The sequence below is a fragment of the Polyodon spathula genome, chromosome 3, assembly GCF_017654505.1.
Source record: "Polyodon spathula isolate WHYD16114869_AA chromosome 3, ASM1765450v1, whole genome shotgun sequence".
In the NCBI taxonomy this organism is placed as follows: Eukaryota; Metazoa; Chordata; class Actinopteri; order Acipenseriformes; family Polyodontidae; genus Polyodon; species Polyodon spathula.
In genome coordinates, this window is record NC_054536.1 from 92,556,971 (window position 1) to 92,629,059 (window position 72,089).

Genomic DNA, 72,089 nt, shown 5'->3' on the forward strand with positions numbered 1-72,089 from the left:
GGAGAAATATTACATTCCTTGTTTAGACAAGGACACCAAAGCTATTTCCAATTGTTGCAATGACTCGGCAAGCATTTAGCACTCAGCAAAATACCCCTGCCGACAGTAAACAGGCTCTGTTGTTTGTGTCAGTGCCATATTGTTTCACAACATGGAAAGCAAATCTTGGTTTGATGTGATCAATGGCTTTTCTGATCAATGCCACCCCAACTTGCGGTACAAGTGCTGGTGTGTCTGTAGAATGCAGCTTTAGGGGCTTTTTATTTTTGTCAGCGGCAGATGCAGTCCTTATAAAACTGTATAAGACAGCAAGATTAGGGTAAAGCATCCTAAAGGCCATTGTGGTAAAGCATGGTAAACTGCAAAAATGACAGATGTATATTAAAAGTTGTGTTTAAAGCCACCAAATGCATGAACCTGCACAACCTAACATATACACGCACAACCCGAGAAAGAAATCATATTGTGGCTGGTAATGTGCATTTCTCTCTTTGTTTAGTTCACTGTTGCAGGGCAGTTGAAGCTCAGTTCACTTACTACTGCACTAAATATGTGGTGAAACAAACTACCTGTGATGTTTTGTATGATGCACTGCGTCTTGTCTGATCGGAAGAGATGAGGTTAAAATCTCTATAACCATGAATGCCAATGAGCCTGGCTCTTTTCTATAACAGTTAAGACACTCACTTGTGGTGTGCAAGGTAAATGGTTTGGGCCCAGTATCTACCCTATTACACACACTCCCTCTGATACCTTGAGAAAGAACAATGTCTTAACCAAGAAAATGAAACTTTGAGCATGGATTTTTCATTCTTTGAGTTTTTATCTGATTAAGATCCTGGGGCACAAATTTTCTATTGACCCTTCTGCACATCTAGAAACTGCTACCAGATCCAAGTGAAGTGGACCGCTTTGCATTTCTTTTCTCTGATTTGGTTCTAGAAAGTCCAATCATAGTCATGGAACTTATTAGCAAATGAAAAACGAATGTTAACCCCTGTTACCACAGTTTAACAATGCTGCACCTGATGGAAAACAGGTAAAAAGGTCTCAGATACACCAAGACATTACTCTGACAAACTGGTCTATTTCCATAAAAATGTCTCCTTTATTTACATTTTCATTCATATTTTACCCCTGTTTCTCTACCCAATTTGAACGTCGCCTCACTGCATCAACGCACTTACCTATTGCTGAAGATTAGAACAGAAGATTAAAAGGCGACCTTAATTCCTAATGTCAAGATAAAAGCCTTTTCCACCCCCGAACCCATGAGGTGAGGCCACACTTGGACTGGCTGGGTGACTTGCCAGTAGGGATTGCTGAGGCGGAGTGAGGTGAACTATCCCAATCAGATTGTTCTCCTTCACCCACTGACGCACAAAGACCAATGAAGAGCGAGCCCTGTGGGATCCCATCCAAGATTGCCGAGTCGATACAAAGATGATTTAGACAGACTCCAAGCAGTGTGCATTTCCTAAGTGAGGCACTATGGACCACCTTGCTGCCAATCTCTCTTGATTATGCAAGCTAAGAATGGGGTGTGGAAACTCAAATGAAAAAAATAGACAATAATAAACTTGTAGAGAAGTATAGTCTAAGTTTTGGGAGGTACAAATTTGTTTTAGATACTTCAAACCTGAAATCTAAAGACCAATCCATGTTCTTCTAACACCTTCACAGAGCTTACATTTCTCAGTATTGTTTTGCTGAACATTTATTTATATCTGCTCCACAGACATATGGGTAGGAAAATGGTACACTGCCCTACAGTATCTTTCTACAAACAAATTAGCTGAAGCTAATTAAGCAGGTTCTTGCATGCCTGTCTTCTCCCAGACACAGCTGTTGCACAAAGAGTGGAAAATGGGAGGATCCAGTTGATCTCACTCACATGATTAGCCAGCCTTTCCAACTAGCCTAACAATGGGGCTGTGATGTTTTCTGTTGTCCTGGTTCAGACAATAATGCAACCTGTTGACTGTTACGAGTCAGTGATCTCAGTTGAATTGTTTAGTCCCTTAGCTCATTATAATCCTCCATTCATATCGAAACACCAATAATATCTGCACGAATCAACCAAGTCAAACAGTTCGAAGTCTCTTAAATACTCAAGTTTCTCATTTTGTTAACATAAAATTGTATTCAAATTTACACACACACGCACGCACTCACGCACACACACACGCACACACACACACAACACACACACACACACACACACACACACAAGGTAATTCAAGACTGGAGAAGACAATGCGACACCAGTCTTGGCAGGCCTAACAGACTGCAGACCATAAGATTGTGTTACCTGCTTCCTTCTACAACTCTAGAAGCTAATCTATGGCAGTAGAGAATTACTGTGGCAAATAGTTAGCTAAATGTCATCTACACGCTCTTTTATAAGAAATGTAACACACATTTAATTTTTTAAAAAATTCCTCTTTTCCCCATTAAATGATGTTTTTGCTGATATTTATTTATTTATTATATTTATAAAGCAAATTTTATACAAAAGTATCGGAAAGCACTGTACAGTTCATAGCACTGTAACAGAAGTGTAATGGGCAGTAAGTAAATAAGTAAATACCATATCCTTTTCTTTGTAGATGCTGGCAGATTCACCTGAAAAAGAATGGCAAGATTATCAGAAATGCAGGATATAGTCTAAGGAATCCAGTAGCCTCAAAAATTCCAAGGAGTTAGAATCAGAATCAATGTCAACATGAAGGTTAAAATCACCCAATAAAAGAATCCTATCATATTTGACTGTCAATATAGACAGCAGACCCCCAAATTCAGCCAGAAATAGCGGGTTTGACTTAGGTGGTCTATAAATAATTATAATATGAACAGGTAATGGTCTGTTTAATGTCAGGGTTAAAATTTCAAAAGATGGATAACCTTCAACAATTTTCTGTTTCATTCTAAGTTCACTATGGAAAGTCCACCTCCCCGCCCAGTAGAGCGAGCTTTCTGGAAAAAAGAATAGTTAGGTGGAGAAGCCTCAATCAGGGAAACATTGTCATTCGGTCCAAGCCAAGTTTCAGTTAAAGAGAGAATATCAATTTTGTTATCCTGAATAAAATCACTAATTAACGGAGCCTTATTGGACAACGATCTGACATTAAATAAACCTAGACGTAAATTGGTCCAATCAAGAGCTTGTGATTGAGCAGGGGTAATAGGAATTTGATGGAAGTTACTCTAGCACACGCCTCTTTGTTTACTCAGCGGGTAGCGGTAATGGCAGAATACTTTAACCTGAATTTTACATGCCTCTTTAGAGTCCCAGTTCCTAGTTTAAATACCTTGCTAGGCAGTGTTTGATGTTATCAGCTAGCCTGCTTGCCCTGGACCTATTTAGGTGCAGTCCATCTTTTCTGTAATATCTATTTCTTTTCCAAAAGCAATCCTAGTTGTTTATAAATCCCAGCCCTTCTTGCACACATCAACCTCCCAGCCAAGTATTTAAGGCCCCAATTCTACTGAATACTTCTCCACCACCAACAACACGTAGTAGACCTGAGAGAATAATTCTGCATCAACTTTTTCAGCTGTCTTGTTAATGATTTGAAATCAGAATCTCCGATTTTCGGTTCCTTATGCCATTTGTGCCAGCATGTATAATGACCACAGACTCTTTTTTGCTCCAAGGAGGGAGGTAACAACCTTATTTACGGGATTCTTACGGCTAAAATCACTGTGGACAGAGCGTAGAATTGAATCCCCTACTAACACCACCTCACCCCTGTGTTCATCCAGTACTAGGTCATCATTGCTCAGTGCTTAGAATCTATTAGCTAGATCAGTCTCCTCTCTATGTTGACTGCTTGGTGTTGTCCTTCCTCGTCGTACTTTCTCTAACAGTTACCCACTCCCCACTCACTTCCTGCCTTTCATCCATATTTTCTTTCTCAAGTCCCTCTACACATACAGTTCACTGTCATGCTGTGGCACTGAAACGCCAGTTAAAATGTTAAAATCAGAGTCGTTTTCAGCCTCACCTTCACTATCCAAAACTAACTAAATGTTATTAATTTTGTTAAAACTATTTTCAATGACCTGCTCATTTTTGTTTATGCTTCTGAGTATTCCAATTTGTTTTTCAAGTTCGGCACCCTTCTGCATTAAATAATACGTGACAGAACACTAATTGGAAATAAAGTCTTCCTTAAATTGAAATGTTTTGACCACCAAATACATTTTACAAGAAATACAGATCAAAGCATGCATTTCGGTATCCATAGTTTGTGGAAGACAAGAAATAAATAGGATTTACAATAATTTAGCAAGGAAGACAGCAGATGAAAAATGGTGAGAACTGGATAAAAACAAAAGGTAAAATTATAGCACTAGATTACGAGCCTTAAGAAATATTTTTAAAAAATGTATTTTTAAAACCATATGGCATGCACTGCCCCTTTTATGACAATTAGAGGCAGCTACATGAAGTTAATGTGCTATTTTGAATTAAGAAGAGGGTGTGTAACAGAGATATTATTACTCAATGACATTAGAAAGTCTGGGTTTTAGTCTAGGGGCAGGGTATGCAACTTAAAACATGACATTAGAAAACAAAACACAGACAGAAGTAACGACAGCAATGTGAAGATCATTTTAGAAATCACAGCTGTCGCGTCCTGCTGGTTCGAGAGAATATAATGCTATTGAGGAACTGGGGTGTTAAATGCCCTCTGAATATCCAGTTAGAGACCAGTGAATGTGTGCTCTGGCCCCCAGCTCTCCAGCAGTAGCTTGCAGTTTCAGCAGTACTCTGCCATGCGTTTTTATTTTTTTATTAATGACCTATATTGAATTTATCTTCATGGAATACAGAAGTAAACTTTTTCCAGCTTTCTTTTTTCTTCTATAAATAGAATATTTAAAAGAAAGAATGAACTAAAATAACAAAATATTCGCCTTTTTCGATAATGCTGTTTTGTTGAGAATTTGGCTACATAATACGGCTGTGTTTTGCTTTCTTTTTTGGTAATTCACTGACCAGGAGACAGACATGTGTACTTGGAAACACCACCCAGGTGCCCAGTTTTATTTTAGACCAGTTCTTATTTTTCTCCGGCAGAGGGCACTGTTGACCGTGTGCTGCCTATCAACAATGATAGACAGCACCACGGAAATACCACAGCTGGTACACACACAGCAAATGCACTCGCAGGTGCTCAAAGAAATAATAATGAAAACAGAAGGCAAAAAGAACAAGGGAAAATAAAAACAGTAATAAAACTACAAATAAAAGGTGCTGCACTCGGCAGCGTTATCCCGGTCGCCGCTACCCGCACGACCCGGATCACCGTCCTATTCTGTCGGCTATCTAGCCTGCTCTTTTACAATACGCCGGGGTCTGCCAAGGGTTCCCCGCTCTCTCTCTTTCTCGCTGTGAACCTTTCTTTTCTCCCGGCTGATTCCCGGTCCTGAATCAAACCTTCCGCACTCTTGGTGCGTCTAAGTGGGCAGACCTGAGGAAACAACAGAGCGTTATTTTATAGGACCAACAATCTCCCAAGACCCGCCTCTCAGCCATTCAGAGAGGGGGAAAGTCCACACAACCACTTTCCCACTCCCCGTGTCAATGCCATGACTCACAGGCGGTTGTTGGGCGACTGCCGCCCTCTTCCTGCAGCCCGTGAACACGCCAGCAGAGTCAGTACAGATCTCTCCCTGTTACACTATGTGTTGACACACGTCTTAATTTTTCTTAACATGCTGTGAATCCTAAGCATGTTTAGTGATGTTAAAGAACTGCATGTTGTTGTTATGGGTGAAGGGGTGGGGCAAAGCAACTACAACTAGTTCTGTAGTATCCACCTGTCATTATTGTCTGCCCTATTGGTTAATAAAGGAGGTTCTCTCTGGTGCTTGTATACTATATTAAAAGTAATCCTAAACCATCAGAAGTTTCTTTTTTAAGCATAGGTCTGGAGCTTTTTACAGTACATTTTTAAGATTTCCATTACATGAGAGTAGATGTTAAAACTTCATGCTGATTTGAACTCTGCTCAGATAAGCACCAACTAAGACATAGCTTTACAGTAAACTCATGTGATCCATCTGCATCTCCATCTATTTGCGTTTCGTTCCATCTGATGATGTAAATATCCTTCTGTCTGGTGTTGATGGCTGAAGTGTAAAGTTTGCTCCAGGGATCAGCTTATTTTGCACATCGGCACAAACAACGGCTGCAATGCTGGCTCCGGGGATCAACAACAGTGCGGTCTCCCCAGCACATCAGCATGACAACCGTCTGGATTGAGCTAAGTGGGATACATCTCTGGGGGTCTTCAAGTGGGCAGCTTCTGTCCTTGGTGTTTCGTCGACCAGCCCACGACACCTATTGACCACACTTGGTATTTTGGTTTTCACACTAGACACATGGGAAACAACATAATTACGAAGAAGTCAAACCATGGAAGTGTTCAGCCTTTAAAGCAATCACTTCTCAACACATTCACTGACCTATAATAACTTTACCCCATTATAAATGTTGGCTTGGGGTATACATTGTAAACTTAAATGTGATAATCATTCGATTGTATCATCCATGTTATTAAAATGATGTTGTTGCTCAAACCAGTTTAGGGAAAATAAACAGTACTTTAGTACCCTATTTGTGAAGTGGAATGACACAGCAGGACACAGCTGTGCACTTACTGTCCCCTGATGTTGAAAAGCTATCTTCACTAATGCACTTGCGGTGCAGTTGAAGCTGTCAGTGCAAATACTTGCTAATGTAAGTCTCACTTTTGTGAACTTCCTCCATGAATAGCTGTGATCTTGGCCAGATTAGGTACTGCTATACTATTCAAACCAATTAAGACTGAAGGTGACATGTACTTGCATTAATGACTGCAATTATATATAAATAATCCCGGAGAAAACATGAAAGAGGTTAAAAAAGTGCACCCTTTTTGTCTCACTTAGTAGTTTAATTGTGTTTTGCAACCTTAAAAATAATGTTTCTGTGGAAATGATGACAAGGGTTACATACCTTTACTTGATAGTAGAAGATGCTAAAATATTGTTCAGCAAACATCTTGCAACATTGCCACATTTGACACCAATCTCTGACACCTAGCAAATGCATTTTCTAATTTCACAAATTAATATCACAAAGCTACAAGTCCCCTAAATACAGAAACACATTTTATAGCATCTGACAGGAGTACAAATAAGGAGAAGTGAGGCAGAGTTCTGTTCATAAGCTGCAGACATCTCTCTATTTCTTCCCTGATAATAAGAAATATTTGTCCCAGAATTCTGCTTCTTGGGACCTCATAAAGCCCATCATGTTTGTCCCAAACGGCTGGTTCAGTGCTGGGACCACTGGAAGACAGTTATGTGATGCTCATGTGAAACCATCACCACTTTGCTAGTGAACTGGATGAATCAGGGCCCAATATAGTTTCCAGGGATATTAAACTAATTCAAATATAATTGAAAACATTGGGATGGTAATTGCTAATGAGGGGACAGATACACTAAACATATTCTCCAGAAAACACATCCTCTCATTTTTGCATGCATCTGGAGAAGCGCTTCTCCTATTGCTATGCATTTTCCACTGTTTTTCCGGTTTAACACACTGCATTGCTAGAGCACACACCCAGGCTAAACACACTGCATTGCTACAGAACACACCCAGACTAGTTTTACCTGCAGGTATTTTCCTTCTTTGCTAAATCCTTTTAGAACAGGATGTTGCTGTTCCTCTGTGTACTTTGCACCTAGTTTGCACACTTCAATAAATTTGTACTCTTAGATTTTATCTATTGTACATTGTGCTTTAACGATTGTCACAGACCATGGATAACCCATTAGGTAGCTAAAACCAGTGTTGACCTATCACATACTGTAATCCCATTTCAGTTTTACCTTTCAGCTTTGCTTTTCAGACAGGTAAATTCTCACTATCTTGAGTGCACTTACAAACAGAATGCTAAAGCTTGGATTAAGGGTTCAACAGCAGTGATTGTGAGATACAATATTCTATCATTTGAGTTGCTTAAAGGCATACTGTATTATGTGAACTATATATTATCATTCTATTAGTGTAATGCCTCATTTTGTTTTTTTCATTCTATTATTCTGGGTACATTTATGTCATATTTTAAACAGGTAGTCTCTCTGCTGCTATCAGTTGTTGAAATATTTCCTACAGAAGCACACTTCTTTGAAAGAAGTACACAGAGTGTATTAATAACTAGGCTTCCAAGTACAACAACTCCAAGCCCAGGTTCGGACTGTTATACTAGTGCTTCACCTCTGACCAGTATGTATTGGTTCCTTTTTATTCTCAGGCTCTCAACATTTTAAACTTGATAGGTTATAGCTTTTATTTTTAAACTATGTCTTTGCCTGCTTTTAACATAATTAGAATTAATGCGCCATCTGCTGGCCAGAAAGGCAATGACATCTGCTGGCTAAATTCCATATTCAATTTTCAATGTACAGTGATCAAATCCATAACAGTGGCTGATTTCTTACATCTGATTTATAATGGTTCTTATCAGATGCTGGAAAAAAATCCTAAAACTCTAAAAAGCGGCTAAAAAAAGTGCACTAAAGCAGTGGTCTTCAACCCCGGTCCTGAGGACTCACTGCGTCTGCTGGTTTCCACTCCAAATGTGCTCTCAATTACTGAACTAGACCCTTCATTGAACAGTTATCTAGTTAAGTAATTGAGAGCTCAGTTGGAATGAAAATCAGAAGACACGGGGTCCCCAGGACCGGGGTGGAAAACCACTGAACTAAAAGACCATTGCCACTCAAATAACATTTTCTAAGAATGTCTTTAATTGTCAGGTAGTGTCTCAGAGATTCCAGATTGAGGAAGCCTAGGTTTGCCAGCAATTCCTTTATAGGGATATCTTCCTCTTTCTTTTCATTCAGCTGCAGAGGTCTCTGGTAACATAACTAACCCATATCTCTTAGCAATAAAAACATCAAAAGTTTTAAATACGCATATATATATATATATATATATATATATATATATATATATATATATATATATATATATATATATATATATATATATGATGTTTGATTGATTGGTACTGAAAAACTGCATAGACAAGGCAGGAAATGTCATCATACAATTAACACGTTTGTAACATGTTCCGTTCTATTTTAAGTGATACCTGTCAGCTTAAAACATGTTGCTAAAACTCAAAGGGATCGACCCCACCCCTAGCCCCCCAGTAATTTGAGCCGTTACCACTTTGTCAGAAAATCGAAGCGATACACTAACAAAGTCCGACGGTACAATCAATCAATTTAGGATTCCAGCAGTGAAAAGAAAATGTATGATTGCCAGGGAGTAACAGGCAGATGATGTTCCTCCCAGAGAAAAGCAGACAAAAACCGATCGAATATCACCAGGAACTATGAGGACCCAACAGTTTCAAAAGGTAAATTATGCTGGGTTTTACCAATGAGAGGAACCCATTGAAAGCCAGTTATTTCCCACAAGCGTCAGGCTGTGGGGAAACATTTATTTAAAAAGCGAAGTTGTATATTTATCTTCTAACCATTACTCCTACATAAATACGTTTGTAAAATATGCTACAATTCCTGTAATTCATTATTACTCAGTGCGCACCTTTCATCCCCTCTACGTCCGTTATTAATACATTTTGGTAACGACACTTGAGTATAGAGGCCTGCCATGTCCTTTTGTATAAATATAATGAATGAATGAATGAATTAAAAAAAAAAAAATACAGAATGGCTTTGCCTGAAATCTGTTACACTGTTCACTTTTTCAATTTTAAGTTATATTTTCAAAGTCTTGCTGTGTTAACATCTTCGAAGATGCATTTCTCATTGTATGCTTTTGCATTGACTATTTTGTTTTAGTTTTTTGCATGTACTAGGAATTATTCCTTGTTTTAACTTGTGGTTCTGTTTGACACGCCACTCAGCACAGTCACGTGACGCGTCTCCGGGCATACCTGCAGCGTACCCGGATGCAGTCAAGCTTTACCATCGAACCTGTATTTGCATTTTGTTTGCTTAGAAAGTATACGTGAATATTATTCACTGTATATTTGTTGTATAAAATCCACGGTTAACACCAGACCGAATACATCTGTCGCCATTTGGAAATGTGTTTTAAACATGCCATACAGCTCATACAGACAAAAAAAAAAAAAAAAAAAAAAAAAAAAAAAAAAAAAAAATAAAAAGTAATCTTTATTCTGACTGTATTATTACGTTGAGGTTTGTTTGTTTGTTTGTTTTTAAATGTGTATTATTATGTTTTTAAACTTCCTGGAGAGGTTGTCTGGTGCTGTCCTTACAAAGGTACCACAACAATGTTCCTGTTACCATATTGTTAACAAAACAATGCTCTCCCTACGACGAAACCCTAAAGTAGTTCATGCTTGCCAGTGAACAATTGTTTCTGTTACTTTAAAAAAAAAAAGTGACCGGACTGTCCTGACAGGAACATTTCGTGGTACCTTTGTAGGCTGGGCACTGCTTGCCCGGCTATGCCTTGTGGGTGTGACTTTACACCGCGGCGTGTTAAAGTATTCACAGAGCCTACTGTTTCTGATTCTTTCGAGGGACCGGTTTGCACAGATTCGTCAATAAAAGGGCGGCGCTCAAAGTGGATTTGTCTTAGTACTGATAATAACCCGGGCTCTTCCTTCGAATTGACCTGTACTTTAAAAAAATATATATAATCTATGTAATTGGATAAATCCAATTTCTACCACACCAGGAGACCATACCGTTTACAAGACTCGTGTAGCATTGATGATTGTTTTAAAGTTAAAATCTTGCTTCAAACACTGAACTTGCTGTAAGTTTTGTGCATAGTTGTATGTCGTTACAAATATTTGTTATTTGTTTTTTGAAAGGAAGACTAACTGCAACGGAACAGAAGTGTATACATAAAGGTTGTTTGCCTTTTCAGCAAGTTTGAGTACAATTAATATTGTTGTGAAAAACAACTTTTTTATGGTTTGGGAATGAGACGTGCTTAAACTGGAATTACACGGACAATGCTAATATGTACGGAAGGAAGAACCGAACAAAACTATTTATTCTCGCAGCGTTTGTGATTGGGTATATAATCTTTCACAGGAATACTGTCAATGACTTGGAGGATGCTGCTGCTAAGAGGGATGTAAATGATAAAGAACATTTGGTTCAAGTAGACGAACTCGAGAGATTGAAAAAACCGGTGTACGAAAAACCTCCACTGGACCTTAATAACCTGGGTGAGATGGGGACAGCTGTAAAACTGAACTTGGAAGGACAGGAAAAAAAGAAAGAGGAGGAGAGCATTAAAAAGCATCAGATTAATATTTATGTAAGCGAAAAGATATCTCTGCACCGCAGGTTGCCAGAGAGATGGAACCCCCTGTAAGTGCATTTATCTTTTTTTTTTTTTTTTATTCTCATAAGTTTTATCTTGGCTGTACTTTTTACGTAACTTATGTCCAGGATAGTTTAGAAAATAGTTAACGTGCAAAACTGTTTTAATAATCATATCACCAGCAGGAAATACTGTGCATGATGGTTACATTGCAGGTCGTTTACAGGCAGTAGACATTGTCTTCAGAAACTCCAGATTTAAGTATTTCTACCATGTATTAATATTAGGGGGTCGTGCCAAGTCACTTTACAGGGGTTCCAACATAAAGCTTTTATACATTTTTTTTTTAAAAAAAAGTGCTGTATGTATACAGACTCTTTATAATTCTTAAATTAAGATGGGGAAAAGTTAATTAGTGAGTTGGGAGCGTTTTGTTTGAATATATGGAATATCTGTGGGTGTAAATATGTGTGTGTGTGGGTTCTCACTTTTTATTTACCCTCTCTTAGTCAAAATTTCAAGTTTCTCAGTCTCTAAAAAGCTTAGAGGCATCGCTAGTAGCATGATAAGTGTGCTTTTACGCAATAGTTGTAAATGCACACTACTGTGTTTTTCAATACTATTTAAAAAAAATGACAATGAAAATGTTTTTAATAACAATTTATTAGAGGATTTAGAAAATATATATTTTAAAACAAAATTAGAAAACAAATGTTACAGTATTGTATTTAAAAGTAAACATTTCAAAAACTAAATGAAATGACAAACATTGCTTTAAAAATGATCCAATACATATTTTATTTATTTTAAATGTAGTCATCGCCAATGATTTTAACCCCGGTTTTCTCCCCAATTTGGAATGCCCAGTTGTTAATTTTATCCCGGTTCACCGCTGCAGCTCCCGTGCCAACTCAGGAAATGGCAGCAGACACGTGTCTTCTGAAATGTGTCCTGCCAAGCCGTCTTTTTTCGTGCTGCAGGTCTACAGCGAAGCCACCAGACCCATAATGCCGGACAACAACATAGATCGGAGTGGCTTTACAGCAGATCCGCTGGCGCCCTATCGGCCACAGAAGTCACTGGTGCACGGTGAACCGAGGATTACCTTGCCGACGTGAGCCCTCCCCATCCGGGCGGTAGTCGGCCAATTGAGCGCCACCCCTGGGAACTCTCAGACACAATCGGCGATGGCATAACCTGGACTTGAACGAGTGATTTCCAACATTTAAAAAAATACATGAAATAGCAAACTACTTTTAAAGGTAATATATCATATACCTACATATCTTAAACGGCAATTACAAAACTAAAGAAATGCAATCTGAACATTGCATTGAATGTAAACTATAAAACTTACTGGTGCTTAAACAAAGTTAACTTGCCAAGTGTTTTTCTGACTAGCTTGCCAGTGGCAGTGTCTGTGAACGACGACCAAGCAGTGCAGCCTGATCTTGGAGAAGCACCAAGATACACCTTTAATCAAGGCAAAGACATGATTGGCTCTGAGTCAAACATGCTGGAATAAGCAATCAAAGGTGGTGTGTGCAACCTCCATCTTACACTGTATTTAATGTATTATGCATTGTGTTTTTTTTTTAACTGTATATCATGTATTATGCATTTCCCATCTGCATTACGCAGTTACTGCATCTTGTAAAGCGCTTTGTGATGGTGGTCCACTATGAAAGGCGCTATATAAAATAAAGATTGATTGATTGATTGATTGAAGACTGCATGCATTATAAAAGATGGAATTCCAGGTCCCCGGGGAACACCTGAATTGGCTGAAATCAACAAATGTTGGAAACGTCTTTATGTGGCTTCACAAACCTTGACAACACTTTGTGAGGGCTTGACAAGCCCACGTTTGTCCTTGATGACAATGCGAGAGTGGCCTGCCTCATCAGCTTTACACTCAGGTGCTGTCAGCACTACTTGGCACTTAGGACAGTGGCTCCTCTTGTTCACTATACAGGCACCAAACCCTACAATGCAGCCAACAGCAGCTTTCTTGTAGAGAGATAGGGCAGGAATGTTTGGTACAGCATCTAAGTCATCCGATTCAGCAGCAGACAGCAAGGTGTTGTACCGCCTAGAAACCAGGATATCCAGAGATGTGTCTGGCACGGCATCTCTCAATTTAATTACTTCATTATATCAGATTAACCTTCATCTTCTGTGCCTTCCATGCCATGTGAGCAAGCTTGAGCTTGTTCCAAGATGGAGAACTTCACCTTGTTGCAGTTTGTTGAGGCCTTCTAGATGCTGCCATGTCACCCTCTCGCAGACTGATCAACAATGATGCCATATGAGTCAAGGGTGTCCCTGACCAGCTTCAGCATGTGGCAAACATCTAGAATCCGGTGATTGGGTTGAGATGGGTTGGGAAAACTAGGGTCCAGGTTGGCAGGATTCATGGATGCGCCAAGCGCTTTCAGCATTGAAAAGTGACATGAAGGTCCATCACAAGTGACAGAAATAACCTTCACACCAATTCTGTCGGCTTAAAGATACACAGACACACCAGGTTAGCCTGTTCAGCACCTGATAGACCATTAATTAGAATACAGCTAACTGGAACCTTCCAGTGATCATGAACACAGACCACCATGAAGACCAAAACCTCGGTTACCAGTGGTGCTGAATCATCAGTGATGCCAGTGCCGATGTCAACATAGCCTAGCATCATCTTACCATCCCACTCAACACCTGCTTGCCATTCTTCTTGGCTTCGTGGACCTTGACCTCCAGAGACTGAAGCACCTCTTGACTGAAGCCTGGACTCCCATTAATCCCCCTGTACCACTTCCTGACAGTGGACGGATGCGGCAGTCCCAATTTAAAAGTGTTGTGGACATAACTAAGCCTTTGTAGAACTGGATCGTCAAGGCGAAAGCCTTGAGGACAGGGTGGTAATCTTCACATGATGCCTCGCTATGCGTTTCATCAGCTCCAATGGTACCCCAAAATTATTTTATCTGATACCTAATGAATCTAAAATGAATACTTACAAGTGGATGGTCTTGCCACATCCCTTGGTTGATAACCTGTTGCAGGCAAAGGCTGAACAGTGAGGCATATTGTTTAAATGAATAGAGAATTTAATACACAAACTATAGCAGGAGAGGTTTTGTTGGGTGTGGTAAGATGGCCGTGGCAAACTTCTGGTGACTTCATCCCTTGCCAAAGCCTGACAGTGTCATGCACTATCCAGTGTTTATAGATCAGTGAGATGAATTTGTCAGCAGATCGTCCTTGTGTTGACCATTAACCTGATGTCTGTTACATCTTGACTATTAAAAACATCCGTGTTTTTTTTTTCAGAATTAAAAATTAAAACAATACTGTAGAAGAGGCACAATTGTACCACGTTATGTTTCCTAAATATGCATCTATTATATAATGCATATATGTTTTTTCAAAGTTTTGGGTGGGCAACTTCTGGAACTCCATAGATCACACAAACTGTTGTAAAATTTTTAAAAATTGTAATAAAAAATCGTGAGCAAAGATCTGTGGGAAAAGGATGGGGGTTGCCCCCACCCATTAATATTTTTATTTTTGTGGCTGCTATTCAGTAAAGAATATTCTCTAATGGAACATACTGTACATTATTAAGCATTTTAGCTTCAAGGTGTACCAGTAAGAAAGCATATATTATACCCAACACGCAACTTTCATAAGCAGCACTAAAATTACTTAAGAGATTCTGAAAAAAAAGTCAAACTAACCATGCCAACATCTATTAACAAACCTTTAAAGTGCCCTGATCATGTACTGTACTGATTTAAATCACATAAAGCAAACCTTTTAAAATATATATCCATCCTGTCTGCATAGTTATCTGAAAAGCGAATTCTCCAGAAAGCTATTTCTGTGACTAGAGGAAATTGATTACTACTTTATGTTCTCTGACCATATTTTAATGTCTTTTAATGTGAATTTCTTATTGTGCCTTGCAGGTGCAAACAGATACAGTATGATTATCGCAGTCTGCCAACTACATCTGTTGTAATAGCATTTTACAATGAAGCCTGGTCCACTCTGCTACGCACTGTGCACAGTGTGCTGGAGACCTCTCCAGATATCCTGCTCAGAGAAGTCATCCTGGTCGATGACTACAGTGATAGAGGTAAGGAAATTCTGTGGACTAACTACAGTTCACTAGACTGCCTTTTACATGCTATCTGTCACTAAATTCACATACAAGAAAGCAAGAGATTAATGTGCAGTACTGTACTTTCGTGGTTTAGACACACTGCTTTACCTGAGTTTGTTCATTTATAATGTCCTGAAGTTAATAAAGCAACTACAATGTAGTATCACAAGTCCCTCTTAGATCCTGTATTTTCACATATGCAATGGACCCTTGGAACCAATTCAGTGGGATGTGGCAGGTTCTACTGCATCTGGAGAACTGCTTATTCAGTTATCATAAGACTTTATAATAATATTATTTCACACATTGTATGTGCCCCTCTAGATGGTCATACTGTGTTTCCTGTGTCTAATGTAAGATTTTTTAAATCTACTGCTTAGCGTTGCCCTGTCCTTGTAGCTATGTAAATTTGCAGCCAGCCCCAGGTGGTTCCATGTCTGAAGAATCAGGATAAGAAACTGTTTTTTCGTGATTCTCAGAGGGCAGTTGTGATCTTGGACGGATGATCCCTTGTTTATGCAGGAGTTGTCTCTACTTAAAAGCTGACTTTGATCAATAGGTGTGGATCACAATCAACCCAGCTAAAGCTGGTTCTAATACACAAACTTCAGCTGGGAGTGGCGCATTGTGCTTTTAGTGCCACGTCTCGGAGAGCCTGCTGGCACGCCTCCAGTGAAAGGCGGTGGGTCGGGGGGGCAACTCTGTTCATTGGTGAATGGAGGTTTCCACTCCCTCCAGGTGTAGCTCCACATCCAGTAGGCAGTAATCTGCAGAGTATATTAATGCTTATAAAAGGTATTTTCATTGCTCACGATTCCATCTATAGAGACCTGTAGTCCTGTAAACCTGTAGGTTTTTACCCATAGCTTTGTTTGCTCAAGATTTCACCTGCTGAGACCTGTAACTGCTCTTTCAGTATTGCTGTAATTGTGTCCTGTACAGTCTTTTGATTTGCATTGTTCCTGAATAAAACCCTTTTGACTGAAGATTAAGTGAAAAAGACTGATTTATTATTTTGAAGATGACGAACCTATTATTACAATACGTTACTGAGACACAAACATTTTGGGGCTAATTATTATTCTATACTATTCTGTACACTGTTGATTTACCCATTATCATCTTTTTAATCATTACTCTAATGTGCATATGATTGATAGTACTATAAGGCTCCTTCTTGCAACAAAGCGCAGAACATAACTGTCCAAATGAAACAGAACATGCAGCCAGTCATGTGGCAGCAGTGGGAACTGAAAGCTCTCAGATAAGTTTGGGTCATGTTTCCATATCTCCATTGCCCTGACTTAGGGCCTTGCTTTCCAGAGGGAGAGGAAAGACATCTGCACTCCTGAGGGTAAACATGAAATACATGTGTTGTGTTTTCCACAATGGATGTGTCAGCACTGCTACACCAGGAGCAGCTGTTTGTAGGCACTGGTTGTGGCGGGAACTTACAGATATTCATATTTATTTTTAATAATAATAAAAAAAAAACAATAACTTTCACAACATATTTTTGTCACCCATCTGTACAGAACATTTAAAGCAGCCGCTAGAAGACTACGTTTCTTCCCTGAGGAAAGTCCGTCTGGTTCGGGCAAGGAAGAGAGAAGGGCTGGTCAGAGCTCGGTTGCTAGGCTCTTCGATAGCAACGGGAGATGTGTTGACGTTTCTAGACTGTCACTGTGAGTGTCACGAAGGCTGGTTGGAGCCACTGCTTGAAAGGTAAGACTGGTATACTCTAAGAGCACATAGCATTGTTCACTGGTGCTGCTGCCATTGTCCTGTCTAATCTAATAGGGAACACTAAGCAGAAAGGTTCAATAGGTGATGGCTACAAAGGATGAAGAAGCATTTGAAGCAAAACCTTAAAAGTCTAACCAGGTAGCTGGGAGTGAGTTGCCTCACCTTTAGCTCTGGCATAAGGGCTTCATTTTGATTTGGATTTTTTTTTTCCGTGTCTGTTATTGAAATTTGTCAATTTGCTTTCCAAACCATCGCGCCCCCCCCCCCCCAGAATAAAGGAAAGGGAGACGGCAGTGGTGTGTCCAGTGATCGATGTGATTGACTGGAATACCTTCCAGTACCTGGGGAACTCTGGGGAGCCCCAGATTGGAGGGTTTGACTGGAGTCTGGTCTTCACTTGGCATATGGTCCCAGAACTTGAGCAGAAGCTAAGAAGATCACCCACTGATGTCATCAGGTTAGTAACAGGTGATCAGAAAATATGTGCAAGGAGCATTCATGTGGAAAATGTACATTAAGGTAGAGCACTTAGATAAACCATAAATATTTGTTACCGAATCGGAAATACAGTGTAGACACTATATAATTCTTGAGAACAAAGAATGCTAACGTAAGTGTTCTGTTTGTTTTTCATCTATTTTATGATTCCATTTTCAGGTCTCCTACTATGGCTGGAGGCTTGTTTGCCGTCAGCAAGATGTATTTTGAGTATCTGGGTACCTACGACACAGGAATGGAAGTTTGGGGAGGAGAGAACCTGGAATTCTCCTTCAGGGTAAGCTAGCTCAATCAATTTACTGCCAGCAGAAAAAATCAAAACTACCAGCAATGTTTAAATGTGGGACCGATGTATAAAATAGTTGGATTTTTTGATGTAGATTGTTTCTAAGGTTGTCAACCACACACACTCATGTCCTTAGTTTATTGCTTATAGTGACAACTGCAAAACTTTTTACCAGGACTCCCTTGAAATGAGATGTATATATCAAATGGCTCTATCCTGCTTAAATAAATACATTTGAAAAATAAATACATTTATCTCTCTAGTGCAGTCCTTCAGTGTATCCGTGACTTTTTTTTTTCGTTCCAGATCTGGCAGTGTGGCGGAAGCTTGGAGATCCATCCTTGTTCTCATGTGGGCCATGTGTTCCCCAGACAAGCCCCCTATTCCCGGAGCAAGGCTTTGGCTAACAGTATCCGTGCTGCAGAGGTGTGGATGGGTTCCTATAAAGAGCTCTATTACCACAGGAACCCCCACGCCCGCCTGGTAGGTCTTCACTCTCTTGTTATATCTAAATATCAAGTGAATGCTTGCTCTATACACATGTTGCATGTTAAACATGTTTAAGACTAGAGTTAACATTGGCCTGACAGCATCTGAAGAGACAGACCGTGTGAAAGAGGGAGTCATTCATCAAAACGGTACTTGTCTTCTCCTCCATACCAAATTAGTTCTAATAATATTTGCTACAGAAACTGCTCTACACTTTAAATTGTCCTCTTTGTGTATCAGCAGCAGTGTTGATTGAATCTTATTCAAACCAACCGGAATCCATTCGATTATAATCTTCATGCTTTATTTTGTGATCTATTTCGATATGTTGTACATGTCTTTCTCAAGGGAGCATGTGTTTGAATCAAAACGTTGGAGGTATTTGTAGGTGTTTGACGGCATGACAACGACTTGTTATTGTTTATATTCAAATCCATGATTTATTCTTACATGATGTAATGGTGTTCTATATATTGTGATATAATTTTTGCTTCCATCTTTAAATCTGTATTAATTCTAATTAACATTAGTTTTATATAAACTTATTATATTATCATGCAATGCTAGCTCTGAGGATCAGCCTTGCTTTGTCCTCCCCAGCACATCAGCATGCACAGCTTTTGAATGAATTTTGTTTGTTTATTTATTTATTTAAATGTTATATATTTATTAGAGTTAATTAGTTCATTCTTTTCTGTTGAGTCCCGCTGGCATAATTGTGTTCAGTCTATTTATCCATTTACTTTCTTTTATTCTTCTATATGTCGCATTGTCTAATTTTAGCTGTTCTAATACTACAAACTTTACATCATTTATGTCATGTCCTTGACTGGTGAAGTGCTGTACTATTGGTTCATTCATTTTTTTTTTATTTCTAATTAATGAAAGGTGGTTCTGAATTCTTTTATATAAAGTTGTTCCAGTCTCTCCAACATATTTTATTTCATCACATTTTTGACAGGCTATTCCATAAACAACATTGCTATTTTTACAGTAGGTATTAGTTTTTAGTGGATATGTGTTGTTCTTATGTTTAATTATATTTTTACTTTTGTCCATGTATTTACACACTTTACATGTACCAGTGCAAGTATTTGTAGAACCTGTTCTGTCAATTATTCTTTTATGTTTACTGTGAACTAAAATATCACCTAAATTAGCTTCTGTTATGAATGCTGCAACTGGGGACTTAAGAAATACTTTTTTCAATTTTTTGGAGTTATGTAGAATCCACAAGTTTTTCCAAACTATCTTAGAAATATTGGGCAGAAGTGTACAGTAAGTCATTACTAATGGGACTTTTCTGACCTTTTTATCTCTAGATTATATGTTTATAATCTAGACGATCATCTCTTTTTAGTTTATCCACTTCTCTTAACTCTGTCTCTATCATTCTTTCTTTGTATCCTCTTTTTTGTTTTTAATACCTGTCTTTGTTTTACATAGTCTCTTTCTTTAGAGCATATTCCTCGTATTCTTATTCCTAGCCCCTTTGGGATTGCCCTTTTAGTGTGTATTGGATGTGCAGAGGACATGTGCAAATACTGGTGCATGTCAGTAGGCTTTTAGGAGAAGACTTCAAGTTTTACTATGGATCTAAAAATTATATTTCTTTAATTGTCCATCGAAGGACCAACTTAATATTTCTGTGTATTTCATTTGCTGTTTTGTGTGTGTGTGTGTGTACAACATAAATGTGTATAATAATCTACCACAGTTTTCAGTCCAGTATTATCCAAGTAGCAATATCCAGTAAGCTCTTTTGCCCTTCTGATGATTGCTTATGCCACTGGATAACAGCCTGAAGAAGACATACTGCACTGTGCTGCTTCTGATTTGCGTTACCATACTCCCACCTACTGGTTGAAAACTCTAACAGCCTCAAAGATTATTTGTTTTGAATTTCTCAGAGCAAACACTGTGTGTCATGTGCCAATAATTTTCCTTTCCTGTCAAACATGTTGATATGTACAGTAAATGCAGATTAAAAGTGTAGTTAAACTTGAATATTACTTACTGGTTGAGTAGTACTCTTCCCAGAGAAGGCACTGGCATTACAACAGAGCTATAGCCTTCCATCTAGAGACTTCATTCTGGAATATATTTTCAAGTCTTGAAGCACTATTTTAAATCTATTAATAAGAATACATAATTGCCATGTGGTGCATATTAGTGGTTCCTAATCGAATAACAATTAATATTTTTTTCAATTAAAATAGGAATAAATAGACCAGCAAAAACCTGAAGCATGATATGGGCTATAACAAAAACTAAAACAAAAAAACTCAACTAAAATTGTTGAACTTGAACAAACAGTGGTGTATGGATACAGATGTGTCTATAAAGGGTCACCCCTGCTTTATCTGAAGTGTTCAAATCATATATGTACTATGCAGAGTTGGTGTTATACAGATTTGAATTATCAATTAAAACTAATGTGTACTTGTTATAGCTGACCATTACAAAGCTGACATAATTGCACATGCATTTTGTTCTAGTCTTGTAAAGTCTCTTAATACTTAAAAATAACAGTTTTGCTGTAGCAGTCTTTTTTTTAATCTAATTCATGGTGTATGGCAATGCTGAATATTCTACTCTTAACTTCCCTTAAACCTCCCAGTGCTAACGTCCTTGAAGTCAATCAACCTTGTGTTGTGCACGTTTTTTTTCTCAAAACCACTCCCCTGTCCAACACAGTAGCCCAATGGATAGGTAACTTGTCTCCAATCCCTGACGTACTACGATCAAATCTGACTATAAGATATTGTCTTCTTTTTACAAGTATTACCCTTTCAGTATAGTTGTAATTGTACCATCAATGATAAGGACAGGAATCAACTTGAACCTCACCCTCGGTCTGCTGATTTTAAAACGCTTTGAATTGAAGATGTTTGGAGGATTTATAATTGGGTGAGAGCGAATAGAAATTATATCTCAGTGACTAGACTCGGATCATTTTTATAGTTTTAAACCTTATTTAAATCTTTTTAAAACTTGTCTGGTATGATAAAATAAAATGAGCTACACAAAATGGTTAACCCTTTAAAATGCAACAAAGGAACTATGTTAACATGCTAAATCACTTCTAATGAACTTCACAACGTCCACAGCAAAGTACTGCTTTTTAAATGTATTTAAATAAGTAAATCAAAAAGTTGGTTAGAAATTGTGCACTACTAATGCTGAAAATAAGGATAGGAAACTAGATTCATAATTCAGTCTAGACAAACAGAAGCTAGGTATTGGGGAAATCTAATAACAGCCACATTTCATGATTACCATTTAGAAACGAAAGACGATGCCATTGTTTTAGAAACGACAGCTGAAATGTTTTTTTTTTCAGGCCATCCATTCGTGTCAATCAAGTAAACGTTTGTATTTATTTATTTTTATTATAATGTGGTTTTCTTTTTAGGAGGTATTCGGGGATGTATCCGAGAGAATAAAACTCAAAGAGAAACTTGGATGTAAAGATTTTAAGTGGTACTTAGAAAATATTTACCCAGATATCCATGTCCCAGAAGACCGACCAGGAATGTTTGGCATGGTAGGTGTGCAGTTATGTCTATCATCTTTCAGTTCAAAAGTCCACAGAGAATATTTCTGTGCAGCTAATGAACTGAACACCCTTCACACATGTGCCTGATGTAAACCCTTTCCTGACACTGGTATTATTCTAACTTGCTTGTGTAGAGGGTAAAGTGAGGGCAAACGTGGGGAAATGGTTTGGTATAAATCCAGTCACAATTATGCCAAATAGATAAATTCTCATATCTCTCATAATTCTACTTTAGGGTTAGGTTACATTTTTAAAAATTATTTGTACTAAGAGTGTGAAAGTCCTGCTCTCAAAAATCCATAAATATTTAAATTTAAATTGTAGCTTATTATTTTTTTTCTCTTTAGCTTCAGAACAAAGGGATGGTCAACTATTGTTTTGACTATAACCCACCTGATAATTACAACCTTGCTGGTCGGAGAGTTGTCCTGTATCACTGTCACGGCATGGGGCAGAACCAGGTGAGTGATAATCGCTAGATCTCAGTGGCTGGCAGTGTATGTTCAGCTCACAGACATGTCAGGGAGGTGCCATTGTAACAGTGAAAAGAGGAGGGGAGCAGGGTTGTGATGGACTAGGCTGAGGAAACACAATTCACAAGGGAAGACAGGGTTGCAAACTTGGTAACAGGTGCTTACTGATGTGGCATCTTAGTACTGTTCAAACAGGATCATAGTTTAAATATATAAAATATTTAGTTGCTAGAATGTAAGGAGACAGGGCAATACTGAATGTGAAACCAAACAAGAAAATAATATAATACATTAGAGAAACATACCATTTCTACCTTTTACCTAAGAAGTATGAAGATGAAGGATGCGTTGGTTTATTGCATGTGAAATCTCTGTAGCATGTGCATCCAAATTCACACATGACTGACTTAACTACATCAGGAGTGGCCTTCTTCCAAAGCTATTCTGAGAATTGTGCGTTCCCCATTGTTGCATGTGTGAAACAAACAAAGAGAGAAGCGCTTCTCAGGAAAACATTTAGAACTATTTCTTTATCCCTCAACAGTTCTTTGAATACTCGACTTACAACGAGATCCGGTACAACGTACGCATGCCAGCCGGCTGTATTGCAGTGAATTCTGGGACAGATTACTTGACAATGCAACTGTGCAGAAGAGCTCAGCAGGCTGTCCCTGAGGATCAGAAGTTTATCTTCAGAGAGGTGGGAAACTCACTTGAATGCGCTGGGCCTTGGTATGAAATGAGTGTTTGACCTTTGGAGAGGAGACTGTAAATTATGCTTCCAGTAAGGTTAATGATATGTATTTTTGCCCACCAGCAGATTATTTCTCTAAAGCAGAGGTCTCCAACCGTGGTCCTGGAGAGCCCCTATCCAGCAGGTTTTCTAGGTGTCTTTACATCATCAGAGGCTAAAGATCTGGAACACCTGTTAATCTTGACTAATTAAGCCAAGTAATTAGTTCAGTTAAGTAACTGAGAGATTGGTTGAAATGAAAACCAGCAGCCACCGTAGCTCTACTGAACCAGGGCTGGAGACCCTTGCTCTAAAGATTTATATACTGATATTGATGGTGCATTTAGAGTGAAGTAAACTCATTTTTGTCACCCACGACTCCTGAGTAGAGACAGTAGGTATGGTTTTCTTTTCTTTGTGCGCCTCACCAGACTCTCCAAATGTAATGACTATCAGCATGACCAAATTGCTAGATTTTTTTTGTTTCATCACTCCACAAAACCTTTGACCAGAACTCATATCCATCATTCAAATTTATTTTGCAAACTGTAAGTGATTGTCCTTGTGACGTTTTCCTAAGAGTGGCTTTTTCCGTGGCCTGCGACCATTGAGACCTTCACCATGCAATACTCGACCTGTGGTTGAAATGGAAACCCCAGTTCCACTTGCAGCCAGTTCACTTTGAATATCTCTGCAAGTCAATCTCAGATTGTTAGAAACCTTCCTCACAATTTTAGTACTTGTTCTTGGTGAAGAACCATCTTTCTTCCAGACCGAGGGAGCGTTGTGACAGTACCATGAGTCTTTTGCTTCTTGATAATAGAAACAATAGTTGAAATTGGGATACTCAAATACTTGGAAATCTTCTTGTGTCCTTGTCCAGCTTTATGACAATAAATAATTTTCTGCAGATAGCTCTTTACTTTTTTTCCATATTGACTTATTGGTAATGACAACAATAATCCAATGCCTAACTCTTTTATACTCTCTAAGAATGTTCGCCTACAATCCAGCATTTTCTAGAATTAGGTTATGCATTATTATATTGAAATTTGTAGCACCTTGTAGACAGTAGCATCAAAGGGTATGAATACTTCTGAATTGGCATTTTTGAAGTTTTGCAAAACCAAAAAGAAAAAAAAAAAAGAAAGAAATAATTGTAGATAATTGTCTATTTTTTTCAACTTTTTTTTTCCTCATCCACAAAAGATTTTTCATTTTTTGCCGGTAGGTTTGTACGTGCGTGCGTGCGTGTGTTTACATGATGAAATATCCTTTCTTTATTGTTTTTAGGATAGCACTTTATACCACGTCCAGACTAAGAAGTGTGTGCAAGCTGTCAATAAGTCATACAATGGTAGACCGTCTCCTGTGCTGCAGCCCTGCACGGATTCCAACTTACAGAAGTGGTTTTTCCAGGAGAGAAAATAACAAGGACTCCTCTTGCAAACAAATGTTATGATAGTGTCACCAAGGTAAAAAAACACTGTTCATGTTCTAAATAATGCTATTTGATTTGTAATATGGGGCTCACAGTATTTGAACCCAGAGTACACGTGAGAATGTGGATAAAACACCCAATGGCAGTATATTTAGTTTTGCTAAAAGAAACCGCTACCGTTTTGAACTAAACTGAGTTGTAATTTGTTCATCTGTTCAGATGTTTCCAATTCAAAAAATTTGACCGTTTTTTAATTCACATTTTTCCACTTCCACTTAATATGTTGTTATATTGGCACAGTAATAATACAGAGTAGTTGGTCAGCCAGTTGAAGAGTCGTGACTTGAACTGTGTATACAATTGCGTGTCACCAAAAGATATTCCTTAATAAATAGCAAGTGAATTAAATCCCTCCTGGGTAAACAGAACCAGCACCTACTCCTGGGGGTGTTCACTGTACTGTTTCACATCTGTCTGCATCCCCATGTTTACAGTACAGATCAGTTAGCAGAGTGCATTTCTGCCCTCCCTGTGTATTTCTACACAGCTCTTTTTTATTACCATCCTGATCAATGTATTGTGCTTACAAATGTGTATGTTTAGCTTGTTTGTTTGTTTAAAGCAGGGAGCCGTGTCCTTTTACACTCTGATTATCCTGCAAAAGGAAGGTGTTGCTGTGCAGCCTGCTGAATTAGTAAAGGGATATGGAGTGTTTATCTTCAGCAGAGCTAGTTCTGCTAGTTATATTGATAGCAGTTCAGCTTTAGTTAACTGATTTTGGGGTTGGCAGTGGGGAATGGGTTATAATAGTCTCACACTAATCTCCAGCAATGTCAACAGCTGTCAATGTCGGGAATCGTAGTGGAGCAAATCTTATGGAAAATGCCTTTTGAAAGAGTTAAATCTCTGAAAATATTCTGTGCTGTCCAGCACCTGTCACGGACACTTCTAATTTGTACAACTAATTTGTGTGAACTTTATTATATCTACTTGCTACTGTACTGGGTACATTTTCCATTTGGGTTCCACCATTAGAACGTTCGGCACCATTTGTGTTTTCCTGCTGTTTTAAGGAACAGTTCACATTGAAAGCATTTGGTTAAAAAAGAACAAACATTGGGCTCCAGTATGTCATTTTCTGATGAACTCTGTTGAATATTCATCTTTTTTTCCTTCCCTTATGTTGTGTTGGTACTGTTATTTTTTTGGGCAGGTAATGCACACCAATTGGACCTAAATGATCCAGATAAACATATAGTTGCTGTTATACTACACACTATTGAACTGTGACTGAAAGTACTATAATTGCACTTTTCAGGTCTCCAGTAATCTTAACCCAGGGGTCTCTAACCCTGGTCCTAGAGAGCTACAGGGTCTTCTAGTTTTCATTCCAACCAATTTCTCAATTACTAATTGAGCCAGTTAATTAGATTAACATGTTCCAGATCTTTAGCCACATATAAAACCTGCAGGGTTGGGGCTTTCCAGGACCAGGGTTGGAAACCCCTGTCTTCACCTTATCCCTATTCTGTGACATCACAGACCCCAGCTGACCCCTACTGAATACAAACACTGGAGGTTCTCAGTAGGTTTGTTTAAGCAGAATGGAAGCTTGAACACCTGAACGAGGAGTTATTTCAGCCACAGGTTGATGATGATGAGGATGAAAGTAACAGTAATAATAATTTGAGTAATGTATCCTTTTTTGTAGTGGTGTCTGGTCGGAATGGTGTGGAATAATCACCAGATGTACCAATGCAGCAATCTGATGTGTTTTGCATTTATGAATTGTATTATACTATACTGTCAAATCATAGTTTTCATAGGACATTTCCACTTGTCATCTGATCAGTTAAAAGGGATAGAGGCACAAGGTGGTAAAGAAATTACATCTATTAAATTTCATAAATGTGCCTAAAAAAACACATAAAGGGGATATAATACAGTCCTGTAATTTATGGTTGAGCTGTTAAAGGGTGTGACATTATGAATCGTGTATTGTTATCCTGCATGGCTACCATGCAATCTTTTTTTTTTTTTTTTTTTTTTTTTTTTAATGTATGTGATATTTTTTAAGCAGATGCTTTGTGTATTAGCAAAATGAATTGTCACTGCCTGTGATTATTTTGGATTACATTTCAAATCACATCAAAATTTGTTCATCATGCACACAGATGCAGTGTCCATAAGCGTCTCTGAAATCATGACGTCTAATTCTCAACATAAAAAAAGAAATATACAGTGATAAAATGCCTGTTGCAGATCTAAATACCGGCATCATAAAACTGTTAAACCTGATATATTGTGGGGGATACGTGGATATTTAAATAATTCAAACCGAGACTCGTTGAGCTTTTTGAAGTACATTTCTTGCAATACAGCAATTGTTTGTTATTTTTGAATGTGTGCTCTTCTCTGATGTAATGTGAACTTCAGTTTATATGTGAAGGATCTGTTTTCTACACTTTTCTTTTTTAAAACACTCTTCCAACAGAACTTAATGCTTCTTAACTCATGAAGTGGCCTTAACTGAGGTTCAGTACTTAAACTTAACTAGATTTTTTTTTTTTTTTTTTTTTTTTAAATATCTGAAGTTATAATTTTTTTGGGTAATACATGCAAAAACTAAAATAATCTACAGACTTTATTTTCTTCTAAACAGTGTTTCTTAGGTACTGTTTAGGCAGTAGGGAACTTTTTTAGATTGGGTGGTTTTTACAAATACTAATTAAATTTTGAAACCTGAATGAAAAAATAAAAAAAAAAAATCACAAAAGTTGTCATTTTGTTTTTTTATTTGTTAAGTCTTTCTCACAAAACATATATTTAGTAAATAGATGTTTCAGGTGTGTCTATGATCTTAATTGATTCATGTTGTGGGGTAAGTGTTCTGTGGGTGATCAGAGTGAGAATTTTTCCACTCAGATCACTGATGAGCTGCTCAGGAGGAGCGCAACTGAGCATGCTGTTAAAGTGGGTTCTTTCTCTCACCAGCTCAGTTACTGAAAACATCCTGTGCCTGCATCAGTGTATATGATGTCACTGCACTTGTCCATGATTTTAGAATTCTGAAAATTTGTTCTCCAGGGAAACAAGAAATCCAATTTGGAATTTTGGTTTCCAGGGAAACAAGAACAATTTAAAGAATAACATATTTTTTAGGCAAAGCCAGTGAAAGCATTTAGCACTTTTTATACATCAAAAAAACATTTCAAATGAACTCTCTTCCTGTGAAAGAGTTTGCCGGTAGGTAGGTGTGTGTGTGTGTCGGTGTGCATGCGTGCGTGTGTGTGTGTGTATCGGTGTGTGAGTGTGTGTGTGTGTGTGTGTGTGTATGTGTGTGTGTGCGTGTGTGTCGGTGTGTGAGTGTGTGTGCGTGCGTGTGTGTGTGAGTGTGTCAGTGTGTCAGTGTGTGTGTGTGTCAGTGTGTGTGTGCGCTTGTGCATGCGTGCGTGCGTGTGTGTTTTAAACCAGTAAAAGGCAAATTATTAATGTTTAGGGATTTTTCTAAAGTAATACCTTTGGAATGTTATTAGTTAGGTGATAATTCATCTCCAACTACATTTGATGCTTCCTCTTGCTATGGCTATTATACAACAAATGTTTCAGTCTTTCCTGAATTTTAATAAGTTAAGTCTGCTTTATTTATATTCTGACTTCAACCAAATAAGCCATTTGGCAAGGCAGCAGGCTGCTTTAGCTGTGCTGTCAACGGGACCCTGTGTGACATTGTTTATCTGAACTGTACGGCGTCGTGTTATCGCAGGATAACAGGATTTGTTATGAGTGAATGGCAGAGTGATTCTTCTTGTTATTTGAATACTGGAAACTCCATGAACCTTTGTGGAGTAGTGTAGTAATTAAATACATGAGGATGGTCAAATAATCAACAAACTCTCAAAGGAAATGAGTGGATTGATTACAGCCATTCATTACAACAATTACATAGCACTGCATGTGCATTCATAAAATATTCTGTTTGCTACAATATATGGGAAAAAAAAATGTATTAATCAGAAGAATTCAGGGACCATTCCAGTAATTAATGATGACGGCAAGACAGATTCCAAAATGAGATCCGATACAAAAAAGTGATTCACTCTGAAGTGTTGTATATGATAACAAAGTCATTCAGCGTTAGGTCTTTTGACACTTGTACATTTCACACTCAACATATAAAAAGTCTTATCAAAGTCTTATTTTCCAATTTCCATGCAGAGTTTCAAACTCCCATATATGATTTCCAACAAAGCCTTAGACTTAGTGACTGTACCATCCCTGGGAGTGCTGCAAAACAGCCAGAGTGCTCTACTCTCACAGGGTCACATGGACATCAGATCTACAGACCACCTGAAACACCAACCAAGAGCAGGAAATCGAAAGCTTCCAACCCCAAGGAGACACACAAGTCCAGCTGTACACCTGTGCTCAGCAGTACAGTGGTGACAAACCAGGAATCTCATCAACTGGACCCCAGATTCATCCAAGCTGTCTCCACCAAGGTATATATGGGTGGGGAGACCCAGTATAAGTGCTCCAGCTGCCTCCGCTTCTATGGAAGCCTGGCGGGCCTCCAGCTCCACGTTGCACATGGCTGGAAGGAAGGATTCAGCTGCAGAGTTTTCTACCACAAACTCAAGGAAATGCAGGAGAAGAAGCGGGGACAAAAGAGTAGCCAGGCTTCAACCACAGACACCCAGACCCATTCCCTTTCTAATGAAAGTGATACCCAAAGTGGAAGATGGAAGAGCAAAACCAGCGAGGAGTTACTGGAACCAGCCAGAAAAAAGCCGGACGTGGCAGGTTCTATTCTGAAATGGCTGTCCAAAGTTGAAGGACCTGACACATACCAGTGATTACTGGCGCCCTCCATTCTGAACACAAACAAAAACAAGTCTATATCTCTATCATATGTTTCTTTATTACATTATTATGAAATACAGTAAACTATGATTGTATTTAATTAATAATAAAATATTAAAGCATATATAAGGCAAATCTGTTCAGTTTGTCATTTAGAATTTCAAATACATTGCGCACATTTGGACACCCACCCATCTATTAATATATCTTTTTTGCAAACCGATATAGTGGATTTGTTTTCTTCAGAAGAAAGCAACCCTTGCCATCATCAGAACTTACAAGTAACAGTTTGTTGTTCCTTTTAAATTGAAAACAGTTTTTACATTCATTTATAGACACATACATTTTTAATTGATCTTGGAATACCTACATAAAGTAGGGTTGGAGTATGGTTTTGGGGTTAAGGTTAGGGTTAGTGTTAGGGTATGGGGTTGGAGTATGGGGTTATGGTTAGGGTTAGGGTATGGTTTTGGGATTAAGGTTAGGGTTATGGTTAGGGTATGGGGTTATGGTTAGGGTTAGGGTATGGTTTTGGGGTTAAGATTAGGGTTAGTTTTAGGGTATGGGGTTGGAGTATGGGGTTACGGTTAGGGTATGGTTTTGGGGTTAAGGTTAGTGTTAGGGTATGAGTTGGAGTATGGGGTTACAGTTAGCGTTAGGGTATGGTTTTGGGGTTAAGGTTAGGGTATGGGGTTAGGGTTAGGGTTAGGGTATGTTTTTTGGGTTATATTTAGGGTTTGGGGTTAGGGTTAGGGTTAAGGTCAGGGTTAGTGTTAGGGTATGTTTTTTGGGTTATAATTAGGGTATGGGGTAAGGGTTAGTGTTAGGGTATGGTTTTGGGGTTAAGGTTTGGGTATGGGGTTAAGCTTAGGGTTAGCATTAGGGTATGGGGTTAGGGTTAAGATTAGGGTTAGTGTTGGGTTATGGGGTTAGGGTTAAGGTTAGGGTTAGTGTTAGGGTATGGTGTTGGGGTTAGGGTATGGTTTTCAGATTAGGGTTAGGGTATGGGGTTAGCGTTAGGGTATGGGGTTAGGGTTAAGATTAGGGTTAGTGTTAGGTTATGGGGTTAGGGTTAAGGTTAGGGTTAGTGTTAGGGTATGGTGTTGGGGTTAGGGTATGGTTTTCAGATTAGGGTTAGGGTATGGGGTATGGGGTTAGGGTTAGGGTATGGTTTTGGGATTAGGGTATGGTTTTCAGATTAGGGTTAGGGTATGGGGTATGGGGTTGGGGTTAGGGTATGGTGTTGGGGTTAGGGTTAGGGTATTTCAGATTAGGGTTAGGGTATGGGGTATGGGGTTAGGGTATGGTTTTCAGATTAGGGTTAGGGTATGGGGTATGGGGTTGGGGTTAGGGTATGGTGTTGGGGTTAGGGTATGGTTTTCAGATTAGGGTTAGGGTATGGGGTATGGGGTTAGGGTTTAGGGTATGGTGTTGGGGTTAGGGTATGGTTTTCAGATTAGGGTTAGGGTATGGGGTATGGTTAGGGTATGGGGTATGGTGTTGGGGTTAGGGTATGGTTTTCAGATTAGGGTTAGGGTATGGGGTATGGGGTTAGGGTTAGGGTGGTGTTGGGGTTAGGGTATTAGGGTTAGGGTTTAGGGTATGGTGTTGGGGTTAGGGTATGGTTTTCAGATTAGGGTTAGGGTATGGGGTATGGTGTTGGGTTTAGGGTATGGTGTTGGGGTTAGGGTATGGTTTTCAGATTAGGGTTAGGGTATGGGGTATGGGGTATGGGGTTAGGGTATGGTGTTGGGATTAGGGTATGGTTTTCAGATTAGGGTTAGGGTATGGGGTTGGGGTTAGGGTATGGTGTTGGGGTTAGGGTATGGTTTTCAGATTAGGGTTAGGGTATGGGGTTGGGGTTAGGGTATGGTGTTGGGGTTAGGGTATGGTTTTCAGATTAGGGTTAGGGTATGGGGTATGGGGTTGGGGTTAGGGTATGGTGTTGGGGTTAGGGTATGGTTTTCAGATTAGGGTTAGGGTTTGGGGTATGGGGTTAGGGTTTGGGGTATGGGGTTAGGGTTTGGGGTATGGGGTTGGGGTTAAGTGAAACCAGACATTAGCGTAGGTTAAAAAATAGGCAACTTATACACTAGGTTTAAAATGTGGGTCTGCATCTTTAAATTACAGATTTGAATGAACTCATGTTGGCATTTAAACTGTTTGGTTTCCCACATGTTGATGGGGGTTGACCTTTATGTAGGGGATACAATAATTGAGAAGGAGAGAAATGTGGGTGGAACATGTAAGTAAGATGCAACATGGCACTATCCTTTTTTGCTCTGTACACCTACTAATATTGTGTGCTCTCCCAGTTAAACCCACTTATTATTACACATGCCTTACATTCATATGAACAGTTTACTTGCTGTTGTGTTATCCTGATCAGCATTGTCTAAACTATATGAATAATAAAATAATAATAACAATGGAATTAGTCATTGACAGGAATATTAACAGAATGCACCACTATGCACCGCTGATTTAATAGGGTTCCTGTAAGGGTCACAGTTAGGGCTAGGGTTTATGGGGTCAGTTGGGTTCTGTGAAACCAACTGTTAATATAAGCCACAGTTTAATTCCCACATTTAACTTTCTTTTTTTTTATTCAAACACAATATTATAGACATTTAAAATAAGTAACAATTCCAAATCACACACCCTTAACCATCAGGTACAGTCCTCAAAAAATGTATTTGAACAAAATCTCTCATTTCAATTGAAAATGTTCCAATTTCAAGTCTTTCTGCAGAGAATTTCATAAAGCATCATTGTTTTGTGAATTGTAACTCCTCTATCCAGTGCAGAAACTGGAGCCACAAGAGTTGAAAGGTAACGACTGCATAACAATTCTAAATGGCATTTGTAGCTGTATGGAGGAAACCAGATGTTTGTGTATACTGCCTTATAAACCAGATGTTTGTGTATACTACTTTATACACAAACACACCAGTGTTTTCGACATTTTCAAAGAGGTCCCTTGGTGTAAGAACTGTTTTTCATTTTTGTAAATGTAGTGCTTGTCAATGATGAAATGGCACATGGAACAGCAAAACCCAGGCCTTGAGCCAAATGTGGCCCTCCAGACATCAGAATCTCCCTCCTTGAGCTCTGATTGATGTTTTGGGTTAAGCTACTGTTTAAAATGATATTAGTTGCAAATTAAACACAAAATAGAAGTTGACAATATTGATGTAACAGGCAGAGTTTTGTGTATGCCCCTATGTATTGTGACCCCTGCTTAAAAACATTGTAACTGCTTGAGCAAAGACGCCTCCTGTAAGGATTATGAATTAAGCATGGAATTAATTACTTTCTCATGGTGTAAGGATGAGACCAGACCATGTTTACAATGTTTACCATTTATTAGTTCCAAATACCCACATATCAATACGTGCCACTAGTATCAACAGAGATAGTCAATTGATTAAGTTACCTTAACCCCTGGGGAGAGCCTCAGGCTTATACACTGATGGTCCATGATGATCCTGGAGGTACCGGTTGTTTATCTGTATGTGTATGTCTCCACAATGTGCCTGGTATTTATACTATAGTAGGCTCAAAACATACGTTACTGTGGTTAATTGTTTACCATATTTTCCTTTCCCATACATTTCTGGACATGATTTATCATTCATCATTCAACCTAAGTTACCTGCGCAACTCTACTTATGCCCAAGTTACATCCAACAAAGTGGTTTAACATTATCAGCACATTGTCTTTCGGGGAGGAAGGAGAGTGAAGAAAAGGCATAACAAGTCAGCCAGTAGAGGATGAGCAGAGAGGGTGAGAGGGAATATAAGGTGACACGAGGGATTGGAGATAGGAAGGGGCAATTTGATGAATAGAGCACTAGGCAAGAGCAAGGGTCTTAAATTGGATGCGAGCAGAGAAATGTGGAGAGTGTGAATCAGAGGGGTTTGGAGAACACCAGTGGAGCAGTAGAATTATGAATAAGTTGAAGTATAGCTGAAGCAGGGAGACCAGTCAGCAGAGAGTTACAATAATCCAATCTAGAAAGAACACAATCTTGGACCAGGAGTTGAGTGGAATAAGTAGATAGAAAAGAGCAGATTATATAGATGTTGATAAGAAAGAAACGACGAGTACATGTTAGTGAAGAGATGTGTTGAGAATAGGAGAGGGAAGGGTCCAAAATAACACCTAGGTTATTGGCAGAAAGAGGAGGAGGAGAAAGATTGATAGCATCAAGAAAGACAGAGAAAAAGTAGAAGGAAAGGAGGTCAGATTTAGAAATTGAGTTTTAGATGATTTGAATGTGTCCAAGATGAGACTGCTGAGACAATCTGAAATGTGGGAGGAGACATGAGAGTCAAAGGAAGGAAAAGAGAGAATGATCTGAGTATCATCAGCATGTGGTGATAAGAGAAGCCAAAAGAGGAGATATACAGTGCAATACATAGAGGATAGCTGGCATCACAGAGAAGATAGCTGGCATCACACAGACGATAGCTGGCATCACAGAGAAGATAGCTGGCATCACAGAGAAGATAGCTGGCATCACACAGAAGATAACTGGCAACACAGAGAAGATAGCTGGTATCACACAGAAAATAGCTGGCATCATACAAAGGATAGCTGTAGACACTTAATGCAGTTTTCTGTTAATGATGTTTCTAACAATAAGTTGAAAATGGAAATATGTTGGGTGACCTTTACTTCAACCACTTATCTGTCTAGTAATCATTTGCAAGGTTCAAACCTATCAAATTTTAGGAGTGATTACTATTCATATGAAAGTGAAGTGATTTGTTTTTGAGATGCTCTGATCAAAGCCTTTTTTGTCTTTCTATTTGGCAGGTGGGTTAACAATTCCAGACCCTAATGTACAGCAGCATTTTCATTTAAATATAGTACTAGTTTTTGTATGACGATTGGGTGTCATTTGCAGTATTTATGATGTCACCATATTTTTCTATGTCACAAAGGAAATATGGAGTCATTTGGAACAGTTATTTGGAACTATGGTCTCCAGGGAAACACAGAACCAAACATTCTTATTAAAAACATAAAATAGTCTGTTTGGCAGAGTTCACATCTTTAATAGGATTTAATTTTTTATCATAAAAAATGGACCTTTCAGCCCCCAGAAGACAGAAGGACTCCTTTACTTCACTGAAAACAAGACATAAACACCTTCCAGGTAAATATCCAAACAAATACAACAATTTGGTCTAATAGTCACATGTTTGATTCAAGCCCCTCTGGAGGGCTAAAGCATCCTTCAAACACATGATATGACTCATGTGGTACCGCTACCTAATCTACACCCTGTAACAACCTATTTGAGCCTTCGACAAACCGATTCTGCATTTTGTAAAGCACTGTAAGAGACACATATTAAATAATACTAAAAAACACACTACCTGTTTTAGCACCAGGCTTAATTCACATTAATCGCACTGCACTTGAGCATTTTATTTTCTTTGTGAGCAGATAATGCTTCCCCTTCCTAAGCATAACAAAACATTTGTTTTTTTTTGTTCCTTTCAGGTTTTGCAACTTCAAGCCACAGTCCCAAGGAACTACTCAAGCCCATTTTATTTTCCCTCTCTGCCCGACCTCCAAAATGGTCAGAGAGCCCGGTTACTTCCAAGACTGGCATCCCATTGCTCCAACAGCATCTTTACACATTGCCACGAAAGCCTTCTCAGAATCCCATAGATGACGACTGCAACTCAAAGTCCCCTCTTCATGGAACATTTGAAGAATCTGGCCTCCTAGACTTCAAATTCATTCGGACCATCTCCTCCAAGGAATGCATGGGTGGGGAGGTCCATTACAAGTGCGCCAGCTGCCTCCGATATTTTCGAAGTCTGGGGTTCCTCCAGACCCACATTGTAAATAGTTGGAAAGAAGGGTTCAGCTGCAAGGTCTTTTACCAGAAGCTGAAGGAAATTCAGGGCAAGAGACATCTGAAGCGAAGCCAAGAGAACTTCATGCTGCCAGCCACCAAGATACAGCACTTCTCTCCACTCATCGGCACAGGAGCCCCAAGTAGATCGAGCAAGACCAAAGTTAGCTGGGACTTATCCGAGGTGAAAAGGAAGACTGATGCAATTCAGAAGTGGCTTTTAGAAATACAGTAGCCAGACACAACTCACTGATAATTGTCATTAAACCAGATGTAAGGGGGTCTTTAATACACACACACACACACACACACACACACACACACACACACACACACACACACACACACACATATATAAACACATATTTTTTTAAAGAAAATAATGAAATATTTATAGTAGTTTACTACCTTTACTACCTTTGTGGTTAAAAGTAATAAAAGCCTTAAGTACTTTATATAGCGTGTTTGTCATTTATTCTAATAGGACAGATTAATAGAAGAAATCTATTTTAAGTTTCTAGGTTAAAAGCCATATCCCTCAAGCCCTTGGCTGGTATAATATGTTAGATAAAAGAAATGAAAGGGGTGTAATCTATATCCAACTATGGCTGAAGGTTTTGTATCAGCTAGAATGTTAGGATTGAGACAGAATAAAAAAAAGAACTATATGAGCATAATTTAGATCTTTTATTTAACATCACATATTCAAAAACACTACAAAAAGTTGCCTTTTCTAATATTTCCAGATAGGACAGGTCTTGAGAGCTAAACTCAATACCCAATCAGCAACCCTACTGCCCTCCCCCTAGTTACTGGAATGTTAAATATAATGGGAAATAAAAATATGGTATCTAACGTGTATAAACTATTAAGATTGTTGTGTGGTGATGTTTGTATTCCAGTAGATACATGGAAGACAGACTTACACATCAGTGGCAATATTGATTTCTGGAAAGAAGCCTGTACTCAGACCTTCTCACTCTCATGCAATTCTAAAATCAAACTTATTCAATACAAGGTACTACACAGGACTCACTACAACTGGAAGAGACGTTATCTAATGGGACTACTTCTGGCCATGTCCGATTGGTGATCTCGCTGCCCTCGAGTTTTCTCTCCATCAGTTAAAATTCCTGCTTCTTTCTCTAACAATAGCAAAAAAATGTTATTTTACAAAACTGGAAGATTGGATTGGATTAATCTAATGACTGAACATGCAGCCCTTGAAAGACTGGCTGCAAAAATACAGGATAAACCTCTGAACTCAATCTTGTCCAGAACCAATTTTTAACCTTTTAAACAGTTAATACAGATGCCTTATTCATTTGGATTTCTACTTATTTCCAACTCATACTTAGCAACATATGTTACCCTTGTGCGTCAATGGGAAGAACCTGAAGAGTTAAAGGTCTGGTTGATCTACATTACCTCTGCTCCCTTTATGTGGAGCAGCAGCAGTTACAAATAGCCACCATCCTGCCTAAATAATTACCCTCCGTCCTTCGCAAAATACTGGGGACGACACGTGACAGAATCAGTTAATCAATTACCAGTCCCATCGACCGATGTGGACACTGTTCCTAAGCAGCTGAGTCATGTCACCTCTCTTCACAAGCAATCTGAACAATTAGAGTTGCCGAGTGACACAAAGAGAGGCTTAGACAGACCTTTTGAAATCAAATCGATGCTGTAGATCGGCAGGTGCTCTTGAATAAGTTGTGCCATAGGGGCCTCAGCAGGAAGGTAGAAACCCGGTTTTAATAATTGCTTAAGCAGCTGAAAGCAAGCTGGCAAGGATGAAGCTCTCACTCTACCCTGCTGAGGGTCAGCAGGGGGCGGTCTGACCAGGTTCTGTCCTTGATCACACTTTACGTAAAAAATGTTTGTGTGGGATGTTGTAATCTTATGTAATTAAAGGATAATACCTCACCATTCAGAACAATCTTGCATTAAATAACCACCTTTATTATAATACAAAATCTTACATATTTTCAAAAACTTTGAACCCAAACAATGGGCGAATAAAAATAAAAGTAGTTGGGGCACATCCCTTTGAGCATCTCCGTGCTGCCTGACAAAAAACAAACAATAAAAAAATAAATCTATGCGACGTGTTCATCCCAGTAAACAAAAATTATTTAGGCAGAGGGGCACCATATACTCCCCCCTCAAGCTTTATATTAAAATCTACAGATAGTTATGACCTAGCATATGTTAAAAGGTAAGAGTAAATAGCTTCCAATGCCATTTTGAGATATGTATTACATTTCCCTTGAATAGAAAAGCAATACACTGTAGTCGCATGCTATGTGAGTGTGAAGTACAGTGAAACATGTAGTTTCAGATGAACAGAAGTGCAGTTGCTGTTGCAATAACCCATTAACACAGAAATTACATTTTAGAATATTAATATACACTTTTTTTTTTTTTTTAAATCAAGCAGTTGTAAAATATAGCGCACAGATAGCAAAGTCTTACAACACAGTGCATTCAGAAATAGAGCACCAGATTATTTCCGGTGTAGGGGTAGAAAGTGATACGTTATCAGAATGTGGTACGGATACCAAAACGTGACCCATGTAAGGTCATAAAATGGTACACTTTCAAAAAGTGGTGCGTTTGTATTTCAAGGCTTTTAATGCATGTGCCAGTTTATGTACCAGTTCTCTTTGTTCCGTTTTTCAATATATACACTGATAGTGGCATAGCCTATAATACAGTGTGAAGCAAGAAAGTATTGAATAGGCTATAGAACTATGCTTGCTTTAAATATTTATATTTCAGAACCATTAGTTGTGTTTAAGTTGCTACAGACCTTAACATTGCGTGAAAACAATATGCAGATTTAAGCTTGTGGAATCTACATTACTTTCAAATTTTTACATGTGATTGTATTCCCTCATTTAGATGGATAGAATATATAATAATTGTATTGAATGAGGTGTATATGCATGCTGCCTGTGTGCACTGTATACCAAGGTCTCAACATTGGATATGTTATGTTGGCTGTAGGTAGATAATAAAGTTTGGAGATACAATAGTGTTTACAGCATACCTATTCACTCTATATAGCAATGTTACCATGTAAATGTAAGCAATGCTAATATGTACAGTCGTCCCCTGCCCCCAGGGATATCAATACTAGAACAATTAGCTTTAATTTTAACACAAGGCACAATAGGCCTGAACACTGGGTTTCAGCGAGTTTGTGGGGTATTGCCTTGTAATGATTATGTTTATGAACACTACCTAACCTTAAACTATATTCATTGGCTCGCCACCTATGCTTAACCATCTCTTTGCCCTTTTTTTTTTTTTTTTTTTTTTTAGATATTTATATTTCTAACAATTATAAGAGGGTCAGGTGAGTCTTTTGACTAATGTAGTTTGAATTGCAATAGTGGAGAGCGCGGTGAAGACGTAAAATCGAAACTCCTGGCTAGTGTGAACAAGAAGGTAAACATATTCTCAAATGTATTATTTAAGGGAAGAAAACGTGACTGGCCTCTTGTTAAACTGAGTCAATGAACCATAATAATTGCACAGAGACTCCTGTTTGACCAAGTTTAAACTGAAGATACAACAGCTTTCTATCTTTCCCATACCAACGTTGTCAAACCATGATATTTTCTTTTGAATGTAATTTTTCCATCTCTTCTAAATGAGCCATTTTTTTTTTCAAATAAGCAAAAAAACTAACAAACAAACAAACAGTGTGATAGTACAACACATGGAGATACTGATTTTGACTTAAGACGATGTAATTTTAAACTTGATGAACTACTGGGTTTTCAGTAGTTCATCAAGTTTATCTAATGAGCCAAAAACATAAAACAGCAAGTCATGTGCTTTTGGACATTGACTGTGATGCAACATCTGCATCTGGACCAGCAGTGAACCCACCTGATCCTGAAACTGAAACCCCTGCCAGAACTGGACCACGGGGTATGCTTTATTAAATACCCATAAAGTGAAAGCACAGGGTATGCTTTATTAAATACCCATAAAGTGAAAGCACAGGGTATGCTTTATTAAATACCCATAAAGTGAAAGCACGGGGTATGCTTTATTAAATACCCATAAGTAAAAGGGATTTAGCAAAATGGTTTGTTGTTGGTTTATTTATATTTTCTTATGTTCTGTACCTGCATCATTATCATCAGCTTATTGATGGTTGATGATGTAAATGATTATGCTTTAATGTGCTAAATCCAAATGTTTAGCGTGAAGATCTCAGATTGATTTGGAGCAGTAGATTTTCAATTTATTGTAAGCACTGGAGCAATCTTTTAATTAACACAAATCTTGACACGAGTCATTGTAGTACATGAGTGTAATGCAGGCTTTTTATTTAATTATATTTCAAAGAGAGAAGACCCAAAAGACCCAAGGTTCTACTGCAAGATCTTTTCAGTCATTGCGGTATGAAGCACATTCGTGGTTAGAATAATCTGAAAGCAGTGATGTGCTCCACTGCTTTGCCTGTCGCTACTTTGGCCCCCCCCCCCAGATCACCTCCTGACCCAGCTTTCACTTCAACAGGGTACTCCAACTGGAAAAAGACTATGTATAAAGATAGTGGATTTGCATTGCATGTAAAGTCAGAGTGCCATGCACAAGCAATGGGAGCCTGGAAAGACTGCAAGATGAAGGCAGAAGCTAACACCTCTGTATTGCAGCAGATTAATAAAGACTACAAGAAGAAGGTCCAAGAGAACTGACAATATTGCAGAAGCGCTACTTTAAACTTCATCACAAAACATTGCTCAAAGGGAACATCAGGAGTCAAAACAGTCAGAAAATAAAGGTAACTTTCTAGAAATTCTACATTTGATTAGCAAGCATAATACACATGCAACACCATACTGAATGAAATACTCCAATGATTGGCAGACATGGTCTGAAAACAGATCATCAAGGAAATGAAAGAAAGTAAGCAGTTCTCCATAACAGCTGGTGAAACCAAGGATATGAAAAAGAAAGAACAGTTAGTCGACTGTTGTCTTGAAGTAATACTATACTTGGGCAATACATGAACACTTTTTACATTACCAAGAAGCTGGTAGATTGGATGCTGAAAGATTGACAGAAACAATAATTCACTGTTTAGAGAAATTTGGTCTTGACTACAAAGAAAATCTGGTAGGTCAAGGCTGTGATGAATGGGAAACGTTCTGGGGTTTCAACAAGGATTAAGGCAGTTGCAAAACATGCTTTCTGTGTTCACTGCTTAAACTTGTTGATACGTTTCTTTTCCCTGTTAGAGAAATTGAATGTGTTAATGTCTGGCTCTTATGTGCATCATATGTGGGTGGACATCCAAAAAGAGATGTTTGCAGGTGTGACGAGATGGATGTTGTGAAACCACTTGCAGAAGCAACATTGTTCAGATATATAAGGCATTAGCCATGAGTTACACCAGCCTCATTGGATCTTGGAGCTTAAAGTTAAGAGAAGCCATCCAGTTTGCTTCAGTTTACAATATTTTTGGAACAAACAACCAGTCTCATCATGAACTGTTTTGTTTGTGCAGAATTACAGTAACAATATCTGTCAACAGTGCTACTTGTGAGAGTAGTTTCTCTACATTGAAGATTGTTAAAAACACTTACGGACTGTAATGGCAGCCAACCAACTAAGTAATAATGAAGTTCTAGGTAGAACAGTAAAAAAAAAAATGGAATCAATGCATAGGGTTAACTCGCTATCCCTGGGCAAAAACAACCAACGAACCAAAAGGCATGGGGTTAACTAGCTATCCCTGGGCAAAAACAACCAACCAACCAAAAGGCACAGGGTTAACTAGCTATCCCTGGGCAAAAACAATCAACCAACCAAAAGGCACAGAGTTAACTAGCTATCCCTGGGCAAAAACAACCAACGAACCAAAAGGCATGGGGTTAACTAGCTATCCCTGGGCAAAAACAACCAACCAACCAAAAGGCACAGGGTTAACTAGCTATCCCTGGGCAAAAACAATCAACCAACCAAAAGGCACAGAGTTAACTAGCTATCCCTGGGCAAAAACAACCAACCAACCAAAAGGCACAGGGTTAACTAGCTATCACAGGGCAAAAACAACCAACCAACCAAAAGGCACAGGGTTAGCTAGCTATCCCTGGGCAAAAACAACCAACCAACCAAAAGGCACAGGGTTAACTAGCTATCCCTGGGCAAAAACAACCAACCAACCAAAAGGCACAGGGTTAACCAGCTATCACAGGGCAAAAACAACCAACCAACCAAAAGGCATCGGTTAACTAGCTATCACAGGGCAAAAACAACCAACCAACCAAAAATACTGCTCAGAGTTATCGTTGTGATCTTAATATAATAATAAACTTTATTTGTTGAGCGCCTTTCATACCAAGAGGTTCAAAAATGATTGTAAAAATAAGAAAATAAAATAAAATATTAAGAGTATTTATATATCTATATATCTATGATATAATTATATATATATATATATATATATATATATATATATATATATATATATATATATATATATATATATATACACACACACACACACACACACACATACACACACACACACACATATATACATACATACACACATACATAAATTCAGTAGGTTAAATTATTAGTGGCTGCTACTATTTCAGGTATTATGTTATTATTATTTATTATGCACTTTCCACTGTATTTAGTGTACTATTTCATGTATTATGTACTTTCCACTGTATTTAATGTATTATGCTTTTTTCTGTATATCATGTATTATGCATTTCTTATATTTACTGCATCTTGTAAAGCGCTTTGTTATGGTGTTCCACTATGAAAGGCACTATATAAAATAGATTGATTGATTGATACAAGGCTCTAATTAAGGGCATAGTGATTAGGTAGTGCTGTGACTGAAGACTAAACAAATCACTACGAAAAAGACAAACTGCAGTTCACCCAGAGAATCTTATATTTACAATTTGATAAGCATATTTGTTGCCTATCAGTTAAAGTCATATACATTTGTTGAATTGTGAAAAAACTGATATTAAAAAAAAAATTAAGGGTCAAACTCAGCACATCCTACCCCGTCCAGATGGGCGTTTCCTTGTTTTTTGAGCTAAAATTATTTGCACAGTACAGGGCGTATCACATTGTAACGTGTATCTCAAAATAACACCACTCCGCTATTTATTAATATTTTAACTGGCAGCTAGTCGTCTTTAGGGCTGTCTTCGAAGGTTCAAAGGTTGGACGATTCACTCACTAGCCAGGAATTCGAAGGAAGTGGCATTCACGCACTGTGTTATTTCTCTGTTAGTAGAAACAGTTCGACAAGGTGTGAATCCTATAAATCACACATTCAGTGTCACTCAAATACAAAAATTGGATCTTTTCATTTGACAAGCGTAAGTTCATATTATTACTCTCAGCCATACTGTGACTGATAACCTGCTTGCAGCGTTGACTTTGTTTTGCCTAAGTCCGCTGCAGTTGGTGCTGCTGCAATGCAAGCTTACTGTATACATCGCAAACAGCATCAATTACGTGTAAATAAATAACTCATTTTCTTGTTATTATTGAAATTATAAAAACATGATTACTGTTCTGTATAACATATCTTTAAACTACATGTGGATGTTGTGTTCCATTTATATGGATTACCTGTAAAATAATACAATTTTCAATGAAATATGATGACTCGATTATTTTTTAAAAGCCAAAGGCTTCAATAACAGAATCATTTCAATCAAGGACCAATAATGTCATTTCCATATGAATGCCTGATAACAAACAACTGGAACTTGCAGACTCTTTGATATTGGATATTCTGTTTAATCGAGGAAGACGCATTGCATCAACAAAGTATGACTCATAGCACTTGTGTTGGGGTTAAGGTTATTTAATGTAGGAAGAAAAGTAATTAGAAATATGCTTCATGTTTCATTAACTAGATGAACAAGCAGTAAACAAAAAAAAAACAAAAAACAAAAAATCAAACACAACCTCAAACAGATATCATCAAAGGCAGAACCTACAAAAAGACATACTTTATTTGGTTGAAAGCTGCAGCTGATTCAACAGTTTCAACAACAGAGACAGTACGTAATAATATAGAAATACAAAAAGAAACCTAAAAAACATATTCAATGTCAAACGTGGATTTCTATAGTGTGAGGTACTGTACTGTGTAGAGAGATTTGTAATGGTTCATGCCAGCATGTGTCAATAACAGTATAACATTGTATAGTGTAATTGGTTTTATTTATCAAAGTTGATCTCATCTTTGAGTGGGACAATGCAAAAGCCACATTTAGCTATAAACCAGAAAGGTGTTGATTAACACAGCTAATTACAACGATGTGCACTCAGAAATGATTATCTTTGATGATCAATACATTGGAATAAAACAGGGAAGAACCAGAAAAAAATGCATCACAGAATGTGTAAAAAGCATGGTATGCCTGCAGCCTGTTATAACTTAAAGGTTGGATGGAATTAATTATAGTGGCTTAAAGATTGGGGGTCACCACTTGGTACAAACAATATTGAATGCTTAATATAGCCATCTATGCCACTCTGTTTTTACCACCAAATTAATGTTGCTCCCTGGCAATGCCAAAGGTCATTGGGAAATGATAGATTGTTTATTTTCAGGGTTTTAGCTTCTTTCCTTTTTTTAAATGTAGTTGAAAGATGAAAGATGATTCCTTATAAACCATGAGAATTTACATTTTCTCATTATGTCTTTTTTCCAAAAGGAGATGAGACTGCATTGATTTGATTTCCATTACATGAAAGTAGATGTTTAAACTTCATGCTGATTTGAACTTGGTTCTCGCCAAGATAAGCACCAACTAAGACGTAGCTTTAAAAAATATCGGAGGTTGTAAGTACGCTCCTAGCTCCAAAAGCCATTTAATATGGAACAAGAGATATCAGCTCAGGCACCTGGGCTTCTGAAAGGTTAAAAGCCATGCTTTGATTTATAGCATGGATGTGCAAGTCTGATTAATAAAGCTTGGGTAGCTCTATGAATATCAATTCTTTTCACATGCTAATGGAATAATTGAACTGATTACGATACTGTGACTGTACCTAAAATTCATCTCCACTAGAAGATACAACTGCAATTTAATTGCTTACAATGTCACCTATAATTTATCAAGCCTATCATTAGAAACAATAAACTAATTTTGTCTGAGGCCTTTCCAATTCTCTGGCTCACTGTACTCTTTTAAAAACCTGAACTCGTAAGCTTTTTCTTGCCTTCAGTAATTCTTTGCAGTTTATAGAATAGTTTTTTCAGTATAGTGAATCCACAGTGTGGTTGATTTAAATTGCAATTGAACAGACAAATTAATGCTGATAATGAATTTGGCCAGATACCTTGCCCGTGGGTGCTGTCCACCTCCCCCCAAAAGACAAAGCCTCCAAACCATGACTGGAAAAGTGAAAATGATGAATGGTTAACGCAGTAGCATTTTTTTCAAGGTATCATACTGACTGTAAATTAATTACTTTAGTTATATTTTAACATTCATTTTCTAAGAACATAAGAAAGTTTACAAACGAGAGAAGGCCATTCGGCCATCTTGCTCGCTTGGTTGTTAGTAGCTAATTGATCCCAGAATCTCATCAAGCAGCTTCTTTGAGGATCCCAGGCTGTCAGCTTCAACAACATTACTGGGGAGTTGGTTCCAGACTCCCACAATTCTCTGTAAAAAAAGTGCCTCCTATTTTCTGTTCTGTTCTTTATCTAATCTCCATTTGTGATTTGTGTCCGTGTTTCTTTTTCAGGTTGAAATAGTCCCTTGGGTCAACATTATCAATACCTTTTAGAAGTTTGAATGTTTGAATCAGATTGCCGCGTAATCTTCTTTGTACAAGACTGAATAGATTCAATTCTTTTAGCCTGTCTGCATATGACAAGCCTTTTAAACCCGGAATAATTCTGGTCGCTCTTCTTTATACTCTTTCTAAAGCAGCAATATCCTTTTTGTAGGGAGGTGACCAGAACTGAACACGGTGTCCTAGATGACGTCTTACTAATACATCGTAAAGTTTAACATTACTTCCCTTGATTTAAATACAACACTTTTCATTATATAGCCAAGCATTTTGTTGGCCTTTTTTTACAGCTTCCTCACATTATCAAAATGAAGGCATTTTTTTGGTCAACATAATCTCCTAGATCTTTTTCATAGATTCCTTCTTTAATTTCAGTATCTCCCATATAGGTATTTATAATGCACATTTTTATTGCCTGCGTGCAGTACCTTACACTTTTCTCTATTAAATGTCATTTGCCATATGTCTGCCCAGTTCTGAATGCTGTCTAGATCATTTTGAATGACCTTTACTGCTGCAACGATGTTTACCACTCCTCCTATTTTTGTGTCATCTGCAAATTTAACAGGTCATTAATGTAGATTAGGAAGAACAGATTACCTAATACTGGTCCCTGTGGTACTCCAGTGGTTACCTCGTTCCATTTTGAGATTTCTTCACTAATCAGTACCTTTTGTTTTCTACTTGTTAACCATTCCCTAACCTGTGTGCATGCATTTCCTTGAATCTCTACTGTGTTCAGTTTGAGAATTAATCTTTTATGCAGGAAAATGTGAAAAGCTTACTGGAAATCTATATAAACAATGTCATATGCTTTGCAATTATCCATTGTCAATGTTGCATCCTCAAAAAAATCAAGTAGGTTAGTTAGACATGATCTCCCTTTCCTAAAACTGCACTGACTGTCTCCCAGGATACTCTTACCATATAGGTAATTTTCCATTTTGGATTATTATAGTTTCCATAAGTTTACATACAGTGCTGAGAAAAAGTTTGTGATAATTATTGGAATTCTGTATCTTTACCATGATAGCCTTCTTAAATACCCAATAGGGCTTATATTAACCAATTCAATGTCTTTTGAAACAAAATGATGGATGAATTAGACAAACATTAAGTAATTAAGATTCAAGATAAGTGAACTCCTGGTTTTATCAGCTCAATTTAGGGGATAATTAGAATCAGGTGTTTATATAATTAGGTAGATCTTCAGGGGTGAGTTTGGGAGTCCCTACCCTATATAAAGATCTGAAACTTTGTGAGTTTGGTCTTCACCATACAGGTGTTTGGAAACATGTCATGCCACGATCAAAAGAAATCTCTGAGGACCTTAGGAAACCAGTTATTGATGCTCATCAGTCTAGAAAGGGTTACAAAACAATTTCTAAGGATTTGGGGGTCCAACAATTGACTGTCATTCAGATAGTCTACAAATGGAAAAAGTTCAAGACCACAGTAACTCTACCCAGGAGCGGTCGTACCAAAATCTCTCCAAGAAAAAAACAGAAAATCATCAAGGAAATCACAAAGAACCCCAGAGTAACATCCAAGGATCTGCAGGCCACTCTCGCCTTGGCTAATGTGAGTGTTCATGACCCAACTATCAGAAAACTACTGAACAAGAATGGTGTTCATGGAATGATAGCCAGGAGGAAACCACTGCTCTCTAAAAAGAACATTGCTGCCTGTCTGAAGTTCGCCAAAGAGCACATAGATGATCCACAAGACTGCTGGAATAATGTTCTCTGGACAGACATGTCAAAGGTAGAACTTTTTGGCCTCAATGAGAAACGTTATTTTTGGCTTAAATCAAACATTGCGTTCAAAAAGAAGAACCTCTTCCCAACTGTCAAGCATGGTGGTGGGAGTGTGATGGTTTGGGTCTGCTTTGCTGCCTCAGGACCTGGATGGCTTGCCATCATTGACACAACCATGAATTCTGCATTGTGTCAGAAGATTCTAGAGGAGAATGTCAGGCCATCCGTCCGTGAGCTGAAGCTGAACCGAAAGTGGGTCATGCAGCAAGACAATGATCCTAAACATACAAGCAGATCTACAAAAGAATTGCTGCAGAAGAAGAAATTCTGCGTTTTAGAATGGCCTAGTCAAAGCTGCCCTCAAATGTCACAGAGTTGAAGCCATTCTGTACAGAAGAATGGACCAAAATTCCTCAAAACCGATGTGAGAGACTGACCAACAGTTACAGGAAACGCTTAGTTGAAGTCATTGCTGCTCAAGGGGGTGCCACCAGTTACTGAATCTAAAGGTTCACATACTTTTCACACATGGATATTGAATGTTGAATCATTTGTGGATAAATAAATGTTGAAAAAGTAACATGTTTTTGTGTCATTTGTTTAATCAGGTTATCTTTATCTATTATTAGGACTTAGATTAAGATCTAATAACATGTTATGTTTGAAATATGTGAAATATGTGAAAATCCTAAGGGGTTCACAAACTTTTTCTCGGCACTATATAATAGAAGTCAGGCTTATTGGTCTGTAGTTACCTGGTTCAGTTTTGTTTCCCTTTTTGTGGATCGGTATTATGTTTGTAATTCTCCAGTCTGTCGGTACAACCCCTGTCTCAAGAGACTGTTGCATGATCTTAGTTAGGAGTTTGTAATTTTAAGAGCTCCTAGTCCCTTTAACACTTCTGGCTCTGTTATGCTAAAGTTATTTAAAACTGGATAGGAACAGGTTGACATGTGGGGCATGTTGTCCATATCCTCCTTAATAAAAATGTGTGAAAAGTAATCATTTAATATATTTGCTATTTTTTTCTCTTCATCTAGGATATTGCTATGTGTATCTCTTAGACATTTTACTTCCTCCTTCAATGTTCTTTTGTTGTTATAATATTGGAAAAACATTTTGGAATTGGTTTTAGTCCCCTTGGCAATGCATGTCTATCTCTTGACCTTTCTAACTTCCTTTTTGACTTGCGTTTGCAGTTCCAAGTACTCTTTGTGTGTACTTTGTTCTTAGTTCCTTTTAAATGGTCTGTAAACTGCCTTTTTTCTCTGAATATTTTTTTTAATTAATCTATTAAACAAATTTGGCCATTTTGTTTTAGATTTTGATTTGTCTACTTTTGGGATGTCTTTGTTTCGTGCCTCTAGTACTGCATTTTTTAAAAACAGCCATCCTTTTTCTGTGGCTGTTTTCTCTAGTTTACGCCAGTCTACCTCTGTCAGTCTCAGTTAGTTTCATTCCTTCATAGTTTGACTTTTTAAAATTGTAAACCTTGAGACCATGTTGTGATCTAAGTTTGCCAATGGTTCTCTAACCTCTGTTGTAGTTATTCTGTCTTCGTTATTTGAGAAGACTAAATAAAGGCATGCCTCCCCTCTAGTCGGCGCATTGACAAATTGCGTTAGGAAGCAGTCATTTGTCATTTCTACCATTTCAATTTTGTCTGTTGTGCTCCCCACCAGGTTTTCCCATTTTATATGGGGGAAGTTGAAATCCCCCATTAGTATGGCTTCTCATTTGCTACACGCATATCTAATGTATAACAGATTATTTTGCTTGGTGTCTATAGCATGCCCCTATTATTATGCCCTTTGAATTTGTGTCCATTATTCTCAGTGAACATGTTGCAACTTCAATATAAAGCCATACAGATAAATAAAAAAAAAGGAAATGCATTAATAAGTTATAAAACAGTTTGTTTAATATTAAGCACCTTTTTTTTAGCGGTTGCCTCTGACGAATGGTTCCATTTGGATTTTGTAGCTGGACTGGAGTGTTTACGCTTTAGCCTACATAGTTGAGAATTTTTCATATTCTTACTGTGATTGGGTGCAAATACAACAGGGCTAGCCAGAGATTGGATAATGTTTGTTGGGTTGGTTTTTCTTGTGTACAGTTATCTAGTAACTGAAGACATTATATTCTGGGAGATGTAGTTGTTAGTAAAAGTTTTAAGGGAGTTAGACAAGCTGTTCAGCAAAATTGCTATGCATATTTTTATGCATTAACACTAGAACTGCCAAAATTACTGACTAGTTACAACCACTGCAACGGTTCATTTGGCATCTATATTTTAAAACAGCTTCGATATGAAAATAAAAAACAAACAATTGGATGCAACTTAATATTTTTATTTATGAACATCATCTATAATTTCCACTGCAAAAACACCATATATGCATTGAAAATTAAACTTTTTTTCTTTTTTTTTCAAAAAGAGCACATATACATAAGTATGAAAAACTATAATAAATAAGCACTACACAATAAACTACTGTGTAAACAGGTGAAGAAAGCTGTATGCACATACAAAATTATACAAAATAAATAGCTAGCTATAAAAATAGCATAAAATAAAAATATAACTTCTGGACGTGAATGCACTTTGAGGGAAACAAAGTTGAAAGGCATATCTATTACAGCTGTCTAATCAGTACAATCCACACAGAAAACACGCTTTTCAACTCTACCAGTGCATGTACCACAGACTGCCTTTTCACAACGGGTGCAAACATCCAAAGTTTTGTTTCTGTTGCATTTAGCAGCTTGGCATTGTCTTTTCGTCAGTGTGCCAGAGGGTGCAGCGCAGGCTGAAGTTTGAGGGGCATTTGCAAGCCAGGTTGCGCTTATCTGATCAAAATGTTTCTGTCGTAGCGCCAGGGCTAGCTGCAAAATAAAGTCCCTCCAAGAGATTGTGTTCCTGGTTCACTCTTTGTACAAAACATAAACCAGGTCCAAAACATTATAAAAAACAGCCTCAAGCTAACTGCAAGAACCACCTTTGTTAGAATCCTGCTGTGCCATTTGATCAAGTATATCCATACCATACTTTGTAGCATTGTAAAATGTAACAGTCTCTGGCTTTCAATAAGCATCAGTTCCGATGGTCATCAATCTGTGCAGGGGGCTTAGTAGAAGAATAATAATAATATGTGTAGAATGACTTTCATCAGTGTTTCAAACACTCAACAGGTGTTGTGCATATTTATGTTGCATATCTAGAATTTATGTCACAACTTATGTCCTCGCCAATTACCATTAAAGAAAATACCCACTATAGCTCATAATGTAATTATTAACCATAATAAACACAATGCCTTAATAAGAACTAGCAATTCTGGCTTAATTATCCCTAGATTCATGATAAAAGAGACTAAGAATTAATATTATGTATGTTTAAGTATTTCAAATCAATCATAAATGTACTTTTGTTATAAGACAAAAATTATTACATGTATTTATATTGTCAAAGGAAGAAGAATAAAGGTTAGGCTTCACAGTTAAAAACATGTATAAAGAAGAAAAAATAAAACATTCAAAGAAAAGTAATGCATTGTTAAATATTCATAATTGAATACTTGTTGTGCTCTCTGGTCATAGAGTTCTTCATTAGTAAAGCAATCATTAATAGTTCATCGTGTATTGTTTGGTTCAGTCACGCATTACGTATACATTACGTATTCCAGCATCTAGTTGAATAGACGCACATTACGTATTGTGATGATATCAATAGCATGGCTTCAGTTTACTTGTAAATGCACAATTTAAGTTTGATACTTATTCTGTTGGTGTGATGTTTAAAACAAAGTCTTCTTAACAAGGTCGTGCTCTATGTAGAAGTTAGTTGTGCAGCAGCACAGTGCAGTAAAACCTTTTGTCATTCCAGAGGGAGCCCATCTTCTCCGGGATAGCTTTGAAGATTACATCATTGCATCTTTGTTGAAGAACTTCTGAGTTTGATGAGTTGAGAGCGAGGAGATTGAAGAGAGAAAGAGCGAATCCAGAGAGAGACAAAAATCCTTATTTTGAGTTTAAATAACACAATGTATAGGTGTTCCCTTGTCGGTCCTTCCATTGGTTCACAGTATTTGATAGACAGTTGAGTGTAACACAAAAAAAAAGGTTTGTTAGAAATGGAATGTATCCACCTATTTCGTTATCAAAAGATTTTACATTTATCATTTAAACATCCTATTCAATATAACTTTAGTTACATTCATTAGAGAAGCATATACATTTCAATTCCATTCTCTATACAAAATTACGATTACAATCATACACAACACATCATAATACAATCAAAGAATAACAGTCAAACATAGTTATTAGCTTATAATATTAATTTAAAACACAATAACCCCTTCAGGTTAATTGGGAAACTTACTTAAAATAACTATTAAACTTGTGTCTAATTAAAAATGATTCTTAACCCTTTGCGGTCCAATGTTGACCAGGTCCGACATTACGATTTTCCCTTTCCATTCCAATGTCGGACGCTGCCTGAAATCATCAAAAAGAGGTAAAGCACAGCTCTCTAGTTGGTTTTTGTTAGGAAAAAGCAGAGAAAACCATTCAATGGCCAAGTGAGACCGATAGGAGCCGAATGAAACCGAAAAAAGGGGCGTGTGAACACTAGCCCTACCAGCTGCGCCATACAGAGATAAACAGACATAAACCAAGGAGGTAGCTGCTTCCGCATCCAGCGCTGAAAGAATATCACAGACATTTGCAGAGCTTTTTGAGATGTTATAGTAATAAAATAATGACTTGGATTGCATTATTGAGGAGTTTGGTGATAAAACGAGTGATCAGAAGAGGATTTATAAGTATGCACGTCTATAAAGAGGTATGTGAAAAATACGGCGAACATGGGGTTGGCCTTGGCTGGAGATAGAGTACTGATGGCGTTTAGCATTGCAATGCTTGTTAAACCGGTTTTACTAAAAATAAATTAATTAAACAGCATGTGTAAAATAAACAGTGCTTGCTTGTGAAAATAAATTGGACCTGACATGCCTGACAGGCGCTGAATAAATGGATTGTAAAGGGTTAAAGCATTTGAACTAACTTTTAACATAATAATGGTACAACTGCATAGTCACTTTAGCTTGGCTTGGTAAGTTTTAAGACACCAGACAATCCGATACCATTAAGAATGTTCTGGAATTGGTTTTAACAACCCAATCACCACAGCATGTGACACAGACAATAGTCTGAATTAAATATCTGGGCAATGCTTATATTAAAATTAAGTTAACAATGAATTTCCTAGACACAGGCTTATATTACATTCTTTCACAATGACTTTGATTGTATTACAAAGGCCAGATTCAGATTAAATTGTCGGCTATATTAAAAAAAAAAAAAAAAATAAATAACAAGAAGTTGCTTTGGAGTTTTAAGGAGAAAGTGCTTATAATGTATTCCATTTAACGATTCTGCAGCTGAAACACCATATGGGTATTTAATTTAAATATTTAGTAACACTTAAGAACGGACATGCACGAGATATTCAAATACGCAGCGAAATTTTTATTTTAATTGCTAAAACGGTTCAAACGACTGTCATGGAGGTTCTAGTGTTAAATTTAAATTTAGTGCATATTTCTGATGCTGGGTGCAGGTGAGAAAACCAGATACTTTTTATTAAAAGGCTTGAAAATAAACACAGTAAGACTATGTGTGTTCCTCCTGTAGTTAATATTAATAAATATAATTGTTAAATGGAAAGAAACAATTGGTGATAACACAACACAACTTCTTTCTCCGAAGTGGCCTCATCACAGTAAACAAAATCAGTACACCAACTGTAACTGTACGCCTGGGTAAACAACACAACTCGAGTCAGTCAGCCGGACACCAATCCCTGAGATTAACTACTAAGGGTCTGCAGCTGAAAATACCGAAAAAGAAAAGAAAATGTCAACATCTCACCATACGACACTTTACAGAGCATTAAAAAAGGACCAAAAAGAAAGTACGCAGAAAGAGTACACAGAACTGCAAACGCAAGTCAAAAAGGAAGTTAGAAAGGCCAAGAGAGAAATAGAAATGAACATTGCTAAGGGAGCTAAAACCAATTCCAAAATGTTTTTCCAATATTACAACAGCAAGCGAACATTCAAAGAGGAGATTAAATGTTTAAGAGATACAAATGGCAAAATCGTAGATGAAGAAAAAAAAATAGCAAATATATTAAATGATTACTTTTCACAAGTTTTTACAAAGGAAGATACTGACAACATGCCCCACATGTCATCCAGTTCCTATCCAGTTTTAAATAACTTTAGCATAACTGAGGCAGAAGTGTTAAAGGGACTAGGAGCTCTTAAAATAAACAAATCCCCTGGGCTGGATGAGATCCTCCCAGTAGTACTCATAGAAATGAAAGAAGTAATTTACAAACCACTAACCAAGATCATGCAGCAGTCTCTTGACACAGGGGTGGTACCGACAGACTGGAAAATTGCAAACGTAATACCAATCCACAAAAAGGGAAACAAAACTGAACCAGGTAACTACAGACCAGTAAGCCTGACTTCTATTATATGCAAACTTATGGAAACTATAAAAAGATCCAAAATGGAAAATTACCTATATGGTACTGGGAGACAGTCAACATGGTTTTGTGAAAGGGAGATAGTGTCTAACTAACTTGCTTGATTTTTTTGAGGATGCAACATCGATAATGGATAATTGCAAAGCATATGATATGGTTTATTTAGATTTTCAGAAAGCTTTTGACAAAGTCCCGCACAAAAGATTAATTCTCAAACTGAACGCAGTTGGGATTCAAGGAAACACATGTACATGGATTAGGGCGTGGTTAACATGTAGAAAACAGAAAGTACTTATTAGAGGAAAAACCTAAGAATGGAGTGTGGTAACCAGTGGTGTACCACAGGGATCAATATTAGGTCCTCTGCTATTCCTAATCTACATTAATGATTTAGATTCTGGTATAGTAAGCAAACTTGTTAAATTTGCAGATGACACAAAAGTAAGAGGAGTGGCAAACACTGTTGCAGCAGCAAAGGCCATTCAAAATGATCTAGACAAGATTCAGAACTGGGCAGACACATGGCAAATTACATTTAATAGAGAAAAGTGTTAGGTACTGCATGCAGGAAATAAAAATGTACATTATAAATATCATATGGTAAATACTGAAATTGGAGAAGGAATCTATGAAAAAGACCTAGGCGTTTTTGTTGACTCAGAAATGTCTTCATCTAGACAACGTGGGGAAGCTATAAAAAAGGCTAACAAGATGCTCGGATACATTGTGAAAAGTGATGAATCAAGGGAAGTAATGTTAAAACTGTATAATGCACTAGTAAGACCTCATCTTGAATATTGTGTGCAGTTCTGGTCACCTCGCTATAAAAAAGATATTGCTGCTCTAGAAAGAGTGCAAAGAAGAGCGACCAGAATTATTCCGGTCTTAAAAGGCATGTCATATGCAGACAGGCTATAAGAATTGAATCTGTTCAGTCTTGAACAAAGAAGACTACGTGGCGACCTAATTCAAGCATTCAAAATTCTAAAAGGTATTGACAGTGTTGACCCAAGGGACTTTTTCAGTCTGAAAAAAGAAACAAGGACCAGGGGTCACAAATGGAGATTAGACAAAGGGGCATTCAGAACAGAAAATAGGAGGCACTTTTTTACACACAGAATTGTGAGGGTCTGGAATCAACTCCCCAGTAATGTTGTTGAAGCTGACACCCTGGGATCCTTCAAGAAGCTGTAAACTTTCTTATGTTCTTATGTTCTTCTTATGTTTTTACTGAAGTAAATGAAAAACGTACAAATGAAAACAACAGAGGAAAACACCAAGCTCCAGACAAAATGGCTTCCCATGACTGGTTAACTGAAAAGAACACTGACCCTGATTTACAGTAAAAACAAAATGTCACAGCAGCAGCAGCAGCTCCATCTACTGGACAAAACCCATACATACATGCTGAAACAATGAACTGCAACATCCAGTTCAATATCTACAAAGCCTAAACAAGAAACTATTATCAAAACGCCAAAAAGCTAATTTATACAACTGAGGAAAACACTACTTTTTCTCTCAGTGGAAGGTTACACAAATAAAAAATATTTTTTAAAAAATTGTGAGAAACAAATTAATTAAATTATAACAACAGTATTTTCCAGGTTTAATAAAAACGACACCTGTGTTTTTTATTTATTTATTTTATTTTATGACAAATCGTTTATTTTACCAAAAACCATCAGATGAATCACAGGTTTATTATTTACAGCTGGATGCACATTATTCCTTATATTACTGATATGGAACTAAAAATAAATGATTCCAGGTAGGTAAGACAGAAAATCAGGTGTCAGCAGTGCTCCAGATAAGATGAATGAAAAGTAAACAGCTGAAACACAGGCCCGCTCCCCAAAGCATGAAATGCAAAGATGTCTGCCTTCCTGTTTGGGTTTGCAAGTAACTTACCCTCTAATTTGAACACTGAGAGAGTTAAATGTATTTTCAGGGGATAAAATGCAACATTACCTTGAAGTCATGAGTAATCGCGATAATCGCGATAAAAAAAAAAAAAAAAAAAAAAAAAAAAAAAAAATATATATATATATATATATATATAGTATATATTATATATATATATATATAATATATATAATATATTTATATAATATGCTTTAATAAATGCTTTTTATGAACACTTTAGTTTGCTTTTACTTCTAGCCATCGTTTGGTATAATGTGTTGTTTATACTATGCAAAATTGATAACGCCCAATGCTCACATCTGTCTCCTAGCAAGTGAAGGCACCACTGTATTCTGGACGCTGTAGTTTACTCTAGGGACATGTCATCCAGGCACGTGAGATACCATTGGAAAGCCCCAAGCTTCCTCTTTCATTTGGTATATTGACTGTTGGAGCACTAAATGATGGGTGGTGGAAAGAACACATAAGGGCATGCCTGACATCAATGGAAAATGCAAAGCCTGTGCTTTTAAATGACGTTCAAACTGGAACGCTACAGCCAGTAATAACTTTGCTGTGGTTTTCACTTAGGATCTTGTGTTCAGGATTGTGACAGAAAAACAATAATTCTTGGTAGTAAATCTCCTTCCCGACCTGTGAGGGCACTAAGTAGCGAGAACAGAGTACCTTGGACTGGCTGGCCCAACAGTTCTTTCCCAGGGTTCAAGGGAAATTGACCAGCTAGAAAAGAGGCTGAACTCCGGTACATTAACTCATCGACCCGGAAGGGAAACAATGTTGCAGATGCAGATTGGAGGGGCGGCTGCACTCGTTTATCAAGGGGTCATGTGTAACGGCATAAAAGGAGACAGATACGCAATCTGTTCCTTCGTTTTGGTTTATGAGTTGAACCTGAAAGGACCCATGATATAAAGTATTGTGAATGTTTGTTTGTCTATAATTGTTCTTGTTAATTATTATTAAACTGCTAACACATTCCAGAGCTGTCGCCAAGGGACAGCACAAAACCTGGAACAGCACTGCACTATTGTCATTTATAAACCTATATCACCCACCATGAGCACTATTGCACGTGTCACAAGGAATGGGTTTCTTTTGCTTGTATTTTTGTTGTGTGTTTTATTAGTGAATCTGTTGTTTTTAAACTGCTGCTAACTCTCCTGTGCACTGTGACTGACGTTTGGGTTAAGCATTCCTCACAGCGATAGGAAGTCCCGCCTTACTTGCCAGTCCAGCCAATGATAGTCATGGGCTGACTATAAAAAGGGAGTACCAGGGACCAGGAGGAGAGAGAAGTGTTTTGGGAAGAAACACACAACGTGACTGGAAGATAGCAAGGAGACAACAGTATTGGAAAGGAACAGCAGCATGGAGAACAATCTTAGGAGCAGTCTAAGGAACAAAGGAAAGGGTTTGGAGTTTTGTTTTTTTTTGCCATATAGGACTTTGTTGCAGCGGGACTTGGTTGGAATAGTTTTTTATGAATTTTTGTTTCTTTGGATTTTGTGGGTTTTTTCTGATTTTGTTTTATCACCTGCCACTGTTGGACTGTGTGGTGAGGTCTGCGGCGTGTTCAGGTTTCGAGGGAAGCAGACGTCGAAGAGAGGGGTCTCTTGGGACTCCCTGGAGCTATCAGAGACTGATTCCTTCTTTTTGGCTTATCCGCCATTTTGGACAGTAACCTTACCTTTTTTTTTAGCTTCCAACAGGAGGGGACTGCCTGGTGTGATTTTTATTTTTTGTGACTTTCCCTATCTTTTGTTTTTTTAAACGTGTTGCTGTGTGGTTTTTAGTATTCTATTTTAACCCTGTTGAGACACAATAAAAATAGTTTTTACCTATCCAAGCACCCAGTGTATGTATATTGGAACCCAGGGATCGAAAGAACCTGCATAGGGGAAATTATTATCTACTCGGTCATCAAGGTCCTTGTCCTTGTCCTTGCCAAACCCAAAGTGGTGTAGTCATTACAAAGTCTAAAAGCAGGTTTACTATGGTTACCCCTGGTCACCCACCCATGACACGCGCTCCCAAGACTGGTGACCATGTTAGTATATTGTGGGACAGATATTTGTGTTTATTGTTTGGGATTGTAACCCATTGTTATTTATACCACACAGTACACATTGTTGTGTATTGTCGGGGATTATTATTTGGTCACCAGACTTGGATTACAAAATAAACCATTTCCAACTGGATTACAAACCTCTCTGTCTGTTAATTACACATTGCATTTCTCCTCCACCTGTACACAATAAACCACTTTGCCACAAGGACATGTGATACCACATTGGACAGCTCCAAATCTGTACTTTCAAACAAGCCTTGAACCAAGAAGGAACTACCTATTACAATGCCTGAGATATTCTCCCGAGAAGTTTGTGCCAGCTGATACACGATGCCTGTGTCCATAAGCACCCCAAATCTAAAACTATTTGGGAAATTCAACCAGGCTACCTGGTCTAGAATTTGCATAATGTAACAGGATGGGTGCCTGACAACTACCTAAAAGGAAAGAAAAATCAAGTTACTAGATCCACATAATAATGGATACTAAAGCACTGTGGAGTCCAAATGGACCCCAGGTTACCCTATGAAGGTTAAGATTAATTGCAATACCTGCACAGCTGATCACCTGTGCATAGAGTAGAGACGAGCCGTGGTGATGTTCCAAGTTTCCTGTGTAAACCAGTGGGAGCCTGATATTGGCAGGAAGGGATAGGGCTTTATGCATACGGGCCAAACAATTGAGAGCATGAGCTACCTACTATTGATCTGACCTCAGGCTAAATACATCTTAAAGTCTCTGATGACCCAAACGAGCTGTTAATTTTCTAAGCAGGTCACATGAAGAGTCTGGCAACGACCTGTTCATACACTGCTCTATAAAAAAAAAAAAAAAAAAAGTAGACACACAGGGACCCCCAGATGGTTCAAACTTATTAAGTCGTTACTATATATATATATAATATATATATATATATTATATATATATATAATTATATATATATATTATATATAATACACGTCATTTCATTCTCCCAAAATTGATATGATACACACAACTGCCATAATCAAACAAGCTTTTCAGAAACATGCAATCCATCATGTCACCAGATATAGGCCCTTTACTTAGCAATGAGTGCAAGGACAAAGGAATAACCCAGTTTTAACAGTAATAAACTAGCAAGGAATTGCTCAGCACAATCATTTTCCTGCTCGTACTGCAGCTGCATCTAACATGAATCTGTTTTTTATTCCTTTCAGGAAAAAATGACCTTATTGCTGAACAGGGCCCAATTTCAGTTTCTCTTTTTTTTAATTCCAATTTTCTAGTAAAGTATTCAGTTAAAGCCCAGGTGCAAAGTAACAGATTTTGAGCAAGTAAATAATTATTTTAAATGTTTTCAAAGTTAAATAACATAATTATTAAATAGCTATATACACATTCATTTGTAATATATATTTATGTAAGCTGTCCTTCCGGTCCTAGGGATAAGGATGCTATTATAATCTGCTATGATCTAATTATGGTTTACAATATACAGTAAGCACTCACATATCCGACCCGTTCAAATTTTGACTTCAGTGACTTTCATTTTGGCCTGTTCCAAACCTTGTCTGTTATTCAGGGAGCACAAAAAAGATACAATGTCAAAAATACATATCTGAAAGGACTGTGTTTTAAACCAAGTAGGTTTCCATTTAGATTTACTGTATTGGTTTTGCTGGTACAGTACTATGTTTTTATTTTATGTATTTTAATTCAGAACGATATGATTCTGAAAATATCACTTGCCGAAAGAGATGACATGTGGGCTGTAATACAGTACATACTTTTAAATCCGATATGCATTGTAGTGGTATGTAAAATTCTCAGATAACGACCCAACAGCAAAATGAAATCGAATCCATGAACAGAACTGTGCACAACGTAAAAGGTAATGTAATTCAGCAAAAGATAAAAATAAAAAAACAATACTTTTCCAGAATTAAAACAGTATCCAAAGTCAGTACTAAAAATTGCAGAATATAGTTCTCGATAAGGCCCTAATGTCACAGTTCACTTGCAAATGAAAATGCACAAAAGCAACTAAAGATCACAGATTTAAAAAAAATAATCACAGTAATGATCACTTAATGATTGACTTTTACATTAGCAAGGCTTGTCTCTTAGCTTTGTTTTGGTTGCATTTTCATCAGGTGGAATTGGAGGAAGTGCTCTGTAACTACATAATAAAAACAGACTGATTTGGCAGACGAGAGATATTAGATATTCAAATAAATTGTAACATGGAAGAGATGGGCTTTGTATCAGAAAACTGGTGACAAAGTCGGAAATCGTGTGATTTTATATATATATATATATATAATATGAGAAGTAGGTTTATACACCTTATGGGTTGATGAGAACTTGCTGGTAATAGGCTTGTATATTAACCAATGAAAGTAGTAGGCACAGCAATCCGTCGCATCTCCGACTGCGGTGGGACCAGAGTGAGGGTGGATATGTAAAATGGCAGATGAATGAATCCTGTTTTAAATATTTTTATACACAGCTGTAACAATTATGATATTCACACAATTATTGTTTTGAGATTTAGCTTTTATTAGGGAGCTCCCCTAAATCCCGTGTTTAGAAAGATACAGGGTATTCATGCTTGTGATGCCGTGTGGGTGCGTGTATTCGCTGCTGAGTGACAGGCAGGAGATCGAGACGGAGGTTGAAGCTGATATACGCCCCACAGGCGAACAGGATTTGTTTACATATCAACACACTGAACAGCTCACATGACACTACCAGCAATGGCAGTGAAAAGAGCACATACAACACAGTGTACAACAACTTTGATAGGTTCTACAATATCTGAACTAATCTTCTCTGTTCAATAATAGACTAACGTTGCTGAAGTGGCTGATCATGGCAGATAAACAGCTTGGGCGGATATGAGATGGGCAGATATGTGACAGGTGGATACGCGACTGATTACTCTATGCTGTTTGATTCTTTTTGTTTCACAATGTGCAATTGACTTATGTAGTCGGCTCTACTATTACTATTTCTACACCTAAGCTTTGCCAATTTAACCACAGGAGATATCTTTGATAATGCTTTAACAGAGGGGTACTGGTGTGGATGTTCAAATTGAAAGTGTCACGATTTTATCATCAAGCAGCCTTTAAATGAACGCCAAATAAAATAATAGACTTGATGCTGTCATGAACAATATTGTATAACCCTTTCTATGACCACAGTAAGACTTTTAGCTATCCACAGATTCCCAGAGGTTTCATTTCCCCTACTAGCTTGGTTAGGGGTTTTGGTTTTTCCTCTACTGAGTGCTAATGGAACCACGCTGGCACCAAAGCAAGTGAGCATAGGTGAGCAGAATGGCCTTTTCTCATTAATGAATTTCTTATGTTCTGATGTTTCTTAATAGAAAATCTTATTTTAGCGATACACTAGTTTGTCTTCAGAGTTACATTTCTTTGTTTTTTTTTAATTTTTATTTTATCATCCTCCTGCTTACATATGTAACTGAGATGGATTTTCCAGTGAGCAGGAGGACAATAGGAAATGTAGTTCTGAGAGGTCCATGCGGGTACATCGGAAGCCATCTTGAGGCAGGGAATGCAATTTAAAAGTTTAAAAAATGTAAAAAAAAATGTCAAAATGTAAAAAATAAATAAATAAATAAATAAAACAATACACACACCTTACGTAAACAGTTGTAGCAACACATGGGAACATGAAACACAATTAAATCAAAAGGTCTTTATGTACCCTTTAAGCCCATCATGCATTTTTTATTAAATGTAGTCATCGACAATGGTTTTTACCCCCGTTTTCTCCCCAATTTGGAATGCCCAATTTATTATTTTTATCCCAGTTCACCGCTGCAACCACTCCCCGGCAACTCGGGAAACGGAGGCTGGAACACGCGTCCTCCAAAACATGCTCCTGCCAATCCATCATTATCCACAACGAAGCCACCAGACCCATAGTGCCGGAGGACAACACATATCTGAATAGCTGCTTGCTGTCATTTTCTGATGCCAATAACAATTAAATGAATATAAATTATTTTTATTCCAGTCTGTCTGGTGCTGGAGTTGACTTGGTATTTGTGTGTGGCCTCAGTTGAATTCTCTTCTCTGTTGCGATTGAATCTGAAGTCTTTCTACAAGAGGTAAACTGATTTCATTATTTTTAATTCGGCTGTGGTAAAGCCATATTAAGTTTCAGCAGCTCGTTGGTGGGGTTTCCTGTGCATAGCAAGACAGACTTCACAATAGCATCAATCACATTACAGAAAGAGATACAATTACCCAATTATCCAAAGACAATATGATTATAGTTTATGACACGCACTCACAGACAACAAAACTGAAAGCGAACATATCTTGGGATCTCTTTGAATGGCATATAATTAAAGCTTTAGCGAACATGCCTTGGGATCTCTTTGAATGGTATATAATAAAAACTTTAGTGAACATGCCTTGGGATCTCTTTGAATGGTATATAATAAAAGTTTTAGCAAACTCCCCTTGGGATCTCTTTGAATGGTATATAATTAAAGCTTTTAAAGCCTTGGGATCTCTTTGAATGGCTCCCCTTGGGATCTCTTTGAATGGTATATAATTAAAGCTTTAGCGAACTCCCCTTGGGATCTCTTTGAATGGTATATAATTAAAGTTTTAGCGAACTCCCCTTGGGATCTCTTTGAATGGTATATAATTAAAACTTTAGCGAACTCCCCTTGGGATCTCTTTGAATGATATATAATAAAAGCTTTAGTGAACATGCCTTGGGATCTCTTTGAATGGTATATAATTAAAGTTTTAGCAAACATGCCTTGGGATCTCTTTGAATGGTATATAATTAAAGTTTTATGCCTTGGGATCGCAAACATGCCTTGGGATCTCTTTGAATGGTATATAATTAAAGCTTTAGTGAACGCCCCTTGGGATCTCTTTGAATGGTATATAATTAAAGCTTTAGTGAACGCCCCTTGGCATCTCTTTGAATGGTGTATAAACAGTGGCAAATATAAATACTGCCTACCAGAAACTGCCTTAAACTCTGTTTCATTCCTGCTGCTGTAAGGCAATCCACAGCTGTTATAATATACCCTCTTGTTTATTTTAATAATACTGCAGAACCATCAAATAGACTCAATTAAAAACCTCTATGATTTTTTAATTTGTATCCATAACTGTGGCAAAGGGGTTTGTAGTGCACAGATGTAGACGTGATGCAATGCTCAAACAGATGACAAACAACAAAGTTTATGGTCTAAACAATTCTTTATTTGTTTTATTATCCTGGTCGTTTGGCGACCATAAATAATAGTAACTGGCAATACACAGCAATGTGTACTGCACAGTTAAAATCACAGGGTTCAGTCCCAAAATAATAAACAGAGTATAAACACACACAGAACACAAACATGATCACAAGTCCAGAGTGAGTGCTAACCTGCAAGTGGTGAAATACAATTTACAGTGAACAGTAGTGCAGAGCTGTCCGAGTTAGTGCTGGCCTTTAGGGACAGCTCCCGGATCATGTTAGCCGTCTTACAAACGAGTACAATTAGAATGAGAGACAAACACACACAAAACACTCATGGTTACTTTACAGTCCTTCAGCGGTTCTCTCGCAACCATAACAAAGGAACAGTTCGCTCGGCCACATTTGTTTCTTCAGCTTTGGTTAGCGAGTACAATCGCTTTTCCTCCAATCTGTGATTGCCACATCGCCACCCATCTGGGGCGATGACTTGGTGTACTGTGGCTCCACCCACTTTCTAGATGGCCAACTTCCACCTTTCCCTAGAATGAATTGTCAAACCATCCAGTCCGGGACACTGTTCCATTTAAACAGTGCCTCAATTAACCAAGTTTTATTCTTTCTCTGTCATAATAACATTATTTTTGAATGAATACTCTAGTAATAAGATGTTGACATCTTATATATAGCATTTTATTTATTTATTACTTTTGGTTTAGGACTTGTATATGCTTCCATAGGAGGATGGAATGGTGGTTTTGTTGAGATTTACATGCTCATCACAAGCAAAAAGGGGATGGAATTGTGTATCGCATAACCAAGCAGGGTTTCCTTGTTGTCTGCAAATGCTGTCAGTAGAATAAAGTGCTTATTGATTTTTATACAAGGTTTCCTTTTCTTTGCTTCGTGGCTTTAAAAGAATGCATATACAAAAAGCCCATTACAATATGTTGTGAAAGCACCAAGAAGTACATCTAAATCAAGATCAAACTGTATAACATAATCCTTACTGTGTTTTGTCACCAATATCAAAGATATTTCAGCAATGCATACAGCACGGGAGACAGCAATGATTAGTAGTGTTTTTGGTGTAAACACTAAAGGGGTGTGTGGTATATTGTGTAGCATAATTCAATGTTAGTCAAATTTATCCCAACTTGGCATCAACAGCTAGTGATATGGACGTTTAATTTGTTGGGGTCCAATTTTTCGGTGTGCTTGAAAAATCTTTTCATCATTAATCTATCTTAAACAGAAACAAGGGAGAGTCATAACATTCCTAATACCACGCTTCACTTCAAAGTGCACTGTTAATACAGCTATGCATATTTGATTGTTTTTCAAATATCGTAATACTGAGAATTTTATAATAATACTGTAGCAGTGGAGAAAAGAACAAGGAGTCAGCATGTAAAATTAACAGGCCCTCTTATTCATACACAGGTCCGTGATTGACGATACTCTACAAACGAACCAGGCCTCCACTCATCACAGGAGGACCTGAGTGGGGACAACCAGACATTGCATAATAAACAAAGTAATACATCTATGTAAATGAGAACAGAAAACACACTGAACAGATGCAGACATAACACAACCAGTGAGAACGAACACACTCAGTGACCACTCCCCCTTGCTCCTGCCCTGAATCATTAATAGCATGTTACAATCAATCAATCAATCAATCTTTCATAGTGGACCACCATCACAAAGCGCTTTACAAGATGCACTAACAACAAGAAAATACATAATACTTTAAATACAGAGAAATGCATAATACATGCTATACAGTATAAAAAATAAATGCATAATACATTAAATACATTGGAAAGTGCATAATACATGATAGTAGCAGCAAACAGCAGCTAATATTGATATCAGGCTTAAAGAGCATGGAAAGCAAAAGAGAACAGGTGGGTCTTGAAAGTTGATATAAAGCGAGCGACAGTGGGAGCATCACACACCAAAGCTGGGAGAGAGTTCCAATGAGCCAGAGCCATGAAGATAAATGAGCGTTCTCCAAGTGTGGTGCACTTTTGCTTGGGGATAACAAGCAGGCCAGAGATGGAGGACCTCAGCGTGTGCAGGGACATAGCGGGTCAGCAGGTTGGAGAAATACTCTGGACCTGTGTGATGAAGGGCATTGTAGGTGAGCAGGAGAATTTGAACATAATCATGAACTTTACAGGTAGCCAGTGCAGCTGGGCAAGATGGGGGTGATGTGATCACGTTTTTTACATCTGGTAAGGATCCTGACGGTGAAATTCTGAACTAGCTGCAGTCGGTTCATGGTGTGTACGTAGAGACCATCATAATCACTTATAACAGATCCCTAAACTAAAGTGTTACCAAAGTTTAGATTCTATGCCTATCCACTACCTAGCTATAAGGAAGACAAAATAATTGTGATTTGAAAACAAAAATGGTATTTCTGTTTAAATCTCTGTCAAGGAGATATAAAAAAATAACTAGTTGCTAAAAAAAAAAATTGAAAAACTTAATTCAGTTGGTTTAGCGTCTCATTTGTGTTTAAACCTAGCTTGGCCTACGTCAAATTCAAGCCTGTGGATCAGCTTTTCACTTGCATGTTTAATCATGAAAATGAGAATAACAGTTGTTATACAGGATCTTGGTATCATGTGACACAGAGTTGTTGCCTCTAACTTCAACCACCCACTCAGTAGCCAGTGCCTTCAATTAAGAAGCTGGTCAGGTGATTACTGTTTTAACCGGCAGCTTGTCAATCGTAACAGAGCTGAAAGGTTTTCAAATTGGATTAATATCATTGTGGCAGGCTGGAGAGTGGATAGAGGCCCAGAGACAGACTGCAGTTCAAAAAAATAACTATTTGATTATAAATAAACCACAAAAATGAAAGGGCACAAGGGCCAAAACAAAGCGATTTAAACACAAAAAGAAAGACAAAAAGCAAAATTTACAAAAATAAGAATTTCCACGCTGGGCAATGCCTTCACTGGATTCAAACTTTCCAAACAACCAAAAAACCAACCTCCTTCCTCAGCTCCCTCTTTCCAAATGAGAAGCAGAGGCCTCCTTTTATGTCAGGTGGCTGGGCGCTGATTGATCGTTAATTAACTTAATCAACTAATCAACCCCAGCCACCTGACCATAATAAACCCAGGCAAGTAGGGGAAATTAACACCATCCCTGCCAATTTAAAAAGGGCAGAGCTTTGCTCTGCCACAATCATGTTTTAATGTTATTTATTTATTTGTTTTCTAAAATGTATTGCTTTATATTTATTGTTGTGCAATGGTGAGGTCAAGACAGGTAGAGAAAACCTTCATGAGACTCACATGCTGTGTGGTGAGACCACACCTAGATTACTGATGTGGAGAGTCCAGGGAACAGCACTAGACCAAATATTATGAGATTTGGGGAAATGCTAAGCCCATTTAGCCAACAAAATAGAAGCTTTAGGTAAGAATTGGTCACAACTAGTCATCTTCAGTCAATATTTCAAACACATCACAGAAACCAGAAGCAGAGGACACTTTGGAAGTTGTGTGGAGGCAGGCAAGAGGCGCTTTCCCACAGTCTTATAGCAATAGGGAAATGGATCGGGTTGATGATGAATCTAGGGAAAACTTCAAGAGCATCGATTTGACAAACAGCTTTCCTTCCTTAGCCCCTTCTTCATGTCCTTATATTGTTTTTGCGTGAGCCCTGTATGATATTAAAAAGTCAACTCTAGCTACTATGTTTTGTGTAGTACTGTAATGATTTTAGGAGTGTTTGTTGATTTTGTTTCCACACTGTATTGGAAATGTTAATATAACGGGGTGACCCACGTCACTTTATTAGGGAACTTTTTTATTAACATTGTTTAATTATGGAAATCATGTTTTGATTTTTCAGCTTTGATTTAATGATGGTTTGTTTTGATTTTATCACCTTGTTTTAAAGCACGTTTATTTTGTATTGCACATTGCTTCTGTAGTTCAAACACAGATCCCACTGCCACATTGATGCTCTCCTGTTCTCAGCCCCTATAGGTGTCAATTGGATAATTTGAAGAAACTGAGCAACTGGTATAAAGACCATAACAATGCTAAAATAAAAGTCTTTAAACTCAAAAACTGTAGAGTCAGTATATAAAATAGTTGAAAACATAACAGGAGATGCAAATGTTTGGCTGCAAATGCCCACTATTGAGGTACTAAGAATCAAGCAGATTGTTTAGGAATTCCATTAATGTAAACAGTGAAGGGTTTATTGATGATAAATACAAGGACAGTGAAAACTAATTGGTTTTCCTCACAATTCAGATAGACTTTAGACTCTTAAAATAATAATAAAATGCTGTTATCGAACAACAACAATACTACAAATCAATACAAGTATTTTATTTATTTATTTATTTATTTATTTATTTATTTATTGACATTTTGCTACTGGTAATTTTTGTTAACAGCTTTAAAATAAATAAATAAATAAATAAATAAATAAATAAAACAACCTGCGAAAAAATCAAACAAACAAACCAAAAAAACATGCTGAAGAGGCTTACAGTATTACACTATGTAACACAATTTTTGTTCCTGGGTAGTAAGTGTTATTTCCTAATTGCTTATGCCTCAAAAGCATAGAAAATGGCTATTATTCCCCACAAACTTTGCTTTTGTGACCAGGACAGTGATATTTCAAAATATCACTATTTCCAATGGGAAAACAGGCAAATGTGTGTCTTTTCGTTCACATGAAGTCAGAAAAAAACAACATATGAATCCAAATTAACATGTATTTATACTAAAGTAATACAAAAATGACTACAAAAGATGTAGAAGTGAGTAGTTTTTTGAGATTTACGATTATACTGTATTTACAGTATACTACCCTTGGGTGCTATAAATTGTAGTCCGACTACGCAAGTCCTGTGCTAACAGCAACAGGACAATATTTATAATTTCGTTTAACCCACTTTCTTTGGTCACACAGGCTTAAGAAATCCACAGAGGAGAACAGCAGCAGAACACACCAGACAAGACAACCAGGTATGTAATGAATTACGATTATTCTTGGTATAAACAATGTTAAAAGGAATATGAAAAATTAATAAGCAATCAAGCTACAATTTCACTAACCAATTCCCCTAGCCAGGTCATCGGTACCAGATGTGTTTCCAATCTCTTGCTCCCCAATCTGGCAATTACTTTAATCAAATTCACCTCAAGCATAACAGGAGGTACCACTGAGCCCAACCCACAGACTAAGGTGGTCTAGCCGGATAGTTTTTCGTTGGGTTTGCTGGTGCCCCCGCTGGTCAGTCTAAAACAAGGTAGCACTTCCTGTTGCACAATGAATGGTGCAGCGCCGCCTCCAATATTGGAGTGAAAGTCATCCCTCAGGCCCTCCAGCATTCCAACTTGGGACTGATTAAAATCCTATTAACCACTTCCCATCACTCTCAATCCTATTCAGGTTCAGGAGGACTGTGTATTTAATAAATACTAGACTCTAATTACATATCTGTAACTATAAACACATCAAATACATAGAGAAATATCCCTTCAATTGTACTAAAACACTAAAATCATCAGTTAACTGAATTAATTACACTAATAAATAATAAAAAACAGCTAAAATTATACACAACTTAAAATCAATGCAAATACAATTAAAGGGTATTATAAGCCGAGTACATACGACAAACCAATGTACTTGTGCAGTCAGCACAGTATAACTAAAGTGCAAGCTGCTTAATTCCTTCAGTAGGAATGTGCTTTAGCCAACAGTCACTCTTATTGGTTTAATTAATGATTCTATCAGCAGGGTGCGGTAGTTCAATTGGCCAAACCTGTATGCAATCTGAATCAGCTCATTCGCATCCCCATCACTAACAACACTCCTGTATGCAATCTGAAACAGCTCAATCCATCCCCATCACTAATAACACTTCTGCATGCAATCTGAATCAGCTCATTCCATCAAAATCACTAGCAACACTCCTGCATGCAATTTGAATCAGCTCATTCCATCCCCATCACTAAAAATACTCCTGCATACAATCTGAATCAGCTCATTCCATCCCCATCACTAACAACACTCCTGCATGCAATCTGGATAAGCTCATTCGCATCCCCATCACTAACAACACTCCTGTATGCAATCTGAAACAGCTCATTCCATCCCCATCACTAACAACACTCCTGCATGCAATCTGAATCAGCTCATTCCATCCCCATCACTAAAACACTCCTGTATGCAATCTGAATCAGCTCATTCCATCCCCATCACTAACAACACTCCTGCATGCAATCTGAATCAGCTCATTCCATCCCCATCACTAACAACACTCCTGCATGAAATCTGAATCAGCTCATTCCATCCCCATCACTAACAACACTCCTGCATGCAATCTGAATCAGCTCATTCCATCCCCATCACTAACAACACTCCTGCATGCAATCTGAATCAGCTCATTCCATCCTCATCACTAACAACACTCCTGTATGCAATCTGAATCAGCTCATTCCATCCCCATCACTAACAACACTCCTGCATGCAATCTGAATAAGCTCATTCCATCCCCATCACTAACAACACTCATGCAATCTGAAATCTGAATCAGCTCATTCCATCCCCATCACTAACAACACTCCTGCATGCAATCTGAATCAGCTCATTCCATCCCCATCACTAACAACACTCCTGCATGCAATCTGAATCAGCTCATTCCATCCCCATCACTAACAACACTCCTGTATGCAATCTGAATCAGCTCATTCCTTCCCCATCACTAACAACAGTCCTGCATGCAACCTGAATCAGCTCATTCCATCCCCATCACTAACAACACTCCTGCATGCAATCTGAATCAGCTCATTCCATCCCCATCACTAACAACACTCCTGCATGCAATCTGAATCAGCTCATTCCATCCCCATCACTAACAACACTCCTGCATGCAATCTGAATCAGCTCATTCCATCCCCATCACTAACAACACTCCTGCATGCAATCTGAATCAGCTCATTCCATCCCCATCACTAACAACACTCCTGCATGCAATCTGAATCAGCTCATTCCATCCCCATCACTAACAACACTCCTGTATGCAATCTGAATCAGCTCATTCCATCCCCATCACTAACAACACTCCTGCATGCAATCTGAATCAGCTCATTCCATCCCCATCACTAACAACACTCCTGTATGCAATCTGAATCAGCTCATTCCATCCCCATCACTAACAACACTCCTGTATGCAATCTGAATCAGCTCATTCCATCCCCATCACTAACAACACTCCTGTATGCAATCTGAATCAGCTCATTCCATCCCCATCACTAACAACACTCCTGCATGCAATCTGAATCAGCTCATTCCATCCCCATCACTAACAACACTCCTGTATGCAATCTGAATCAGCTCATTCCATCCCCATCACTAACAACACTCCTGCATGCAATCTGAATCAGCTCATTCCATCCCCATCACTAACAACACTCCTGCATGCAATCTGAATCAGCTCATTCCATCCCCATCACTAACAACACTCCTGCATGCAATCTGAATCAGCTCATTCCATCCCCATCACTAACAACACTCCTGTATGCAATCTGAATCAGCTCATTCCATCCCCATCACTAACAACACTCCTGTATGCAATCTGAATCAGCTCATTCCATCCCCATCACTAACAACACTCCTGCATGCAATCTGAATCAGCTCATTCCATCCCCATCACTAACAACACTCCTGCATGCAATCTGAATCAGCTCATTCCATCCCCATCACTAACAACACTCCTGCATGCAATCTGAATCAGCTCATTCCATCCCCATCACTAACAACACTCCTGTATGCAATCTGAATCAGCTCATTCCATCCCCATCACTAACAACACTCCTGTATGCAATCTGAATCAGCTCATTCCATCCCCATCACTAACAACACTCCTGTATGCAATCTGAATCAGCTCATTCCATCCCCATCACTAACAACACTCCTGCATGCAATCTGAATCAGCTCATTCCATCCCCATCACTAACAACACTCCTGCATGCAATCTGAATCAGCTCATTCCATCCCCATCACTAACAACACTCCTGCATGCAATCTGAATCAGCTCATTCCATCCCCATCACTAACAACACTCCTGCATGCAATCTGAATCAGCTCATTCCATCCCCATCACTAACAACACTCCTGCATGCAATCTGAATCAGCTCATTCCATCCCCATCACTAACAACACTCCTGCATGCAATCTGAATCAGCTCATTCCATCCCCATCACTAACAACACTCCTGCATGCAATCTGAATCAGCTCATTCCATCCCCATCACTAACAACACTCCTGCATGCAATCTGAATCAGCTCATTCCATCCCCATCACTAACAACACTCCTGCATGCAATCTGAATCAGCTCATTCCATCCCCATCACTAACAACACTCCTGTATGCAATCTGAATCAGCTCATTCCATCCCCATCACTAACAACACTCCTGCATGCAATCTGAATCAGCTCATTCCATCCCCATCACTAACAACACTCCTGCATGCAATCTGAATCAGCTCATTCCATCCCCATCACTAACAACACTCCTGTATGCAATCTGAATCAGCTCATTCCATCCCCATCACTAACAACACTCCTGCATGCAATCTGAATCAGCTCATTCCATCCCCATCACTAACAACACTCCTGCATGCAATCTGAATCAGCTCATTCCATCCCCATCACTAACAACACTCCTGTATGCAATCTGAATCAGCTCATTCCATCCCCATCACTAACAACACTCCTGTATGCAATCTGAATCAGCTCATTCCATCCCCATCACTAACAACACTCCTGTATGCAATCTGAATCAGCTCATTCCATCCCCATCACTAACAACACTCCTGCATGCAATCTGAATCAGCTCATTCCATCCCCATCACTAACAACACTCCTGCATGCAATCTGAATCAGCTCATTCCATCCCCATCACTAACAACACTCCTGCATGCAATCTGAATCAGCTCATTCCATCCCCATCACTAACAACACTCCTGCATGCAATCTGAATCAGCTCATTCCATCCCCATCACTAACAACACTCCTGCATGCAATCTGAATCAGCTCATTCCATCCCCATCACTAACAACACTCCTGCATGCAATCTGAATCAGCTCATTCCATCCCCATCACTAACAACACTCCTGCATGCAATCTGAATCAGCTCATTCCATCCCCATCACTAACAACACTCCTGCATGCAATCTGAATCAGCTCATTCCATCCCCATCACTAA

General features: G+C 38.0%; 1 protein-coding gene across 1 annotated transcript; it reads left to right on the top strand.

Annotated features, from left to right (window-relative positions):
* Window positions 1-10,518: 10,518 nt before the first annotated feature.
* Window positions 10,519-27,507, top strand: LOC121313660 (polypeptide N-acetylgalactosaminyltransferase 12-like). Its single transcript, XM_041246429.1, has 10 exons — window positions 10,519-11,394; window positions 15,310-15,479; window positions 17,042-17,231; window positions 17,524-17,709; window positions 17,910-18,027; window positions 18,343-18,519; window positions 21,941-22,072; window positions 22,432-22,545; window positions 23,102-23,257; window positions 24,584-27,507. The coding sequence occupies exons 1-10, from the start codon at window positions 11,039-11,041 to the stop codon at window positions 24,719-24,721; spliced, it is 1,737 nt and encodes a 578-aa protein (XP_041102363.1). The 5' UTR covers window positions 10,519-11,038; the 3' UTR covers window positions 24,722-27,507.
* Window positions 27,508-72,089: the final 44,582 nt, after the last annotated feature.

Bases quoted from the DNA above. Each gene is read 5' to 3' on its own strand.
- LOC121313660 (XM_041246429.1), top strand. From the start codon at position 11,039: ATGTACGGAAGGAAGAACCGAACAAAACTATTTATTCTCGCAGCGTTT. The intron at 18,028-18,342 runs GTAAGCTAGCTC...TTTTCGTTCCAG, and splicing joins ACCTGGAATTCTCCTTCAGG to ATCTGGCAGTGTGGCGGAAG. The intron at 23,258-24,583 runs GTGGGAAACTCA...TATTGTTTTTAG, and splicing joins AGAAGTTTATCTTCAGAGAG to GATAGCACTTTATACCACGT.